The sequence below is a fragment of the Arvicanthis niloticus genome, chromosome 19, assembly GCF_011762505.2.
Source record: "Arvicanthis niloticus isolate mArvNil1 chromosome 19, mArvNil1.pat.X, whole genome shotgun sequence".
Lineage (NCBI taxonomy): Eukaryota > Metazoa > Chordata > Mammalia > Rodentia > Muridae > Arvicanthis > Arvicanthis niloticus.
In genome coordinates, this window is record NC_047676.1 from 4,324,907 (window position 1) to 4,396,995 (window position 72,089).

Below are 72,089 nucleotides of genomic sequence, written 5' to 3' on the forward strand. Positions count from 1 at the left end.
CCTTGCAGGGGATTCTGTGAGCCTGCCAGGCCCCTGCACATTCCTTCTGAAGCATGGTTCTATCTCCCGGTCATCCATCTCACTCTTCTGCTCTCTCCAGGCTTGACAGTCATTCTTTCTGATTCCTTTGTCCTGTTAAATCACCCCTCATTTGCCTCTGCATTCTGACTGTAATATGGCTATTATTCTAGCTGCCCTTGCTGTCATTCCCCGTCTATGTGCATTTGGGAGATAATTCAGACTATGAATTTTGTGCTTCGGATTAATAGTTTTTTTAATTACAAGACCAGATTTAGCCACGGAGGCTACAAGTGAAGCGGGCACACTCATCTGTTACTGGTGTCACGAGAGTCCTTACAACTCTCTGGAAACACACGTGGCAGTAACCCTCAGGAGCCTACCCTCATTAATCCTCCTTAACCCAGCAATTGAACTCTGGAAAATCCCATCTGTGAAATAAATCTCAAACCTAAGCACAAGATTATGGAGATATTCAGGATAGCATTCTTCATAATTATCCCCAAACTGTCCCATAATAGAAAAATGACCTCAAAAATAGAGAAAGGATTCTACGGCCTTACAGTGCATGGATATCAGTGTGACTGTGACTGAGTGGATGGATAGGAATGCATGATTGGGTGAAAAGAGATGAAATGTGGCCCCCATCTCTGCTCACATCCCATGGTTCTCAAGTTCTGTACACTTAAGGGCCAGGGCCTCAGAGGTGCAGACGGCAGCTGTGCGCTTTGCACACAAGCTCCGTGGGCCACATTATTATACAGAAAGGAGGCCTGGGCTCTGGCATAGAAAAATGGAATAGCTAGGTGACAAGGGCTGGGAGCTATAATAGGGACCACCCAGAAGCGCTGGAAGCTTCCTCACGTATATGCTAGGTCCTTGGGGTTGGGCTGTTCTAAAGGTGCATGCACTGGGACAGTTGAATGTCTGCTGACACATGGCCTTACAATGTGGCCTGGTCTTCTGGCTACAGGGGACTTGCATCAAAGATGTGTGTGTGTGTGTGTGTGTGTGTGTGTGTGTGTGTGTGTGTATCTATGTGTGTGCCTGTGTCTATGTGAGTATATGTATGTGTTTGTGTGTGAGTGTGTGTGTCTGTGTTTATGTGAGTGGATGTGTCTTTGTCTATGTGAGTATATGTATATATTTGTGTATAAGTGTATATGTGTGTGTTTTGTCTGTGTATATGTGTGTGTCTGTATGTGTTACATGTGAGTGTATGTCTGTGTTTTTTCTATGTAAGTATATATCTATGTGAGGGTGTGTGTGTATCTATGTTTGTGTCTGTCTATGTGAATGTGTATGTGTCTGTGTCTATGTGCACTTGTCTGTATCTATATGAATGTGTGTGTCTATGTGTCTGTCTATGTGAATGTGTACTTGTCTGTGTCTATGCAAATGTGTGTGTATGTGTGTGTATTTCTCTGTGAGTATGTGTCTAGGTCTATGTCAGGGTGTCTGTGTGTGTGTCTGTGTGATTGCGGGTATGCATGTGTATGCAAGGGCACACATATACACGTAAGCATGTGGAAACAGAAGATGTCCCCAGTTTTCAGTCATCCTCAGGCACAATTCTCCTGAAATTTTGAGACAGGATCTCTCACTAGGACCTTATTAGGCTACCCAGTAAGTCCATCCTCCTGTCTCTGTCCCCCAGCACTGGGATTGCAAGCACATGCCCCCATGCCCAGGTTCTTACATATGCATGCAAGTCCTCATACCTGAATAGCAAGACTCTACTGAGCAAGGCTAAGCTGTAACTGTACCCTAGAGAACCGGATCTCTAAAACTGTCTTCTACTTAGAGACCAATTAGAAGCTGCAGGGCACTTATGACCTCACTCTAGAGGTCACAGACAGTCACTCCCATCATTATTACTGAAGCCGTAGTGCCTCCCTAATGTCTGAGAATCTCATATGTCATGAAGTTCATCAGAACAGCACAGTGGGAAGGGCAACACTTCAGGCTTTGCCACAATGACCTCAGACTCCATCAATTCTTCCATAACTGCAGGAAGAACTGCATATCCTTCTGGAATGCATCTGTAGGGAGCATCTTCCCTTGCTTCGTTTTTGAGAATCTATTAACATAAATTGAAATCAAAGCTGTGAGTTTTGAGGTATATTGGTTACCATCAAGGCTCACAAGACCCAATCCTAGAAAAGCCCCAGGAGGTGGATCTTAAATGTAGCATAGGCAGGGTTTGTTTGCATTCACATGAGGATGACATGAGAAATGACCTGTGTGGTCATGGGTAATACACAGAACATTGCACAATGCATACACCATGGAATATCCATTAAACAGAAACTTCAGGCCACCAGTGACACGTATGAAGAGTCTGTGAATGTTCCATGCAGCTGAATTTTAGCCCAGGGACTAGATTTGCATTTGGTTTCACCCCACAGAGGTGGATCTAAAGGCATGGAAGGGGCCATCCTGCCATTTCCCTCAATTGTAAATATTTACATATTTAAATATTTAAATGTTTATCCATCATCTTTCCAATAATCATTTACAAATCCCTATCGTGTTTTTTTTTCTCTGTGGCTATGCAGCGACACTTGAATGTCACTTCTCCGCTTAGACCGTGGCTCACTGTGTGCAGGTACAGCTGTGTGTAGATAACAATGTGTGGGTGGGATATGCAGACGAGTTGGTGCTAAGGTTTTCATGAGCCATTTTGTATTGCTGCTCAATTTCTAATAGGTAGGAAGCCCAGATGTGTGTTAATTCACACTTATTTCTACAATGACCTTTGTCTATTTTTATGTTCATTCATATTCTGGTTTCCTTTATGTTGCTGCGATAAACACAGTGACCGAAAGCAACCTCCAGGTAACAGTCCACCACTGAGGGAAGTCAGGGCAGGGACCCAGAAGGAACCAAGAATACTGCTTACTAGCTTGCTGGAGTAGCATTCTTTAATGTAGCCCTGGACTACTGCCAGGAGATATGCCTCATAATGGGCCGAGCCTTCCTGTATTAACCAGCACTTTCGAAAGGTGTTCCTCATGGACCTGGGCGGATGGCTTGCCAGTGAAAATCATTTGTTTCTCTTGCAAAGAATCTATGTTTGATTCCCAGGACCCATATGGCTGCCCACAATTACTCATAGCTCTGATACTAAGGGATCTGGTGCCTTCTTCTGACCCCCACGGGCACCAGGCACACATATGATACACACACATACAAAACTCTCACAAACAGAAATCCTCAACATTAAGAACAGACACACATGTGATACATACACATACAGGTAAATCAAACACTAACATAAATCTTTGACAGTAGGACCAGGAACACATGTGATATACACATACATACATGTAAGCAACACACACACAGACACGCACACACACACACAATTTGACATAAGGTATTATTTTCCCCTCAAGAAATGTGAGGTTACTGAAGTCTGAAAAGACACAGAGCTCTCCACAGGCTCCCCATTGGGAAGCAGGCAGGGTGAGAGTCACTCAGGAGTAGGCTAAACTCCAGAAAAATGAGCCCCAAGTATGAGCCAGGACAGTCATCTTCTGGATGCAGGTTACCCAGCCCCTTTCTCCTTGCCCTAAAGAAAGCAAATATCCTTGAAGGAAGGAAGCAGATACCTCAATCTCAGAGGGTCTCTCCCTTCATCCGAGGTCCGTAGAAAAATGCCTACAGTCCCAGCACTCAGAGTTAGCAAGATTGCCACATGTTCCAGGCCACTCTGATCTACATAGTGGATTCCAGGACAGCTAGGAGAACATAGTGACACCCTGTCTCAAAATAATACAAATAAAATAAAATAGATGTGAAAACAAGCAGCAACAACTAGAAGCAGAGACCGTTGACAGCGTCAGACACAAACAGAATTAAAAGTCAAGTTGAAGAATCTCACCAGAGAGTGAGGGAACAGGTAAACACAAATCCCAAATGATGGCCTGAAGGAAGGAGTGCTGAGAAGCTCAGCCATATTTAAGGGGGCCTTAGGAACACTAAGGGGCTGACATTCATACAGTTGGCAACTCCAAAATAGGGAAAAATACAGACTGGATCAGGGGTTACCGTGATTGAGAATGTTCCAAAATACACAAAGGCATTCTTTCACAGGTCTAAGCCTGCAGACTGTGATCACATGTTATCTACAACACTAGTCGTGACTGCTCTGGTTCTTCTGCATGTTGGCTGTATTATACGAACTTTTTAAACGTCTCTGAAGTACTTAGGAAAGTAAAGATCTGATGTGGGATGCTAGAAACATAAGTCAGAGTGACATGATTGACATATTGGCAAAGGGAGTCCCATGTGCCATGTGCAGACAGAGTGGGCGTGTATTCAATGCACATGAATGGCATGCTGGCCAAGAGTTCCACACAGATAGAGCGACTTTATAGCCAACACCAGCCATCGCATGGTGAGATGGCGGGGCTTTGGAAAGATTGATGGCTTTCAAATCATACCTGGTTTGTACCTCAAGTCAGTTATGTTGGGCAAATTAATCTATTTTCTTTGTTTAAAGAAATGCTAGTACTTTCCCACCAAGGAAGTGGATCCCTTGCTCCTTTCAGTCTCTTCCTTAGCAAGGCCAGTGCTCTGGGTCGTTGCTACCCTTCCCTGTGTGCGTGCAGTAGAATGAGGCTGAATAGAGACATGCAGGACATTCACCCTTATTAAATCTGTGACCACTTGACCGAAGTGAGCCCCAGCTACTGCCTGACCACTGCACACACAGATCACCACCTATTACCAGTCTCAGGCATCAACTTTCATCAACTCTTCCCTGATCCCCTGTTTTAATTACATTTTTCCTCTAGTTTCATGGATTAAAAAGGAGTGATCAGAAGAGTTACATTACCTCATCTCATTCATCAACCCTGCTCACTGGACCACCCAGCCTGTCCTCTTCTCTCTCACGTTTTCAGCCCTTCTGGCTGGTAAGAGCCTTGTGTGGGTGATTCTCCCCACTTGCCCATCTTGGTCAGCTTCATACTTCCCACTGGGTCATTTCATCAGGAAGAGAGCATGTTATGATTTCTAACATTCACAACTTGACATGGGAGTAACCAACCACTTCCTAATTGGACTAAGGACAGATATAGAATAAAATTTAAAGGGGGCAATGTTTTAGCCAGCTGGTTCCCAAATAACTGAGATGGAGACTTATAGATTTATTCAACAAGCTTTGAGCACAAAACTGAGTAGATATTCCTATTCCTCTATGCTACATTGCTGATTCCCAGCCACAGGCCCCAAGTCACATTCAGTGTCTCCTTGGCTCACTCTTCTGAATCTGTCTGCCCTCATGGATAACTCCCTTGGTACTTCTCCTCAGGCCCACCTCATGGTGACTGTCTTCTTCTTCTTCCACCTCATGGTCCCTTTTTCTCCTAAAGCCTTTCCTGCCTTGAGACAACCTCCTTTTTTTCTGGATCTTCTCCCTGGAATCCCTGGCTAGGATTAAAAATCTAGCCTTCCTATCTCCTCTGCCCAGTCACTGGCTGCTTGAACTTTTATTAAACAATCAGAGATAATTGGGAAGCATTCTTTATATCATGTTGATACATGAGATTTTTCAATATTCATGTCAATGCCTGTGTCCAGACTATAACTGGATCTCAGGACACAGAAAATACACAGTGCACAAGACCCTCTTCTAATAGTGGATCACTCCACAAATAGAATCCCATACATGGCACTAACATTAGCTCAAGGACCTATGGCCAGACAGGTCTAAGACCTAGGAGAGAACCTACAATTATTATTCTGCTAAATGAACATAGTATTAAACAAACTACTAATGACCTATCTTTATACCCAGGGATTCAGGCATCTCTCATCCATCATCAGAGAAGCTTTTGTTTTGCAATGGATGATGATCAACACAGAGGCCAAGAACTGGTCATGGCACAGAGAACACGAGACTGCAGAATACTCAGCCCTAAGGGGGACATATATACCACACCTCTCCTCCCAAGGTGCAAGGATCATTGAAGAGAGGAACAGAAGGAGTGTAGGAGCCAGAAATGGTGGCGACCACAAGGGGACAGAGTCTTGTAGACACAGCAGGCAGCAGCACATAGGAATTCAGAACAGGTGAGATACCATGGACCAGACCTGTGCAAGCCTAAACCAGACCAAATTCTGGCAGGGACAGGTGAGTTGGGTATACAGATCTACATCTATCTGAGGAGCTCATGGCAGTTCCCATCTGCAGGAACAGGAAGGTCCAGTTTTCTCGGAAACTGTAGCCCCCAGTAAGTTGACCACATTCCAGTGAAAGGCCACACATCCAAGAATACTTAGCAGAAATCAGCCTTTATGGGAGAAGTGAAGGAACGAAGCTTGGTAGAAACAGAAGGGGGTATGTATCCGAGAGGAGCTGGGAAAGAAAGAATAATCACAACACACTGAATGGAATTCTCAAAGAACTCATCAAACAGAAAACAATAGTGAAGTGGGACCCAGCTTCTGGAGGAAGGCCAAAAGCTGATGGCCTCTGGCCTTCCATTCTCTCTAAATGTTCTGGAAGCCAGAAGTTGTTGGCTTCTGGCAATTTAACTCTCTCTTTCTTATACTGGGTCCAAAAGCTGACGACTTCTACGAACTGACCCATGCTGATAGCAACAGGAGATTAAGAAAAAAAAAATTAGTAATTTGGACTCTTTACTCCCTAACTCTTAGTGTACCAGAGGAAAAAAAGAATAAAGAGAAAGTAATACACACACACACACACACACACACACATTCAGTAGGCCTGACTACCTGTTTCATCAATTTCACAAGTGCAAATGCATAGTTACATATATATATATATATATATATATTCCTACATATATATGTGTGTGTGTGTACATACATATGACAGACATATATACATATTGTACATATACACATATATACACATATATACAGATTTGGTGGGTGGGGCAGAGCCCCAACAGCCACAGTTTCTCTTTCAGCCTTTTGATAGCTTCTTAGACAAAAGTTCTTTATAAAAATACCTCATAAATAAAATGTTACACAAAAGGGGAGTTACAGAAGGATGTTGATAGTAAAGTCAAAGCAATGTTTCATTCTGTAAGCTCTTTATAAGTTCAAAGTGTCAGTTTCACATGGCCTTGCTTTACCATAGTGCACACCTGTGGCTCATCCTTGGACCTGACGTAAAATTAATGCTTTTCCTTAATCACAGATTTGTCCCAAGCCTATTTCTCTTCTCAGTGCAATTTATGAAAGTTCATTATACTTCTTATTATGAAACATTTACTTACTGTTTTATGAGGAGGGGACATATTCTAGTCTTGATTTTAATGTTATGACTTCTTTCTGGCCAAACAACTAAAACTATCTCCTTAAACTTTCTTTCTAAAATTAGTTGAATCAAACCAGAAATTCTATAAAGTCATTAATTCAACTAAACAGCATTATTATATATGAAAGTACATCTTCATATTGATCTCTGGGACATTTGCCCTATAGGGCCAGTGGTGCCCAGGAATCATTAGACTATGAAATAGTGACAGGAAAGGCATATTAGCAGAGAGAAGCAATCCTGGGATGAAGTCTCTGGGGTCCATGCCTCTCAGAGTCCACCCATTGGAACCATGTAAAATGATGGGCCGTCTCTCGAAAACTCATTTGCTGGACATAACCATTCCTATATGGCTTCCCTCACCCTATTTTGATTTCTTCCTCTGTTTATTCCTGCAGCTGGCCTAGTTTTCATTTTAAAGCAGCTGAAGCCAGGTGTTTGTCTCCGATACTGCAGTGGTCTCTGGGGAAGGACACAGGTGTTGGCCCCAATGTCACACCCAAGGCTTGAATCTGAGTGTTCCTCTTCCATCTCACAGCTGCTCCTCACTGACCTCCTTCCTCCTGAAACACTGAAGTCTTCTAGAACCACAGTTGGCTTTGCTCTCACCTCGTGGATTCTACTGTCACCTCTACAGCCTCCCATGTCTTCCAGTCTCCACACTTCAGCACGCTTCGGCTTCTGTCTTCCAACTCGGCCCCTCTGCCCCTTGCTTCTGTGTACTGTGCATGTAACCGTTTGTTTGATCATCATGTCTCCAGCTGTGAAAATCATCCTGAGGTAACATTGTATTGCTCATGCCCTATACAGCAACTGGAGTAACTAACACCTCTCAGTTACTATGTTATAATGCCCCTCCTCGCACCTTGCCACCTTTCCTACTTGTCATAATTATTGTACATATTAATGCCATCTGCCCAGATGCCCCAGGTCAGGACTGGTCTGATTGCTCTCTGCTTCCTCTCTTCACAGCCTGGCTCCTCGGATAGTCATTATAGCTGTGCCCTTACCATGTATCCTGAGCTCCCCAGTCACTCCCAGATCCAAGTGACACCAGGGATGAGCCAACTTCCTCTTCGTCTGAGCTCAGTAGCTGTTGCTGTAAGGCTTCCTGCAGACCAGCAGCCACAGTGAGCTGCAAATGCACCAGAGCATAATACCTTCCTCTGTGGTACATTTCTTGTTTTTCTTACAGTGAAAGCCAAACATCTGTTGGGCTGGCGTGTCCTTCAGAATCCAGCTTGTGTCTTCTCCCATGTCCAACCCAGGACTTTTCCCAGCCAGTCAGTCTACTGGCCACAAATCTGAAGGTCCATCTGGATATCAGGGTTTTGACTCAGTTCTCTACCCAGACTCCTTTTCCCAGGGCCACGGTGAGAATTGCCATTAATTCAGCTTTTTCTGCTCCTCTCTATTACAGAGATACCCACCTAAGCATCCTTCCTCCTCTGCTGTGCATCCCTCCCTACTGTCCTCATCCATGAGTGTGGTGTTATTGGTTCTCCAATTTGTTGCCTTCTGTCTCCTCCCTTTGGACATACTTCTCATCTGTCGACAGGAGACCAGTTCTGCAGCAGTGTTCTAGCATCTGAAGTAAAGAAGCCATTTAGGGATATTTTGTTAGTGAATCGGGGTAATTGCAAAGGCCCTGGGAAATGGAATACACTTGTAGATTTTCTGCCAGCACCTTCACTTTCTGAGAACCGAGTCATGCCCCCCAGATCAATGAACACAGGTGCCTGAGTCTCCTCCTCCTGCTGCTGCTCATAACTCAGGACCCAGAAGGAGATTTTGAGGGTTGTGTGTAGAGGCCAGTTCTTTCCTCCTACCATATGGGTCCTGGAAATCAAACTCAGGACATCAGAGTAGTGGCATGTGCCTTTATTCTCTAGGCCATCTTGCTAGATCAAGGTTAGGGTTTAACCACAACCCTGCATCGATAAGATTCAGTGCCAGAAATGGCAATGGGGGAGGAAGATGGTCATTTTGAGGTGTCTCTCTTCTTCAGTGGGTATGGTGCTGTTGTTGTATCAAAAAAAGTTGAAATCTTAGATCCTAGTGCCATGACTGTGATCGAATTGGAAAATGGGCTGTTATAGCCCTGTTGAGGCCTTGTTGCATTAGAGTGGTCTTCTTTTAATAATTGGTATAATTAGAAGGGAAAAGAGACACAGAGAGAGACACACAGAAGGTCATTTGAAGACAGAGACAGGCATTGTCACAATACACTGTCAATCAAGGAAGGCCAAAGAATGCTTTAGAGTCAGGAAGAACTAGAAAGAGGAAAAGGATTGTTCCTTAGGGTTTGTGAGACCCTGCTGACATCCCTCAGACTTCTATGGTTGAGAAGTGAGAGTCCCTTAGGAATTTTGTAGCCCCCTTTTGTAGAGCATGGTCTCGAAAATCTTGCTGGTCAGTACACTTGACTACAGAGGGCAGGCATGATGTGGAGTCAGGTAAGGATGTGAAATGAAGTAGCGTTGGAATATTTGGGATAAGTGAAATGGCTAGGAAGTGTGAGGAGTGTGAAGAGACAGCCACACCCAAACCATAGTGCAGGGTGGCCTACGGCTTCAGAACCTCAGGGATACATTCACCATCTCTGAAACCCATGCCAGGCTTTAGGAAACATGGCTAAAACTAAGAACCTCATTAGCACAGAAGGTTGGCACAGCCTGTGAGGGGCTTCACTTGAAGGACACAGTAGCCACCTAATCCAGTGATTTCTTCTCTCCTGGATGCTCAGCCTTTACCCATTCTAGCTCAGGGGCTGTGTCTCACATGGCTTGGTTTGTTGAGGGGAACTGACTCTTGCCATCCTTTTGTGATGGTGAGAAGGCCTGTGGTAGTTTCTGGGACTACCACATGCACAAGTGGAACATGGAGATGACCTAAAACCACACTCTGCCAGCTCTGGAGCTCAGAGATCTATAATCAAGAAATCACCAGGAATGCACTTCTCCAGGTGCTCCTGGGGAGAATACATTTTGTCTTTCCAGCTCTTGATGGTCATGTCTGTTCTTGTCATTCCTTGGCTCAGAGACACATCATACCAGTCTCCCCGTCTCTGTGTGTTCTTCTCCACATGTCTTTCTCTATCTATCAGGACATCTACCATGGGGTTAGAACTCAGCCTGATCCAGTGTAACCACATCTCGACTAATTACAGCTGCACATCCTACATTGAAATAAGGTCACATCTCGAGGCTGAGGAGAGATCTGGAGCCTGTGGTGCACTCTTGGACAAGATGGATGTTGTTTGAGTTCAGTGTACCAACCTAGGTACTGCTCTCACCAGCAATTGTTTGTGGCTTTTGTTTCGCTAGCTAACACCAATAACTTCTTGCTCAGGAGTGGTTATATACTACCAATGACTTGAGAATCATAAAAGAAATTTGGCCAGCTATGTGACAGAGTTACACCTGCATCCACACAGGGATAAAAATAAAGTTGTATCGGAACAATCGGTAACTTGTAAATATGGGGATTTTTCTTCTAGTGTAGTTTGGTGCACAAATCACACTGGAAATGCTGTGACAATTCTCATATTTTGTACATCATAAAGTGCTGCCTGGGTATTTTAAGAACACAAATGTTTTCTTCAGCAAAATCAACCAAATGAATAATCTCTTTCCTCAGCTTGGACTCCTCAGCAACACAGCTGATGTTGCTATGTTTCTTACTGTGTTTTAGACATCATCCTCTTTCCCCTAGCATCCCGTGCTGCTGTGTAGGCATAGGCAGTGGGTGGCATGTGACTCAGCCTTTACTTCGTACAGAAGGTGAGCTTCTTGTTTTGACATCTGCAGACTTGGGGGCTGCTACTCTTCTCATCCCTCTGTGTCCTCATTTTTGATTATTGTCTTGATATCTCTTACTTATGCAATCAGACCAACTTTACCTCTTGGCTGCTATCTTAGTTTCTCTTCTGTTGCTATGACAAATCACACTGACAAAAGCAACTTAGGAAAGGAAGGTTTCAGGATGGGGAGGTCAGGAAAGCAGGATCCTGAAGCAGGTGGCCACATTAAGTCTGCAGTCAGGAAACTGCAATGCATGCACACATGCTAGTTCACAGCACACTTTCTCAGAGGCGGCCCCAGATCCCCTGCCTAGGGAATATGACGCCCACAGTGGGTATTCTTCTCTACCTCAATTAACATAATCAAGATAATCCCCCAAATATGACTAGCAGCCTATCTTCCAGGTCCCAGCTTCCTTCAAGGTCACAGGCATCACTTATCACAGCTGCCTCAGAGGTTGGGGGTCCCAGGAGTCAGAGTTCCAGCATTTTCATCTAGAGGCTTGTGCCTCTGCTGAATATATCACAGCAGGCTTAGCTAATGGCCATTCTGTACCCTTCTGACTTCAAAAGACAGAGGTATTCAAAGGTTTTATTGTGAAATTAGAGACATAGAGACTTCTTCCCAAGGCTCTTCTATTTTCAGGAGTGTAGATGAGGTGCATCCATCTGCATTTGTCAAAAAGCCTTGAGATTATATCTTTTCGATAAAAAGATTGAAATTTCATTTGCTTTGATTAAAAACAGCAGCATTTCCCGCTGCCAGAGAACTCACCTGGGCTCCATGGCCCTCGATCCATGAACAGGCGAGCACATCACAATGAGCTACATTCAGAACATCAAGGCAAGGGGTCTCAGAAAGACTTCCTGCTGCTGACAACCACTTGCACTTTTAAGATCACAGGCGGCAGATTTCTTGACATCCTGATGCTTAGCTATTTAGACAGACCTCCTCCTGAGCCTGTGTCCTTCTGCTCCATGTCTGTTGAGCTCACGCCTATGTGTCTGGTGTGAGCTTGCCTCATTGGGTACTTTTTGCTGTCGATGTACATCTCTGCTATGAACGAGAATGGGCCACTGCACCAGTGTCTCTGTGGTGAGTATGATCCAGGTACTTTCCATTCTAGAGGCTGTGACGGAGCCCTCAGGCAAGGGGAGTGAAACCCAAAGGAGAAAAAGCAGCAATATACCACTTTTAAAGTGGTGTTGATGGAATTGATGGGGATGAGGATAGACAGAGTGGTACCTTGCAGTGATGCTTAAGGCCTTTGCAGTGATCATAAGAAGTGACGGTCGACATGGTGATGGCGGTGTGCCAAGGACATGGTAGGCAATGAGGAAGCAGATGCCCATGACCGACATTCTTTTTTTCTTCAGTGCCTCTCTTTCACGTGAGCTGTAAGCTCTCAGATGGAGCAACTATTTGCAGCTTGATTCAAATGGTTTAGCTTTGTTTGGGATAGTCTTCTTTAGGAGAAAGGCATCACATAGCCTCGTGGAAGGAAGGAGCTTCCTTCTTAGGGGTACAGTGTCTCATGTACACTGCTGACTCTATGTGCCATCCTTTTCCTGTGTCACATGAGATGCTCAAGTTGAGACCACAGACAAGAGTGTGTAGGGAGGTGGAGAGTAGGTGGAGACAGTGTTGGGCAGGGCTTGTCCCAAGGCCAGGCCAGAAGGAGAAGGGTTCAACCTTAGGGCAATCAACAGTTGTCTAGAAAGCCCCTATAGAGGGCAGGAGAAGGGGAGGATGGTGTAGTAGTAAGAGCACTTGTTTTTAAAGAGAACTTACATTCAGTTTCCAGTTCATATGGTAGCTCACAGTCATCCTTAACTCCAGTTCCAGGGCATGAGCTGATATGCTCCTCTGACTCCTGCAGACAGCAGACAAACACGGGTGCACAAACACACATGCAGGCAAAAGCACTTACACACATGAAATAATAAAGTGAAGAAAGTCTCAGTACATCATACCCCATCTGCCCCTCCCAGAGTGCCCATTACATGGGTCACCACGTTGTCTTTCCAAAAGCATTCCGTTGCTAAGAGGACTCAGAAATCCCTGAGCTGTGGTGTACCCTTCAATCCTCAACAGAGCACAGGGTTCCTTCCTCTGGGTTACTTGCTTTCATCCTCAGTGGCTGCTCAGATTCTATAAGCTTCTATTTGTAATTTAAAAATTTATAAAAAACAGCTCCAACATTTTTTTTTTTTTTTTTTTTTTGCTTAGTGAGACACCCGGGTCTTTTAATTTCTGAAGTTTCTAGGTGGTTTGTATCTTGAGGTAGAGTCCGTGCTGCACATCCACAGAGTTATGCATGTAGTAAGCATTTGAATGGTGTAAATAGCATTTAAAATCAAAGATTATTGCCCTTGCTTTCTTGGGAAAGTGCTTAGCGCTCATATCCATTCTTGCAGATGCAAAAGTATGTAAACAGTGCATATTGTAATAGTTGTGCAGTTGGTATTATGTGACTCATAAGCTGGAATTTTATATATGACTGATTTTTTTATAGTTGATTAAAGTGCTTCAACTTAGAAAAAGAAATTATCAAATGGCTTCTATTCAGTTTCCAGATGAAAGTATCTGTTGGAAGTATGGAGCTTGATGGTCATACCTGTGAAACTGTGACTCCTGGTTTCAAGTCCATGTGCTCTTCTCTGTATAACCCAAGCTTCCCTCTCCCATGCATATGTTGAGAATATAAAATAGGTTGTGTGCTATATTTTATACGGTTAATGATTATTATATGTAATTGCATATCTTCCTGTAGAGTCTGTGTTCAATATGGTTCATCTTTGGCAGATCAGGAGGCAGCCAGGCTTTTCAGAACCAGGTCTAACAACATAGTTATGGCCAACACTCTGCGGCCTCTTTATAAGGGACTTCATGAAGGGCCTCTTCAGGGAGGATGTACCCGTCTGCTCCCCCAAATCTTAATATTTTTTCCCAAGTTCAAAGTGTGATTCTTTTGTCTTTTAGAGCAGCAAGAACAGATATCATGAAAAGCTTTTCTTTGAAATCACATATCTCAGAATCTGGTTCAAGAGGCAAATGAGTTCTTAGCTATCTTAAAGTAAGTACAACTACCAAACAGTAAAGTTCTCTTGCTTTCAAACTTGACATTTGAACACAAATGCCCTCTCCTTTTGTTAAATGAGACAGATACAAGAAATGTACTAACCATAAAGTGCAGTCAGTGTGTTGTTATTACTTGTCTGTTCTGGGCTATGCACATCAAGACAAGCCACCAATTCACTACTGCCACCATACTGTTCCTGACATTTTAGATTGCCTGGACCTGTCCCTGAATCCACATGTGATTTTACACTAGGCATAAGCACTGTACTAAAACTTGGAAGCAATAACACAAGGTTTAGGTTGCTGCTGTTTTACACAAAGGATCCAATCAGCCTCTGGAGGTAGCTAGGTATGGCAAAGTGCAAAACTGTTGTTTGGAGGGTCAAGGTGTGTGTGTGTGTGGGGGGGTGTATGTGTGTGTATGTCTGTGTGACACAGAGAAAGGATGAATGAATGAATGAATGAATGAATGTGTAGAACAGTGCACTTGGGACAGTCAGATAACAACTGTAGGGAGGGAGTCTATTTACTCCACCATGGGTTTCAGGAACCCAGCTAGGTTCTCAGGTGTGAGCAGCAAATGCTCTGATCTGCTGAGCCTTCTACCACCTTGAGATGACTCTGATTCTTAGTGGACAGTCCTTTGATGCTCCACTGCAAAGCTTTGGTGCTTGCCCATCTACCCTCTGTTACTGGAGACAGTGTCCTGTTTCACAGCTCTAGTTGCTAGAGGACTCACGTGAAGACCTAGTTGCACATCTGCTACATATGTGTGTGTGGGGCCTAGGTCCAGCCTGTGTATGCTCTCTGGTTGGTGGTTCCGAACTCTAAGACCCTCAAAGGTTCAGCTTAGTTGACTCTGTTGGTCTTTCTGTGGCGTTCCCATCCCCTTCAGGGCCCACAGTCCTTCCTTCTATTTTTCTATATGAATTCCCAAGCTCCATCCACTATTTAGCTGTGGGTGTCTGCATCAGTTAGCTGCTTTGTGGAGCCTCTCAGAGGACAATTATTCTAGGCTCCTGTCTGCAAGCATAAGAGAGTATCATTAATAGTGTCAGGTATTGTTTCTTGCCCATGGGATGGGTCTCAAGTTGGACCAGTTATTGGTTGGCCATTCCCTCAGTCTCTGCTCCATCTTTGTGTCTGCATTTCTTGTAGACAGGACAAATTTTAGGTCAAAAGTTTTGTGGTAGGTTGGTAACCTTATGGATCCTGCAGGAGGTGGCCACTTCAGGTTTCTTATCCCCACTGCTATGAGTCTCAGGTAAAGTCACCCCTATAAACCCCTCAGAGCCTTCCCCACCTCAGGTCTCTGGCACATCCTAGAGATGCCCACAAACTTCCATTCTCTCCCAACTCTCAACCCTCACCTTCACCCCATCGGTTGCAGATTTCCATTCCTTCTCCTGACCCTCTGACCCTCTCTCTTGTGTTTCTTGAACCAACCCTTTCATTCCCTTGCCCAGCTCCTCTCCCACCTGGTTCCCTCCCTTTATCTGATTATGACTATTTTATTCTTTTGACATGTTTAAATACATTTAAGCAGCATTTTTGTAGTGTTTTGTGCCTACTGAAGAGGATTAGTCTGATAAGAGTGCTCTACATACTACAATCTTAACACCAGTTAGATTAAAACCATCTCTGCAAGGGAGGGTCGTGCCTCCCTCCCGCATGGGGTAGCAATTGTAATTGCCCCTGTAGATGAGATATTCAGTCACCTCCTCTGCCTTAAGGCTGCAGTCGTGCTGGGAGACAGCTGTCAACACCAGTACTCATTCTTGGCTAAATCCCCACCCCCTTGATTGTGTTGTTTGTCACGTAGTTCAGTGAAATCAGCAAGTACCCTAGTACCAAGCTCTCCCTGGAGCTCTTCCTATGTCCCTGCTTGCCTTAGAATTCCCACAGACCTGGCCATCACCATAGTGGTTTTCTTTCTGTGAAGTGTGTCTTTATTGCTCAGGAATTGTCACAGTCCTCATCCAAGTACATTTTCTTTATGGTACACCTGACAGACAGTGACATGAAACTGCCTTGATTCCTTTTTACTGATCATTGTCGGGCCATTCCCACGTTCCCGGCTTTGCCCGTTAAGCACTTTTCTTTTAAAGCCCAGTTCCTCCTCCTCACACCACTCTGTGATCTTCTGTTTCCATGACTACTTTATAGATTAGGAAATGGCCAAGAAGATGAATTTGATTGCGGAGGACAACGAAGAGAGGCAGTGTGGGAGCCCAGGTGAGGACTCAGAGCCAGTGATTAGAAGCCTGTGATGCTGAGCTGCTTGGATAAGAATTTTCCTGGTTTCTGGGAGACACGACTGAGACTCAGAGTGTCTGTGCATGGTGCATGTTGAGGCATGCCCAGCACCCCTCCCTCTAATTTTTATGAGAGAAGAGTAGCTGAAGAAACCCAGTACACTTTCGACTATCCAACACTAAAAGTCCTGCCCGATATTTAAAAAAAAAAAAAAAAAAAAAGAATTCCATTATTTAGAATGCCATAGAAGAACTTGGGGAATATTATGATAAGTGAGATATGCCAGTTAGAGAAGCAGATGTTGCATAATCTTGTGTGTGGAATCTGGAAAGGCTCAGCATGTGTACACACAGTGCGTGGGCACCGTGGTGACTGGAAAGGAGGAAGACATGAAGGAAGGGGAAGATACTTACACAGGGCACAGTGGTTCTGCTGGATAGAAATAAAGTTTTGGAATCATCGGACACTAGAGTAATTGTTGCTAGCTGCAAACATACACTTCACCAGAGAGGAAGAGATTAGTTACCTAAGTGACATCAGTCAGTACCACACAGCATCCCTTGCTGCGTCCATAGGGCATGGCTGTAGGCCATTTCGATTTGTCAAGTCAAAGCACATTAACACAAATCAAATAAGAAGCTGAGCAAAGCACATTTCCCACCACACTGTGAGTGGGCCTCATCTAAGTACTGAAAGTCACATTGGGGACTTTTGTGTGACAGAAGGGCTGACAGACATTCCTTATGTGGGGAAGGGTTTATTCTGGTGCAGAGTTTAGAAGATTCAGTGAGGTGGGAACAGCATGAGAGCAGGATGACCTTGTAGTTAAGGTAACAAAGCATTAAGTGGCCAAAGAGCAGAGAGCACTGGCATGAACTGAGCTATAAGTCATCCCACCTTCCATGACCCAATCCCTTTGGCTAGGTCCCCCATCATCTAAGGGATCTGCAAACTCTCAAAATGCTGGTGCCACATGGGGACTAACTGTTCAAGGACATGAGCCTAAGGGGACTGATTCATGAGGAAACCACAACAAAGGATCTAAGGAGAAAGACTAGGGGTACTGAGGATAAAGAATCCTACCCAGGTATTTGTCAGATTTGACATAGCAATAGTGCTTTGAACTCTCTGCTGCTGAATAGCTAAAACACTTAATAATCACATCAAAACTCTGCAGGCAAGCTTCTATGACCCTTGTTGAGCTGGCCCTTAGCTCATCTGCCTCTGCACCCCCTGGTCATCCTGAACTGCCTTTAGTTCCATATCCCGCTCAGTCTCACATCTGAGCCTTGGCTACCATGCAGATCTCCCCACGCTGCCACCAATACCTTGATCCCTCTCCAATACCTTGATATCTTTCTTCCTTTCTACCCCCTCCCTCCTTTTTTCCTTTCCTCTCTCCTTCCCTTCTTCACTGTTTTTCCCACCCTCTATATAAATATACACATCATGCTTTATTATATATGAATAATTATTTTTATCTCTAAGCAGATTAAAAGTTTGATCAAAATCTCATATTTAATGCAGGCCGTGTTCTGGGGAGAATGTCTATTAGGTTTGAATCTAAAATGTTGCCTAAATGATCATGTTTTGAGTTCTTGATCCCCATATTATAGCACTGTTTTATGAGTTGGTGAAACCAAGCTGACTGATGTAGGTCATTTTTGTTGGGTTTTTGAAGTGACTCAATCCCTCTTTCTGGTGCACTTTCTGCTCTCTGTTCAGTCAAAACCTCAGATTCTGCCACCCAAAACCCCCACAGCCCACAGCTGTGGGTGGATCTATTCCTCCTCTCTTACTTTGCCTCTGTCATGTATTTTGTTACAGCAATGCAAATGTAAGTAGTGAGAAGATGACTACCAGGAAAGCAGCAGTGATAGAACCATGAAGGTATTCACCAAGATTCCAGAAAAAAGGCTATGAGACCAGGAAACAGGCAAAGGGCCATGTCCCGTGCTGAAAGCCCCTGATGGCTGTGCTTGAAGTGCATGAGGATATAGCTTAAGTTGTAGTGATGTTAAAAGAAGATGCAGATGTTGTATGGACATAGCCCAAGAAACAAGCCAAATGCTATGCAAATGACAGGCCACAAGATGCATGATGCCGTTCAACCACACTGGTGCTGAGCCATGAAGCTACAGAACACAATAAGCTTATGAAGGTTATTTTGGTTCCAGTTTTGCTACCCACTCCCCAATTCATCTCCACTGAATGGGAACAGACACTCTTTGCTATTCTATGCTGGTCATATGAAGCTTCTTTGTTTGTTTTGTTTTTTGTTTTTGTTTTAGGGGAGAGTGTGGAATCTTTAGGAAACTAGGCAACCCCAAAGAAGTAGTTCACTATGGATACACCTCAGAAAGTGACCCAGACCCTGCTTCTGGAAATTCTTTGCTTCCTGAACCATCAGATTGTGAGAAGCCTCCTCATCACACTCCACTACCACCAAAGAGGCTGCGCCTCTGACCATGCATTTCTCAGGATGATAGGCTAAATCTTTCTGAAACCACAAGCCAAAATAGACTGGTCATCCTTTCAATTCAGTCAGGTAATTGGTCAAAGAAACACAAAATCAACCACTAGCATGTATATACAGATTGCTCTCTTCTTGTGTAGAAACACCAACAGCCTACTTCCAAGGACTAGAAGTTTCTCAAATATCAATGCTCATGGTTATTTTAATTAAGTTATTTATCATGCTGTGTTTTCTTGTAAGTACACTTATCTGTGTGAATGGATGCACTTAAATCTGGGCACACACAGAGGCTGAAGGAGGGACTCAAGTATCTTTATCCTGGACTATCACTTTGTCTTGTCCTGAGACAGGGTCTGCCATTGAGCCTCTGACTAAGCTGTTGGTTTTTGACACCCAGTGTTCCTCTTCATGCTTTACAATGCTGGGGTTATAGATGAGTTTGGACCATGCAGGTCATTTCATATGTATTCTGGGGATTTGAACTCAGGTTCTTATACTTGCCCTATAAACTCTATTAACTACTGAGTCATCCGTCTCCCAAGCTCCTGACAATGTTTCTAAGTGATGAAATCCACTCAGTGGATATTTTTCGAGTGTGCTGTAGAACATGGTAGTTTCTGAAGTAATATAGAAAATGCTTGTGTAGTCTTGGAATCATGGAGCCTTAAGTGGAGAGAAAACTTAGATATTTGCATAATCCCTTCCATTTACCTCCTGGAAAGCAAGGCGCCAACTCTGTGCCTCTAAGGGAGACTGCTTGTGTCTGCAGCCCCAGTGCCTTGAGGAATTCTATCTGCAGGGAGCTGTTCAGAACTGTAGACCCCAGCTGGATGATAACCCCTATTCCTCACAGTTTCTCTGGAGCCCAACCTACCATGGCATGGCCCTGCCACAGGCAGTGTGGTAGCCAGGGGTTGAACCTTTAAAATTTTAGCACTTAACTCTAAATCCTTAATCATAGAAAGTAGAAAGGCACAATGTACTATTGACACCATAATGTTTAACTATAATTTTGATACATTAAATCTACTCTTGGGAAAATAACCCTGAATTATTAGCGTGTGATTCATTTCCTGTGAACAAAAATTCCATTCAGACTCTGAACCCAACTAACTCTTTATGACAGACAAAAGGCTGCAGACACTGGATGATCAGAGCTGATGAACGCTGCGTCATGGTTTGAATGGGAAAAGTCCCGCATCGGCTCCTATATCTGAACAGTTGGTTCCTGGTCGGTAGCTGATTTGAGGAAGACTATGGAACCTTTGACAGGTTGTATTGGTTGCTTTTCTGTTACCTTGATAAAATACCATTACCAAAGCAACTTAGAGAAAGATGATTTATTTGGGCTCACAGTTGCACAGGGAGAGGAGTCCATCACAGTTACAGCAGGGAGGCAGGGCAGCAGGTTGAGGAAGTGATGGCTCACATCTTGAACAGCAAGGATGAAACCCGAAAGCAAATTGCAAATGGGAGTCTTTAAATGCTCAAAGCCTGCCTCTGGTGATGTGCTTCCTTCAGTAAGGCTATACCACCTAAACTCCCCCAAACAGCATTGCCAACTAAGGATCAGATGCTCGGACACATGAGCCTATGGGGGCTATTCTCATTCACCCACCACAGAGGGAGAGCTTTGCTGGAGGAGGTATGTCCCTGAGTGCAGGCTTTCGGAGTCTATAGCCTCTTCTTGATCCACTTTCAGTTCTTTCTCTGTGTCCTTAGTGTGGATGGAGATGTGATCTCTTAGCTTCCTGTTCTGGCCATTTACTACCCAGCCTCCCTTACGATGGTGGACTTTATCTATGGAAATGTAAGCTTCCAAAACTCTTCCTTCTGTAAGTTGTCTTGGTCATGGTGTCTTATCACAGCAACAAAAAAGTAACCAGTACACACTACCTCCATCGCTTGTCTGTGCTACACACTGCACGCCAATGGTCACACATTATGTACACGCACAAAAGCAAACAAATGAATCAGCAAAGCCCAAATAAGCAACACCACGACACTTGTTAGAAATCAGAAGATAAAAGATCGAATGCAATGGAGAATTTCACACAGTTCATAGAGAAATCTGTCTGAAACTCATACCCTTCGACCCCCCAGGAGAAGAAAAGATGTTTGCCGTCTTTTCTCTCTTATGGTTTGTGGGGACTTGCGCTGTGAAGGTTGCTGGTACTCTAACACACCCTAGACAGTGTTGTGAGAATGGAGAGTCAGACTTACATAAATAGAAGACAAATGAATGAAGCACATGTCTTACAGTGATCTGTCCGTTAATAAATCAACAACAACATCATCCAGCATTTCGTTTGCAAGAGCAGAAGGTAGAATGGCTTCCGTTACTGCCAGAGGTTTTTTGGCCTTTCATTTATCACCTTTTTCTGAGGATGGTTGCCGTTAGTTGTGATGTGTCTATCACGTGACACCATAAATATATGCTGCACACAAGGATAAACACAGCACATGGATCAAGGTATTATCTGTGTCTAGACACCCTGCATTAAGAGCTGAGAGTATGAATATGTGGCTGTCACTCTCTTAAGCCGTACAGGTAATGGAATATTTTTCATTTTCTTGCGGCACCTTTCAGCCCGCTGCACCTCAGGCGGTTCTCAGTGTCTCGGTTTCCACGGCAATCTCCTTTGACATTCAGAGGAACTCTCTGTGCTGCGCATTTACTGGATATTGCAGGAAGATGTGGGCTCATACCAAACATCGCAGCTCTACAAAGAGGGAAGGAGAGGCCTGGCATCGAGTGATAGAAAGTGTACCAGGACATGACAGTGTCCAGGGGATACAATATATGGGGACACAAGGGACACTGGAAAGGACAGAGGAACAGGGTGACACAGTGAACTCTCATTGTGCCTTAATAAAATCAACCTTCAGGCTGGGTGAAGAGGACACTGGAGCCCCTAACAGGCTAATATAAATAAGTAAGAAGGAGGCCACTTCCCTTCTATTCCATTTAATAGAACTAACTGATCATTGTCAGCCCAGGTGAGGGCTCCCCAAATATTTCTGTGTCTGAGATAAAATTTATGTAGTGAAAATGTCACCATCACGACCATCTTAAAGTACAACGTTTAGTGAATTTCTGACACAGTCATACTCTTGTGCAGGCTTTTGCTGGCTGCAGAAATTTTCTCCTTAAATGCACTCACCCCTGGTGGCCCTGGCAATGGCCAGTCTTTCTGTTGCTGCATATCAGTTTATTCTAGACATCTCATGTAGTAAAATGCAATTTGAGGCATATATATATACATATACATATACATATACATATATATCACATAGTATATATATTTCTCTCTCATTCAGTATATTTTCAAGGTTTGACCATACTATTGCATGCAAATACACTTTATTTACTTATAGCACACTTTGCCCAGGTACACACACACACACACACTTCAATATAGGGATGTAGCTTATTTTGATAAATTGCGTATAAACTGATGGGCATTGGGTTGTTTCCCTGGTCACTGGAATATATTCATTTAAAAAAAAAAAAAAAAAAAAAAACCTTCTGCTTTTCTGATTTTTTTTTTTTTTTTTTTTTGCTACATGTTTTAAAACATACACAGATCACTGGTGACCCCCACCAGGCTCCCACTGAGAGTTCTGATCCAGTGGTCACACAGGTGGCTCTGGTTAAAACTAAATGTGGCACAAACAGAACGGAAATCATAAATCTCGGAGAGAGATTGGTTGTTAGGGATGGGGGCAGGGATAAGAGCAGATAGGCAAAGAGAACCAGAACACACTGCTTACATGTATGACACTTTGAAATAACAAACGTAGTAAACAGTAAATAAAAAGACATGGAAGATGACCCAGGAGGAGCTGGGGAAGAAGGGCTGCATAGGATCAAAAGGCTTTGTATACATGAATGAAATTCTCAAAGAATAAATAAAAAATAAAAAAATGAATTCTAACCCCTTTTCTGTGCACACTCTTGTCTGGGATGGCAGAATACCCTTTATTTTGTGGATGTCCTTGCTAACTAGATTCTGTCTCCACAGAAGTTAGCCAGGGAGTAACCGGCTCCCACCAAGTGCCATAGAACTGAGACAAAACCATCTTCTGCATTCTCATCCCAAAGTTGGCTGGTCCACTCTGCTGACTTTCTTTTCTCTCCTCAGGTCATCTGTCCCGTGTCTTCCTCCCGCATCACTGTAATTACGGCTGAATTACTTTTGCTGCACCATTTTGAATTGCAATCCTATATACCCAAGAAAGAAGACAGACTCCAGGCCTGGGGTGGAAAGTAATTCCTGCCTCAGGGTTAGCCTGGGTAGACCTGATTTGCTCATTAATCAAGGGTTCTCAATCTCCGCTGAGTTGACACGCTGGCCCAGGCAATTATCTTCAGGCTCGCCTGTGTATGGCGGGGTAGCTGTAGCCCCAGCCTTCATGGGCTACACACTAATAACATTCCTCTGCTCTCCTCAGGCAGTATTAAAAAAAATATCTCTGCACACACTGTCAGTGTCCTCCAGAGAGGTAAAGATCATCCCTGCCTGAAGCCCCTGGGCCTGAAAGGGTGGGATCAGCTCATTATTCTCCAGAAGTCCCTGTCTGGTGCTCATGGGACTGGGAACATGGCGGTTAGTAAGCAACTGTAGGTAGGAGAGGGTTATGTACCAGGAAATACACATGTTTGTTTAGGCTCCACACTGTCTTATCTGGGGACCAGCGGCTGATGACAGGCTCCGGGATCCTGATTTGAGATTGCCCGTCTGCTGCCGCTCATTAGACAGACTCTCATTTGGAATCTGTTTCTGCTGTGTGCCCTTTTTTGAAGAGAGGAGTGAATAAGGTCACGGGGATTAATGGCTACTAAAAGCTATTCTGTTCCAGTGTTTCTCCAAGGAAAACTAATCACCGTGCTTTCTGAACGAGGGGCGCTAACAACAATGCTAGAAGTAGCTGGTGATCTCTAATTGGATAGTCATGAAAATCTTCCCATTAATTTTTATGTCCCCCTTCTAAATTATCTGTGGTCAGTCACTGCCAAAGAGGGTAGAAAGGCATGTGAGCAGAATATTTTAACCCAACATGTCATATTTTATTTATTTTATAAGTTTTAATTACATGTGTGTATGTGTATTTGTGTGTGTTTATGTGTGTATGTGTGTGTTTATGTGTGCATGTGTGTATGTTTGTATGTGTGTGTATGTGTGTATGTGTATATGTTTGTATGTGTGTGTATGTGTGTATGTATGTGTGTGTATATGTTTGTATGTGTGTATGTGTATGTTTGTATGTGTGTGTGTGTATGTGTGTATGTATGTGTGTGTATATGTTTATATGTGTGTATGTGTATGTTTATATGTGTGTGTGTGTGTGAGTACACACGTGAGTGCAGGCACCTATGGATTTCACAAGACAATGCCTTATCTCCTGAACTTACAGTGATAGTTGCGAAGACTATGGGACTTGCATTCTCCGTAGCCCCTGTGTTGGATGAGGCAGCCACTCATGCTAGAGTTTGTCTTGTGTTGGGTTTCCATTCTCATCTGTCAGGGCATGCCTGCATCCGTCCCCTCCATGTAAATTCCTCTGAAGATGACAGGTTGGAAGGTTTTGCTACTATCTTCTGAGTTCTCTGTTTCCTTTGAACTTTTGACTTCTGGGTTGCGAACTGACCTGTTATGAATATGCCTTTTCCTTGGAGCTCGTGTTGTTAACCTGATAAACAAACGTGCTCTGCTCCTCAATCCCAACCAAGCCTTTTCTCTGAAAAGGCTTCTCTCTCTCAGAAAGATTCCTTACAGCATGTCTCCTTTTGTGACTTGTAGACGTTACCTCTACTCTGAAATTTGCTAACTACCTTCTCTGTCTACTTCTTTGCATACATTATCCCTTGTGCTTTTGTCTTTTATACCCCAGCCAGTGAACAAACAGGATTCAAGAGACCTGGGTCAGGTCCATCTACTGCCTACAGTCTGCCTCTTCTTGGACCACTGTCTGTAGGATGGGTTGTTCTTTTCAAACTTTGTGCAGCATGAATATGAAGCTTGACTATAGTTCTTTTTATTCGTTTACCAAAGACTTCTCTGTCAGTCTTGTGTATTTTCTTTATCTTGTTCAGTTATAGAGTCTTTTACATTTTCTCTCTTATTTTCTCCTGTGTTCTCTTGATCTATACTAGTATGAAAGTGTGGGAAAATCTCTGATCTTGTCCCCTGTAAATGTCTCAGGTGCTGATGACTTATCTAGATTCAATGTCTCTTGGCAAAGATGTCTGTCTGAGGAGAAGATGGGAATCCAGTCTTTCTGAAGAAAAATGTCCCCCAAATCCTGTTCTACTTCCCTCTGCAAATCAGTCTCTCTCTCCCTCCCTCCCCCTTAACACCCCCCTCCAAGGAAAAATCTGATGAAAAGCAGAAACCACTGAATGCTGCTTCGATAGACACATGTTTGCAGATTGGTGATGTCTACACTGGGGTCGGATAGGAGATATGGGAAGCACATCAGAATTCCAGTACCCACGCTCAGCTCAGACCAATTCTTCCACCCCCCACCCTGCTCCTCATTCCTACTTGGAGAAAGCTATGAGAAAAACAAGGAAAGCAAATAGCCTTTCTTCTGTAACCTGCAGGGGGCAGTAGTAGGCAGAAGCATGGCTAAACGGACTGTTTTTGTGACTACTCAGAAAGTGGTGGTTTCGTGGATTGCAGTATGAAAAGCAGAAATCACTGAATGCTGGTTCGATAAATAGACACATGTTTGCAGATTGGTGATGTCTACACTGGGGTCGGATGGGAAATACGGGAAGCACATCAGAATTCCAGTACCTACGCTCAACTCAGCCCAACTCTGGTTTCTTCTGAGATTATCAGGGGGTCAGTTATGTGTCTTGTTTCTTGGTACTTTTTATAATTCTGCTTTGGTGCTAAAAGAGAAACATTTAAAGTTCTTTTGTTAGCGAGGGGCCCTGCTGGAGCTCCGAGCTGCAGCCCACGTTTCAGACTCAGAGACCCTCAAGGCTCAAGGGAGTTTATCCTATGCTGCAACCACGCCTTCTTTTCTTTCGCAGTGTGGTTTGCTGGCAAGGGGAGCTGTCTCCAGCTCAATAACACTCTACAGACCATGCAATTCAATGATGTGTTACCCAAGGCGGAGAGCTTCCAGAATCGTTTCTTCTCAGGAATGCAGAAAAGGGCTGTCCCTCGTGCCAGATAAAGGATTTTCCCTCTTATCCTCGGTGCAATGTAGTAGTTCATAGCCAGTGGAACTCGAGAGGGCTGGCTTAGCAGCCTCATTCCATTTGGAAATGGACAGTTTTATTCAGAGTAGATCCACCATTATGTAATACCGCACAGTGTTTATTCTTAAGGTTAAAAACTGAGAAATGTTGCCATCATAAGGAGTGCTTGATGGAGCTACCAGCCAGGAGGCGCATGCAGTCCGTAGCTCACTGGTGGGTCATCGGGATCAGAGTCTTCTGGCCATTTCAAAGAATCTGACTTTTATATTTTTAGACAGATTGAGGAAAAAAGGGGTATTTCACAACTTGTGAGTAATTTTAAAGCTGCTAAGGACAACACAGGTGATTTTTAGATAATCTTTTTTTTTTTTTTTTTTATATATATATATATATATATATATATATATATATATATATATTCTTGGAATCTAATTGCATAAAAAATGTGCAGATACCAGGCAGGCTTCCAAGTCAGGAGAAGAAACACCAGAGGATTGTGTGTGGAAAGACATTTGACAACAGCTCCCACAGGCAGGAAATTAGATATTTTCTGGAATCCAGTGATTCCTTTTCTTTGAAGTTGTCTTGAGAAACACAGATCAACTCGTTCATCAACCTGTGTGTTTTTGACAACAATCCTGGTGAGATTTATGGTAAAGCCGTAAAATCATTCCATTTATTGTGTAAAGGCAAAACTTTTAAAAAATCTGTTAACCAAATTTATGAAAACCATGAAGAGCTGGCATATGGATCAATAGAATCAGACTGACAGTCTCAAGCAAATCCATATATTAAAATGAGATGTCTTAAAGTGAGAAGACTCAGAATACTCAGAGAAAGGGTTGTATTGCCAATGGTGTTGTTAGGACTATGTACAAAAGAAGAAGGAGAAGGAGGAGGAGGAAGAGAAAAAGAAGAAGGAGGAGATGAAGAAGGAAAGAAAGAAGAAGGAGGAGGAGGAGGAGAAGAAGAAGAAGAAGAAGAAGAAGAAGAAGAAGAAGAAGAAGAAGAAGAAGAAGAAGAAGAAGAAGAAGAAGAAGAAACTGGACTTCACCCCAGATCATGCATGATAACTTAATAAAAATGGGCCAATAGCAGGAAACCTAAAAGTACAAATGGCCTTAGAAGAAAACATTGATGCCAATTGTCAATCTTCAAGACAGACAAAGGATTTAACATCAGAATCCCAAACATGGAATATGAGTGACAATAGAAAATGAGATGGCTAAGACTTTCTTAAAAGAGAAAGCCATGCCTCAGGTGACATTATGGAGAAGAGAAAGACAGTAAATAAAATAAAATTATTTATAATTCTCACATTAGTCAATGACCTAGAGCCCCAAATATATGAAGAAACCCAAAACTCAACAACAGAAAGACAGCCCACGTTAAAAACTGGCCAGAGCCTGTACAGTATAGAACCTACACAGTATATAACCTTTACAGAATATTTATTTATTTTATGTATATGTGCACACTGTAATTGTCTTCAGACACACCAGAAGAGGGCATCAGATCTCCTTACAGATGGTTGTGAACCACCATGCCATTGCTGGGAATTCAAATCAGGACTTCTGGAAGAGCAGTCAATGCTCTTAACCACTGAGCCATCTCTCCAGCCAACCTGCACAGTATATAACCTACACAGTATATAACCTACACAGTATATAACTTGTACAGTATCTAACCTGTACTGTGTCTAATATGTACAGTATATAACCTACACAGTATATAACCTTTACAGTATAGAAACTGTACAGAATTAACCTGCACAGTATCTAACCTGTACATAACATAATCTGTACTGGTTTGTCCTACAACATAAGGGTGCCTGGGAAGATAGTTCTGGGTGAAGGAAGTGTATGAATGTGTATATGTGAGTATGTGTGTGTGAATGTATGTGTGTGTGAATGTATGTGTGTGTGAATGTGTATATGTGATTGGGTGTGAATGTATGTGTGTATATATGTGTGTGAATGTATGTCTGTATGTGAGTATATGTGTAAATGTGTGTATGGGTGTATATATGTGTGTGAGTGTATGTGTGAATGTGTGTATGTGTGTGTGAGTATATGTGAATGTGTATACATGTGTGTGAGTGTATATGTGAATGTGTGTATGTGTGTGCATGTGTGTGTATGTGTGTGAGTGTATGTGTGAATGTGTGTATATGTGTGTGTATGTGTGTGTGAGTGTGTGAATGTGTGTATATGTGTGTGTGAGTGTATGTGTGAATGTGTGTATGTGAGTGTGTGTGTATGTGTGTGTATATGTGTGAGTTTATGTATGAATGTATGCATGTGAGTGAGTGTGTGTGTGTGTTTCAAAGGTGACCAAATAGCTAGAGCTTCTCAGTCATCATCAGGTACCAGGTTCTGATCTGTGGATGCAGTTCACTCACCATTTTCACAGAGGACAGTCCTACAGGAAGAGGATGAAGAATGAACGAGCTGTTGCTAGGGCTGGAGGGGCAGCAGCCCTATGAGTGTTCAGCCATCTGCAGAACACTGCTTCTGGTTCCGGCTCTCTTTTCCTTCAGGATATTTGTTCACCACTGCATCCTCTCTCCCATTTTTCTAAGATGCCTGAGAAATGTCAGTCTCCAGCATCTGTTTTCTATGTTTTACATGTATTTATTTATTTTATGTATTGAGTGTTTGGCCTGCATATATGTCTGTGCACCACATACCATGGTTGGAGTCAGAAGAAGGTATTAGATTCTCTGGGACTGGAGTTATGGGTGGCTATGATCAAACAGGGGTCCTCCACAAAAATAGCCAGTGCTCTTAATTGCTGAGCCATCTCGGCAGCTTCATCCAGTATCTCATTCGCATATACCTCAACAGTAATGGGAAGTGGATTGCTTCTGTACTCTTCTCTCTGGGATTCTGGACCTACTCAACACCAATTACTGTTATGCACAGATGCGATTCTCAGTAGGGACTTGCCTCATTCAGTGGTGGATATTACAAGATGTCACAGACTGGGCAGTTACACTGAGTAGAAACACAGGTCATCATCACTGTTGTTAAAGACGGAAACCTAGACTGGAGCAGCTGTCTGAAGAGGGATTTCTTGTGGAGTCAGCACATAGTGGACAGCAGCAGGGAGAGAGAAAGAGAGCTGCATGGTGTTGGGTGAACAGGAGACCCTAACCCAACGCTTGATTTATAGCAACATTGATCCAGTTATAAGGACAGAGCGCCCATGGTCTACTGTCTCCTCTTATTAACCCAGCTCCATAATCCCATCAAAAGAGAAGTTACATTTCAGCCTTGGATTTAAAGATTGTTTTTTACATGTATGAGTGTTTGCCTGTTTTTATGTGTACCGTGTGTGCTGTGTCTATGGAGGTCAGCAAGGTGTCAGATCCCCTGGGATTGGTGTTTCCGGTGGTTGTGAGCCACTGTGTGAATGCTTGGTAATTAGACCCCAATCCTCTGCAAAAGCAACAAGTACTCTTTCCCACTGAACGTGCTCTCCCTCCTTCCAGCCTGAGACTCAGAAGGACAAGTACTGAAGCCATGGCATGAAGATACCAAGCATCAGTCTGCAGCATGACCCTGCCTCTCTACGTTTAGAGCTATGGTTAACCTTCACAGGGTTAGACATGACTGAAACATTGAACCAGAGTCTGTCGTGTGATTGATGCCTAGACTCTTGGATTAAAGAACTCCCCAAGGTTCCCTGCCCCTGGAGCCATTGCAGATGTGGCCGCTGTGTCACATGTGTGGCAATAGGCAGGAGAAAGAAGAGAGGCTACACTCAGTGTTTTGATCTGTAGCCTAACACTCCCTGGAATAAGTGAGCCTGTGGCAACCACCAGGGCAGGAAGTGAACTGGAGATAGGAGAACCCTGCTTGGGGCTGTTTAGGGGCTCACATGGAGCTACTTGGGCAGTGGGGAGGGGGGTGGCAAGGACTGAGTCAGAGATGACCACTGGACTGATGCCATGGGGCCTGGACAGGGAGCCAGTCTGAAATGACCACCAGCCTGATGCTGTGCAGGCCTGGGTGGGGGACACCATGTTCAAGATGCCCCCCTGCCTGGTTACATAATGCAGGGCATGGCAAAGCACTCCTGAGACCATTCCTGAGATGACCTCAGACTCTCAGAGACCCCATGTGCCACTAAAAGTAGTAAGTATGTGGTGGAGAAATGGAAGAGAAAGAGAAACAGAAGGTCACAGAGAAGAGAGAGACAGAACCGGAGACTCAAGGGCAGTGAGGAACAGCCTGGTGTGAGTAGCCAGTGATGCTATCTGGGACCATTGTGGGGTTCTGGCCTGTGCTGCCACAGACCACATTTGAGAATGTGGTCCACAGAAGCAGAGGTCTGTTATCGACAAAGACCGGGCAGATGTCTCTGATCTGAGCTGCCAACCGGTGGGAGGCATGTTGCTATCTGAGAGCTGTGTAAAACTGTCCCCACCCCTCATCTGGGCATTGCAGGAGAGCTGATCCCCACCCCTATTCAGGAGAACAGGCGGGAGTTGTGGGTGAACCGGGCTATGAGTGTGGGTGAGCTGCCGCTGCTATTTGTGTCCTGTGTGGTAGCATGGAAAAGGGAGAGATATCCCCCTCCCCACCTGTGGCTGGCACTGGAGTCATGAGAACAAAAGAGCTGGACTTGCCCCTCACCATTGGCAACACTCAGGTGGAAGAGCGGGCCCTGCACCTCACCTGGACATCACATTAGAACAGACCCTGGTCGTGGGGGTACAGGTGAACTATTCCCAAGGAAGTGAACATGGGAGAGCTGGTCCCACCACTTATCTGCCATGTGGTGACATGGGTGAGGGAGAAATGCTCATGCCTGCCTTCACCCTTGCCCTGGCCATGTATGCCTGGTAGGAGAGCTGGCCCAGGAGTCATGAGAACAAGATGGTCCCTGACCTTAACCTGCAGCAGGACATGGAAGAGCAGGTCTTGCATCTAACCTGGGAAGCATAGAAGAGCTGACTCTGAACTTATGGTTTCAGGTGAACTGGCCCCAAGAGCATAAACACAGGAGAGCCACTCCTTCTTCTTGACTGCTCTGTGGTGGTGGCCTGGACCAGGGAGAGATGCCACCCTCCCCTCTCTTGTCCCTTGCCACCTATGGAAGGTGGGAGAGCTGCCCCCTGTGTCACGAGAATGGGAGAACTGGTTTTGTCTTTCATCAGTTGCAACATCTGTGAGAGCAGGCCCTGAACCTCACCTGGGCAGCAGGGTAGAGCTGGCCCAGGTTGCACAGGTTACTAACTCTAGTTGTTTTGGTTTCCCAAGATGTACTGAAGATCAGAGACTCTCCGGATTTTTTAAAATAAAGGAGTCATGTATTTTTATTTTATATGCATTGGTGTTTTGCTTGCACATTTACCTGTGTGATGTTGGATTCCCTGGAACTGGAGTTACAGATAATTGTAAGCTGCCATGTGAGTGCTGGGAATTGAACACAAGTCCTCTGGAAGAGCAGTCAGTGCTCATATCCACCGAGCCATCTCTCCAGCTCCTCTTCATGGGTCTGAATGACCTGCAGCACAAGACTGGGACTTGTTGAGGCACACGGCCTCACTGACTGAGCAGATGCTGGGTTGTAGCCTTCCCAGTATGGTCTTTATCTTACTTCCCTGTCCTATGACATAAGCCAATCTAGTGAACTTTCTTTAATGCCTCTCTCTCTCTCTCTCTCTCTCTCTCTCTCTCTCTCTCTCTCTCTCTCTCTCACACACACACACACACACACACACACACTACAGAGGAATGCACAATGCACAGAGAAACACACATACATATACACACCACACACACAATGCACACATACAGAAACATACATACACACACACCACACGGGGAAATGCACAATGCATATCATATACATGCCCACACACATGAACATATGCACACACATACACATGCATGCACACATGCACTCATGCACACACATGCGCACACACGTGTACACACACACACACACACACACACACACTCACACTCACAGAGTTCCTTCTTTGCCTCTAGTGAACCCTGACTGTTAGCATCTATGCTTGGAGCTACTTGGCCTAAGGTCTGCTGGATAGCAATGTGTCTTGTGGACCTCAGCACAATCCAGCAAAGTGGAAAACATGGCCAAAGCCCAGGCATCACTTGCTTGTGTCCCCTTTCACTGAAGAAATTATATCAGAAAGGATCACTTACTAAGTTGTTGCTTTATCCAAGACAGAGGTAGGTGAGTGTGCCTGCTCAAGCATTCTACCCGACAAACATGCATGACCATGACTTTGGTGTGTTAACTTCAAATTGCATCTATCTTCGAGTGTGTTCTTTATTGTACAGAGACAGTATCTCTTTCTTTTCTCAGACAAAAGCACGGTGGGAAACATTGCGTCTGTGACTTGGTATTCAACATGCGCAGATGAGTTGTGGGCTGGGAAATGAAGGGTTCAGTTCATCATAGATGAGGTATTTTAAGGCTGTCTATTAAATGGTCATTGATATTCGTAGAGTTGAATCCAGTTTCAATAAACTGACTGATGGTTCTATTACTGGGTTGTCACATCTGTGCAGTGGACTGTGACAGGATACAGTACTGGGCCAATCCACCAGGACATGGGATTTCTTTGCATGCTTAAGACATCTTATTTGCTGAGTTTCATGTCTGGGGGCCTTTCTGAACCTGACTTTCTGATCCTCTCTGCTTTGACTGGAGTATACTTTGTTGTTGTTGTTATCATCATTATTATTATTGTCTGAGTTCAGTAAGGTGAACTCAGCTGCATGGCTCTACATGTCAGTGAGTCTACAGAAATAGCTAAGGAGTGCAATATGAGAAAGCACGAGATCTTAGAACAGGGTTCTGTGAAAGAGCCATGTAGCCTTGGCCACACACCAAACTTCTCTATGCAATAGAAACTTTCCTAAAGAGATTGGAGAAGGGGGATGGCACCAAAGACTCCCTCAGACTGGTTTCCATGCATTGGTCATTAGCATGGCAGTGAGTTCAACCCTACTTAAAGGCACTTATTCAATAGAAGGCAAGCTCCTCTGTGTCAGTGCCTGCCTGAGCCCCACAATAAGCTGGGACTTCAAGCATTTTTTTCTCAAAATTCTAGCGTCATGAGTATGCTCACTAGACACTGCCATTTAATAGTGTAGACAGAGACTGGCGCAGGTGAGAGGGGTGGGCAGGTAGGCACAAGATATTCTAGTCAATTTGCATTTGACTACATTCAGAGACTGCAATTCAGAGAGAAGGATGAAGGGGAATATGTACTCTGAGTGAAGAGGCACCCATCTGTCAGGTGTGTGTGTGTGTATGTGTGTCTGTGTGTGTGTGTGTTTGTGTGTTTATTGCTCTGAAACTTACACGTATTTTTTATTTTTTTGTGGTCTGTGCGAATTTCTGACTGTAACCATTTGAGAAGAACCAAGCTGTTTGTGCTGGTGAAAACCCCAGTACCCCCACCCCAGTTCCTTTCCCTCCTGAGGACAGACCAGAGATAGCAGCCCTGAGCAGACAGATTTCTCCTGACACTTTGCGTTTCTTACCTAAATGGGCTTCAATTCAGTTTAGCTGAGTAGAAAAAAAAAAATATTCCTTCCCGGCTGGAATTTTAAGCAGTGATTCATTTTGGTTGAAATGCTTATAATTAAAAACCAGCCATAACAGGAATGAGGCTCCGGAACATAGGAGCCTGGGACAGCTCTGCAGCCCAGGAGGCCCCGCAGTAATGGCAGCAGATAGGAGAGCAAATTACATCTACAGATCACTTGTGCCCCTTTCCAGGGGCGAGAGCCCCAAACGGGTCCGTTGATGGAGGCGATTATAAAGTGTGGACTGCCTCTCGGAAATGATTGTGCATATTTAAAAGTCATTAAAATGTTAAGAATTCATAGGTGTAAATACCAGGGAGAAGGAAGAAAGGCTTCCTGTAACTGAGTTGGCGGCACAGAGTTTCTCTCCACTGGGACTGACTTTCCTGCTCTCCATGCAGTGTCAAGGTCACTTCAAGGAGCGGGGTGGGGGGTGTTGGGAGAGCACAGCCGTGACACCACCTCCTATGAGAAGGAAAGTAAGGTCATTTTCAGGTCTCCTAGCTCTTTCTGCTCTTCTAGCTAAGATCCGGAGAGAAAGATGGGAAGCGCTGCGTGGGGGTGGGGGAGGTAGCTTCAGTGGGGAGGGGAAGCTCAGTCTGTTTCTGTTGGTTCCTCTGAGCTCCTGATTGGCAGCATTGGGGCTCAGCGCAAGCTCCTTGGAGTATCCTCGTGATCACACACAGGCCGCAGCAGGTCTCCTATGCATTCAGCCTCACATTCTTTTGCAATAGTTTTACTTCTGAAGCCACGTGGATGTGGTGTTGACACTGTGTCTGTCCCGTGATGGGGATGTCTTCCAAAGATATCTCCGTGAGTGTTGAGATGAGGCCAGAGAAGTGAAGGTCAGTATCAGGCGCATCTTAGTTCTGACTCTGAGCCAGGAAACCAAAGTCAGACCTAGGAAGGCAGGGGGCTGCAAGGACACTCTCCCTGCTTACTCCTTCATCCCTTTCTCTTTCTCAGTTTAGCTCTCTCTCTGTTGCTGTTTCAGCCTGATGCTGGAGCCTTCTAATTCATAGAGAGCTTGATCTTACAGTCTCACATTGCTGATCAACTGGTCCCAGAGAACAAAGAAGGTCCTGGCAGAGGTTGAAGAGTGGGTGTTATTGAGGCAGTGGTGGGAAGACAAAGGAAAGCTTGGGTGGGGACCACCCGATAACCTAACAGTCAGGGGGACACCCTTGGTGTTGCTCAAGTCCCAGATAGGCATATTACTAGAGCCTACTCCTTAGGGGCAGGTGTACTAAGGGGCAGCTTGAGGTCAAGAGCCCAGGTGACCTTTTCTTTCCTTTTGCCTTTTCAATATAGTTGCTTTAACTGGGTTTAGGAGCCTGTGATTGACAGGCTTCTATGATCCTGAAGCATGTCTATTAGCCTAGGTATTGGATTTCTTTCAAAGCTTAGAGCTAATAGGTCTCTGCTGAACAGAGATGGCAGAGATGCAAACTCTAGCTGGCCACTGCTGCAGTTGAGCTGTCAGTGTGAACGAGACTGCAATTCATTAATGGTACCAGAGAGCCAAGACATATCATTCTCAGCTTGCTCTGTGTTCTACACTCTGCACCAAATACGTGCAGGAGAAGAGGTAAGGACCAGGCTCCTATGGTGTCTTATTTATTGTTGTATTGTGGTGAGTTGACCCCACAATCAAGGCACCTAATAAGATAAAGTATTTCATTGTGGGCTTGCTTACAGTTTTAGAGCGAGCATCTGTGATCTTTATGATGGAGCATGGCAACTGGAAGGCAGGCATAGTTTTGAGGAATAGCTAGCTGAGAGCTCACATCTGATCTGCAGGTTGCAGAGAGAGGGTGGGAAACTGGGTCAATTGTGAGGTTTTGAAATCTCAAATCCTATCCCCAGTGATATACTTCCTCTTACAAAGCCACACCTCTTAATCCTTCACAAACAGTTCCACTAGAAGGAACAAAGAGTGGAAACATGAGCTTTGGGGCACCATTCTCATTCAAAATACCACATTAGGCTTCTGAACTACCATTCTGAGGCCTATCCTTGTTGCCTGGGCTGTCCTGGGCTATGTGTCAAAGGGCAATGGTCTACCACACATTGTGCCTAGGACATCTTTGAAAGGAAAAGTCCCCACTTAAGAACTTCTCAGGAAGGACTGAAGGTCTGGGTGAGGTGACTGCCAAAGTAACACAGAATGTTATTTCCTGTCTTCCAGGAGCAGAGATTGATTTCTGGAGTCTGGTGTCATTAAGAATATGGGAGATTGCCAGGCAGTGGTGGCACATGCCTTTAATCCCAGCACTTGGGAGGCAGAGGCAGGCGGATTTCTGAGTTCAAGGCCAGCCTGGTCTACAGAGTGAGCTCCAGGACAGCCAGGGCTACACAGAGAAACCCTGTCTCAGAAAAAAAAAAAAAGAATATGGGAGACCTAGGAAGAGTTGGGGAAGAGAAAACTATAATCAGAATCTATTTTCAATTAACAAAAACCTATTTTCACTTTAAAAAAATTATAAAAGTAGAGTAAATAGAACCTTCTGAGATTGGGAAGGTGACTCTGCTCTAGCCCCACCCCCTTCAACTTCCCCTGACACGCTGGGTATCACCAGCATTGCTTGTGAGTGACAGTCCTTCCTGGTCATTTCCTTCTCCCTGTGCCTGTGTGCACATCCTCCTCCTCCTCCCTGTGCCTGTGTGCACATCCCCCTCCTCCCTGTGCCTGTGTGCACATCCCCCTCCTCCCTGTACCTGTGTGCACATCCCCCTCCTCCCTGTACCTGTGTGCACATCCTCCTCCTCCCTGTACCTGTGTGCACATCCCCCTCCTCCCTGTACCTGTGTGCACATCCCCCTCCTCCCTGTACCTGTGTGCACATCCCCCTCCTCCCTGTACCTGTGTGCACATCCCCCTCCTCCCTGTGCCTGTGTGCACATCCCCCTCCTCCCTGTACCTGTGTGCACATCCTCCTTTCCTATGGTGCGTTTGCCTCATACTGCTCCAGCATGACCTCATCATAATCTGTCCAATTACACCTGCAAAGACCCCTTTCCCACACAAGGCTGTGTCTAAAGCCCCAAGGGTAAGGAAGGCCCCCATTTATAAATCTTCAAGAGTAAACCCCCCACCCAAGATCAGCGAAGACTGCATTCCAAGTGCCTGTTTACTGTTCATAGGATGCCCAGAATATAACACAGCTGCGCTGGGCTCTGTGAAGAAAATGGGCTTCAATTTCACTTTAGGACATCAGGGACGCTGCCTCAGGGGAGAGCAGAGAGCAGAGGAACTTTGCTTTTGACTGAGCTGTGGAATGGTCCCGGGTCATCTTCTGTTTCTGTATCAGGCAGTACAGCACTCAGGAAATGGAGGAGGGTTGTAGCACCATCAGCATCAAAGCAGGGTTCTCCTCACAGATGCTCATGAGAAACAAGCTTTTACTTTCTCTGTGTGGACTCTCCCTGCTCCAGGTGACAGAGGGGTGTCTGGAAGGTAAAGGCTTTTGGTTCAGGTAGGAGCTATCCTGCCAAAGGCAACTGAGGCAGACTGAGAAAATGAGGTTTTCAGTTGCCTTGGGCTGTTTTTAGAAACTTGGTAATTTTTTCCCTCATAGAAAGCCAAAAACATCAAAACCATTGATTCATAGACTCTGTAAGTCCGTAGTGAGACATAATTATACTTTTCAGTAGCCCACAAGGACTGATGAAAAGTCAGCGGGAGAAGGTTGGATAAGCTGGGGCCTGGTAGAGTTGGGCAAAAGTCAGTGAGAGGCGCTGAGCTCAGGACCGTCTTGTGTGACATCATCCCTCTCTGCGCAGTGACCTTGGGTTTCCTGAGCCCTTCTGTCTCTGCTATGTACCCTAGGCTTAGGTAATTCTGGATCAGAAACCTGTAACTACCTCTACCTTTGTGTCAAAGCTGGAGCACCACTGACCTTTCCCCTTATGACTTTCAGAGGACATCACACACTATTCTTCCATGGTAGCGTCTGTGGAAAGCCACTGGTCCCCCAATGCGCTGAGCACCATTTCCGAGTCCTGGGAACAACATACAAAGGGTAAGTGTCAGGTCACAGACAACCTTCTCCCTGTGGGTTCTCCTAGACATGGGAGAGAGGATTATAGGTGACAAAGGAGCAGGAGGGTGTCGAGATCTGTGGTTGAAGCAATCTAGGTCCCATTTGAAGAGAAAGTAAGAGAAAAGCATCTGGGGGTTCCTGGAGTAGTCCAGAAAGCAGGAGAGGAGCACTCCCTGTAGGTGCTCCCAGGAGTAATCTGGAAAGGAGGAGAAGAGCTCTCTCTGCCCGTGCTCCCTGGAGTAATCCGGAAAGCGGGAGATGAACACTCCCTGTAGGTGCTCTCTGGGGTAGTCCAGAAAAAAAGGAGAGGAGTACTCCCTGTAGGTGCTTCCTGGGTTTGTCCAGAAAACAAGAGAGGACCACTCCTTGTAGGTTATGCTCTGCCCAAGCCAAACTCAGTTTTCCTGAATGTTCCAGGATGATTAAAAGGGAGAGGGAAATGTCAGGAGTCACTGAGATAGAATGGTACTCAGTTACTTCTGGACACAGACACAGGTCCTTCTTAAAAGGAGTTAGTTCCCATGGCAGTCACCATGAGCAGTTTTATCTCAGCATCATGAATCGGTTGACAAACACTGAGTGCTTCTCCTGTGGGTGAGAAAGTTGGTGTGTTTTGCTCTGGCAGCAGCAATAGCTGTCTAGTATCTTCTAGAAGTAGCAAGCATGCTGGCTGCCTCTGGGCACTCCATTTTGTGTTTGTGGCAGACTCCTTGGTGAGTGCTCCCTCTTGCCTCTGGAGAAGGAGTAGGGAAGGAGTGTATTAGCTTACTCATCCAGTCCTGTGCCTCCTGGTGAGGGTGACTTTTCAGGCATCTTTCCGAGATGATAAACCACCAAGGTAATGGAGGCAAGTGCATTTAATCATTTTCTAATTAATGCATTTATCGCAGCCCCTCGCTGCTTTTCAGGCTGAGAATAATGAGCCAGAAGGAAGTGTCGCGGGGATCCTACATTTTCACCTAAAGGTTAATTAACCTGGAGATAATCTCTGAGATGGTGCCAACCGCTTCCAGGTGAAGGGAAAGCAAAGCAGGTACCAAATGCATACAGACCCTGCCCACGTCTAGCGCAAGGCCACCAGGACTGAGAACTTTGGATGGTCGCCTCAGCCTTTGAGAGGATGTTAATGTGGATACTGATGAGATTCAGCACAGCCTGCATTGTGCTTGGAATTTTCTAGCAAATTCAAAAGGAAGGAAAGAGGTGTGGAATGAGTCTGTTGATGAAAAAGAGGCCTCTACATTGCACTGTGAAAAGGAACAGAGTTGGTGTCTATTTACATATCAGTGTGGATCCTCTCTTCCTTGTGTGTGCACTGAGCCATGAATGCTCTCTCCAGTAAAGTCACCACTGACTTGAGCTGAGGCCCTGGAGTGAGACTGTAGAGCTTCCAGATGTGTTTGTATACAGTTCTGGGGAAGGCTCAGATTTCAAGATCCTGATGTCAGGGACCATGGTACCCTGGTTCCACAAGACATCCTGCACTGCCAGCAGTGATAGAGAGGGAAGCTTGGAGCACCCAGAGAAGCTCAAGGAGAGAGAGAGCTGGTCAAGGCCTCAGGGAGGAGCTCCCGTTGTCTGAAGATGGTTTACTTCAATGTGTGATAGAATTTGTGCAAGGACAAATGTCAGAAAAGCAAATGAACGGATTGCAGTCTGCTTGTCTAACCCTCAGCCCCAGTCTGCAAAATGAAAAACTGGGAAGAGAACAATTTGGAAATTGTCCATTGACATTTTAGCAGTCCTTAAACCTTAGCAGTCACAGTCACAAAGTGCCATGTAAATAAATAATCATAGACGAGCAGGTGCATTTGGCCGCAGAGATGACCAGTGTGTCATTTTTGGTAGAATTCAGCTGAAGACAGTCTAATGTTCTTAGTCTGTGTAACACTGGTCTTGTTGCTATGCTGCCTTAAGTTTCCCCACATGCAGCCTCACTGGATGGATTAAAGGTTTGAATGAAGGAGGAGCTAACAATGATGTTGAAATCACAAGATAATGACATCACAAGATACTGACATCACAAGATGCTGACATCACAAGATGCTGACATCACAAGATTCTGACATCACAGCTATCATCTTGCTGCTGCTGAGAGCAATGGCAGAAATGGTGATGTAGGGTGGGTGGGGCTTGTGCTGGCCATTAAATGATGCTGACTGTTGGCTGAAAGAAAAGATGTCACATACATTCATAGGAAGTGCAAAAATGAGTGTTGCTGTGTCATACGTCCTATCAAGCTGCACATAAAATACAGACATCAGAGGACTGAACAGTTTGAGTGATGGCTTTCTTTGAATATGGAGTAACATTGGCTCCAAATGTGGCCCTCACATTCTATCATATCTCCTAAATTTTCTTCTGTGAAAGCTTGCATCCCTTTTTCACTCAGAAAACGTTCTTAAAAATCGTATCTGCTGAACTCTGTATCAGATTCTGAGTGAGCCTACTGTTGAAATGTCAATATCCTCCTATGAGATGCAGGTAAACACATAGCCTGTGTGCTACCCTTACCTACATCTGAGGATGTCATCATGGTGGACTCAGAAGAGTGACCAAATAGACACCTGTCACCCACAGAACCAGGCCAGGAGCCAATCTCAGATTGCTAATGTTTAAATAAGTCAAGCACAGTTAATCCTGTGGTAGAAATGAACTTCAGGACTGAGGATTCAGACCCTTCAGGTCGTCCTGTAGACCCGGAGGCCGGGAGAGTGGATCTGAGATAAGTGTCAGCCTTGGCCACATGGTTGTGATGCTGGTTTATGACACTGGCTCCTTGACCTCATGAAAATCAAACGCAGAGGAGCATAGTGAAGCAATCAAGATGTTTAGCAACGCTTGTAAAATTATTCATAAAGCACTGATAGTATGCTGGGCCAGTGTCCCCGTAATATCAATTTTCTTAGGATTCCATCTGATGTATTCAAGTGATTAAGCTTGTAACTTTATCTCAAAGACTGGGCTGGATATGTTACATGTAACCAGAAGCAGCGCTCGTTTGTGGGGAAGAAAAGGACCACTAGGGACTGTGTGTGATGCTGTGTGTGATGCTGTGTGTGATGCTGTGTGTGATGGGAGACAGGTAGATCCTAGAGTTTGGAGATACTAGTTTGTAGTCTCTGAGATGATCACTCACGGTGACCTTAACATTCTGTTACTTTCACAATTGAGTGATCAGATATATAAGAGTGGCTCTGGGCAGAATGGAGAGCAAAAAATAGGAATTTTACAAAATTATCTTTTCATCTAGTTTAATCCTCACTAGATATAAGCCTTAAAGAAGATAATAACTTGAGAATAGATTGTTCTCTCCTTTACTTGTGCTAAATTACTGTCCTTCATGTCTTGTCCCATGAACAAGGCAGAATGCTTGCGCAGGGGAAAGGGTCAGAGTCTGTGGAAGGCATATTTTATTAAGACTTCTCTGTGCCTAACCACCTTGAAGATGCAACCCTACCCCAGTTTTTCTTTACAGAGAAAAGTCTGCAGACAACAAGGCCCACAGCACCTGCCCTGTCCTATTCAGAAAGTTCCCTCCGGTTCATAAGGGTCCTAGTCCGTCCAGGTTCAGGAATTTTTAATGTGCCAATTTGCAGAGAGTGACAATGTATAAATATTTTATTTTTTCCCACTGTTCCATGTGTTTATTTTTATTTTGCTCTTTATAGAAGTGGTAAGTACTTCAAGATTTTCCTTTGGGTTTGGTCCTGGGTTAATGCAAATTGGAGACCTGTGGTTTCTTGTCAGTTATTGTGGGCTGGCATGTCATGTGACAATTGAGAAGCCACCATACTCTCTGTGGTGTAGTTTGTCATCTTCCCCCCCCCCCCACACACCCTTTTTAAAGCATCTAAGTTGTGTTCTTTATTTTATTTTAATTATTTAATTTTTTTTCTTGGTCATGTTCTCCCGCCTCTCTGAAGTTCTCCCAGATTCTACCCTTCTATAAAAATATTTGTCAATTTTTATTTCATGCATGTATGTTTTGCCCACATGTATGTCTGAGCACTATGTGTGTGCAGCTTCCATGAAGAACACAAAGGGCATAGATCACCCAGAACTACAGTTGAAGATGGTTGATAGCCACCATGTGGGTGCTTGGATTTGAGCCCTGGCCCTTTGATGCTCATAACTGTTGAACTATTTCTCCAGCCCTGTTTTTTTCATTTCTTTGCTTCACTGTCCTGAACTCTTGATTTTTTTCCCTTGCCTGACTCATGTTTCACAAACATAATTACCTTCCATTTCTATGATGACAGTACTGCCTTCAGTGGCTCGTTTCTGTGCACATGGCCTTTGGAAAACTTATCTCTTACAGTCACCTTGTATTTACATTGCCCAGAATTCCTGCCAGAGAAGGAGCCACCCACAGTGGATAGGTCTTCACATCTCAATGAACTCAATCAAGAACATTCCCTGCAGATGTGTCCAGAGGCCTGTCTCCCAGATGATTCCAGTTTCTATTGACAATGCTAACTATCATGTCATCCTGTGCCAACTTCACACCCAAATATATCATTTTTAGGTCAAAACTTTAGACCCCCATAGTCTTTAGCAATCTGACATTTTAAAAGTAAAAGTCTCTTAACTGAAAGCTACTATAAAATACAAAACATTTTACATATAAGGGTACAGGGAATAGTCATTCCAAAGTGGGAGAATTGGGAATCTGATTTAAAGTAGTATCTGACTCCAGGAGGAAACACCACACAAGCTGAAGCTCCGTGCCCAGCACCTCAGGCCTGTGACACAATGGTTGTCGATCTGGAAGGCTTAAGTATCCTTACCCCTCCACATCTGCTCTCTCCAGCATACACGGACCCTCTGGGGGCCCTACTCCTTTCCATATCTGTATCTGTCTTCAACGGGTGCCTCGTGTTGACATCTCCACTATCCTGGCGTCTCTATGACAACTGGGTTTCCACTTCACAGCTTCACCCATGGACTTTTAAGCTCCTTATAGAGATTTCAACCTGCTACCTGTTGCCCGACCTAAGCTGTTCTCTGAAATCACACAGAAAGACTCCATGACACCCCGTTTTTGCATATTTCATGTCTCCAGAGCTGGTACCATGTGGATACTGCTGCCAAATTCTGTTGTTATCCTGAGACAAAGTCTGGGCCATTGGGCCATGGTTATATCATTCATGTGCACTGACACTGGGGACACAGTCTCCTATGGAGTTTCTTTGGAGGAGGATAGAACTCTAGCAGTTGCATTCCAAATTCAGGCTTTGCATAAATTTTCAGTTTTACGAGTTGCAGTCTATGGGGTCATGCCCTCAGGACACCTTTCCTGTCCCTTACCGGAGAATGCCAAGATTCTCTTTAGTGGCACAGGTCTTGCAAGAGTTACAGCTAGCTGCTTTGTTGTATGCGCTTCAGTCTCACACACCTCTCTTCTTCCAAATGGATTAGTCAGCTTTCTTTAATTCTGCTTAACTCGGGGGTTCTCAGGACACAGGCAAAAGAAGGCTGCCTTCTTGGCCAAAATATCACTCAACTGGCCCCAAGCCCAGTGCCTAAGAGAGTCCTTCCCTCACGAATGCTGCTCTGGGTTTTCTTTGGTGTTTTCTTTGAGCATCACTGTTTCCCATTAGAATCTATGATTAAGTCTTGTTTACAACATTCAAGGGCTTTTCTAAACACTGCAAATTCTTCCACACTATAGTCCTATTTGGGAACATCTAAAGCCTTAGACCGCACTCCCAATGATCAAGATTATTATAGCCACAGACCAACTTCTCTAGACAAAGCAGTGTAAAGGAGAACAGGACCTCATCTGGCTCCTAGTTTAGGCGAACATTCCATAACGATGGGGAGGCCAACATAACAGGAGTGTGAAGCAGTTGGTCCTATCACCTTCACAGGAGAGTGAATTCACACCGATGCTCACGTCCCCTTTTCATGTACGTTGTCTAGGATCCCAGCCAATGAATGGAGTCTTCCTACTCCTAAGTAACTCAGTCGAGGTAACCTCCCACAGGTGCCCAGAGATCTGTTTCCCAGGTGATTATAGACTCCAGTCTACAGTTAGCACTGACACCGAGTCTCTCCTACTTCAAGCTCTTTCATCCTGATCTTAATCTCTCAATCACTTAGCATAGATTCCACCAGGATCTTCAATGTCACCAACCACAGTGGAAGTCTTCTCGTCAGCGCAATACCGTCTGGCCCTCCAGAGGGTTACTAGCTACAGGGGTCAGTATGGTGCCTTTACTGAATGTGTCCAGTGGTGCTGACATTAGGGTCAGTGTCAGGCTTAATTGCTTGCAAAGTTTGTGCTGACAACAGGATATTAGATGCATTTTTAATTACCCCACTCCCATCAGATTTATGCTTGTTACTTTATGATTTAAAGTCTCATTTTTCATTGTTTACTAAGAGATTGGAGATCCCATGACCTTGGGTGCCGGTTTGTGTGTCTGCTGCTCTCCTACTGTGGGGCCTTGGCCATTTAACCTGCACCATCAATCACGTAGGATGCAGGTAGAGGGCATGATTGACAAGTCTCCACCTCTAGAGATTAAAATATTAATGAGTTATCTAAAGGCCGGGGGCGTAGCTAATTAAGTTATTCCCTCCCCTTTTCCCCCTCCCTATAAAAGTCAGGCTCCCCTGGCTTTTACGGGGAGTGCGCACCATCTACACCCACTCACCATGCCATGAACAATAAAAGCTTTAGAAAAAGAGGCTCTACATGTTACCTGGGCCTTCTTGCACCTGCCGCCAGATTCCCAGCCTTTGGAGCCTTGAACTGCAGCTGTTGGCCTGTCCACCGCAGCTGCGTGAATGTGGGAACCTCCACCTGCAGTGTGGGAAGCCCACCCGGGACCCCGCCTCCCCCCCCCCCCCCAGAGCTTTATTTTTCCCACATCCTATCTCTGCCCCTTGCTCTGGTCAGGTGAAATAGTCTGCTGTTTTCTATACGCCATGTGGTTGTCTATGTTTGAGATTTGACCCGTTCTTTTTTTTCTGTCTTAAATTGTCTCTCATATCAACCCACCTACCTGTTCAAACCTACTGTGTTAGTCAGCATGCATAAAAACATTTATAGAAACTCTTCTTCAACCATTTGTAACTGGGAGGCGTTGCATGACTCATGTCATCTGTCTGTATATACTAGGCACCAGGGAGTCTTCCCTCATCTATAGGAGTTAGTTCCTCAAAGAGTCTAGTTTGACTCCTGTTTGCATCACTGGAGTGAGACATCCATCATTTACCCAAGAATGGCCTCCAGAGCAGCAGGGAGAAACACTCAGGTTAAGGATGAACTCAGGTCTCAAGCCTAGGAGAAAAACATGGCTAGGTTCCTAATATCAAATGTTGGATCACACGGAAAAATAACAGCTTAATGTACAATTTCATGGCATGTATTCAATTTCTGAGAGGGACTTTTTTGTTAAGCTATGCTGTGTGTATTTTGGCTAGGATCTAACATTGACGTCTTTTTATCTACTGCTTCTTTGGTGTCTAAAATAAGAAGAAAAAATCCACTGACAACATAATCAGTGTTGAAGTCTTTTGCTTAAAAGTTAACATTCTGTCAATGGCCTGGGCATTCTGTTTCAGTATTCTTGGCTGTTCCCAAATCTCTGCCCTTGGCATTATGTAACATTGCTCAGTGTTGACTGAGACCACGGTCTGGGGTTTTTCCTTAGTGCACACCCGATTAACAAAGCAGATGCAAAGCTGCAGACCTCACATCATCTGTTGCCTGACAGTCCCTTTAATGATAAAATATAAGACCTTGAGGGGACTTAGCATTAAAAAGAAAAAAAAAAATCCTCACTTGATGATCTAATGGGTTCAGTAAAAATGCTGTTCTGATCACAGTTTGAGCTGGGATACAGAGTCTGCAGCTAACCTGGGTCTACTGAACCCCAGTCTAGGCACTCGAGCTGCAGAGCTATTGATGCGTGGGGGCGTGTAGTGATACATGTCGTTAGGACCACAGCTAAGGACTCAGAGAATGATACTTGCTGCAGATCTCCTACTTAAACCCCATTCTCATCGAGCTTGGAGTTGCTGGGAGGGTTCAGGACATGATGAAGTAGCAGATGGCCATCACTTAACCCAGAGCCTGCCTCATAATAAGCACGAGACAAACGGATAAAGGGATAATGAAAAGAAACAACAGGAGTAATTGGTTCCATCATGTAGCTCCTTAGGGAATCGCACACTGTCAGAATGTGAACGATGCCATCCGTGATGTATCTGGCAGGAGCTGCCCTTGCAGAAAATGATGTTGAGGTGAGTTCTTTTATGGATAGATAAACACAAACTAGACCAACAGGACGGAGACTGTCAGGAGGTGACTGCAAAAGTCCAGATACAAGGAATCAAGTACAAACTAGATTCAGTTAGGATAAAAACAGAGCTGGCTGTGTGGCACATGCCCGTTATCCCGGCCTGTGGCAAACAGATGATCACAGTATTCCACCATGGTCCATAGAGGCTTTTGGTATACATATGGGACTTTTATAAAGATAAATGATAAGATGTCCTTTTCTGTGGAATCAGTTAAGCCTGCTGAGCCTCAGGTGAGGTTTGATGATTGAACCTCAGTAAAGGGTTTAACAAATGTGGCACACCTATTATCTGGTGACTTTTCCCAAGAAGACCGATGGCATCTACATCACAGACAAGTCTCCTTGTCAGTCTCACACTTTCAAGTCTGATGGCAGGAGCAGCTCTCACCAAGCTTCTGCGGGCATTGCCTTTCCTGGATTATTTTAAATTGTGTCTTTGAAGAATGACTAAATATCATCCAGCCTCAAATGAGGTGTGGAGATGAGGGTGGCTTCAGAGCACTAAAAACTCTCCTCTACTGATGCACTGTGGTACTACTCTTCTACCATGTCTGAGTCCTATGCACACAGCTGACCTATCTATATTGATCTGTGATCATACAGTGTAGTGGTTGAGGCCTATGATAGACATTTACATCTCAGAGGCTGAGAAAATCTGGGAGGAATGAACCACAAGGGAGAGTCAAGTTTCTCAAGAAGTACTAACTTCTTAGAGACTGTTAGGAGACATAATGGGACAAGCTAATAATTAGTGGATTATTATATAATCTGCGACAAGTGAGCCCCCATTCAGCAAGGCTGTGGGGAACTTATTTTAGGAAAGATTCCTGCTATTAATATGCTTTTTCTATTATTATCATTATTAAACATATGTAACAATCACTAAGCAATAGTACAGCCCTTTGGAGCAGATCTCTGCAGATCCACGAAGATGTATTGTCTTATAGTGATGCTATATAAACAAATAGATGACTTCTTAAGTTTTAATGACAATCCTATAGAAATTCCTAAAATTATATCAATGACTATTAAGCTCTTTTATAATGGGACTGCTATTAGGTCCCTCTCTGATAGTCAAAACTGCAATTAGAACTCTGCCAGTCTCCAGAGTGTCATCAGTAAATTGCCCTTAGATAGTAACCAGACTTTCTTCTGCTCAGAGCACATTCCAATGAGGTTGTAAAACAATTAGCCAAGGGTCACTAAAAGGGAACTCATGATTTATTATAGGTGAAAGGACAGAAGAGAAAATATTGCCTGGGTTTATCTATTAAAAAACTTCACTAATTTCTTAGTTATAGTTTTAAGCCTTCAGTGAACCTGTGGAGCTAGACATGTGATAGATGTTTAGCTAGATAATTGCTCCTAATTGATATGCATGTAAACATTCTCTGTTGTAAACTTCTATTTCAATTTATTATTTGAATTTTGGTGTGAACTTGTGATGAACTTTGTAACATGTGACTATGTACTCTGAAAGATGCATAAGTACTGAAGACAAAGACAAAGAGAGTGGCTGTTGTAGTCATAGTAGTCATCGTAGGTAGTCGTTCATCCCTTTCTTTCCTTTTCCCCTGCCTAGAATTCTTTTTACTCAGAATTTTTCCTTTGTTAGAATTTTTTTTCTTTTCCCCACTTAGGAACTTTTCACTTTTCCTCTTAGATAGCTTTCATAGGAAACTTTTTACACTTAGTAATAAAATCTATAGCAACTTCTCTAAGTGTCTTTTCTTTCTGTGACCTCAGACTAGCAGGTGTAAGTTTAGAGCCCAGCAGTTCCTACTGAGATAGTACAAAGGCTATTTGCCTAATCCTCTGCTGTTAGACTACAGGTGTTAATCACCTAAGCCTGCAGTCTTTTACTCTCAGAAGTTTTTAGGAATTTTTAGAAGTTATCATCAGCATTCCAGTACAGGTCAGAGAGCCAGAAAACCCTGAGACCCTAGGACTTTAAAGCCATCACCAGAGTCCTACTCTCTGCCCCTGCCACTACCCTCTCTGGGCCAGGAGGCTGCCAGCAAGAGACCAGTTCTGATGTCTTCACCAGGTCTCCCTTGGGAAGTGCTGTACTCTAGCTTGTTGCAATTGCTAGAAGAGACTCTGGAAAAGACACACATCTAAAATGACTGTGTGGAGCCTTCATCATGATTTGTCTGTTTTGCCTAAGCTAGTTAGTAAAGAGAGCATATGAAGATGGTGAAGGCATTCATGACATTACCAAATCCACATATTCAGACATGGGAGAGAAGACTGCAGAGTTAGCAAGTGGAGTCCCACATCCATACAGAGCTCCACAATCTGCGATCCTCTCATCATCAAACTTTGCATCCTGCTAGTCTCTCAGGAGGGTTCTGAACACCAAATTCTGCCAACTTTGAGTCACATTAGCAAGGACAGGACTTGCTACTGGCCAAATGGAAATTTCCAAGCACCTATTTCACTGGATTGTCACCAAGGGATAAATAGGTCACCAAGCTGTACCTGAACTCATTACATTTCTATCACATTCTCCTGCATATCCTGATGTGAATACTGTGCAAAAACCCAGACAGTGTCTTGGGCAGCTAACCATGTCCTCTAAATGTCCCTGTGCTGTGCTTTAAGTCATGTGCTAACTGTGTCCCCTAAATGTCCCACGGTTGTGCTTTGAGTCATGTAACACCTTCTGTTGCAAGTGATATCATCCCTTGACACATCTTTGGAAGACCTAAAGGTGGAATGGCTGTTTCACTGAGGACAAGACAGGAAGGAAGCTCATGGGCCACCCTGACATGGAGCAGTCATTTTGGGGGGAGTCATAGGGCCATATACAGGTGGTGACTGGAACATGAGGACCAGCCAAACGAAGCACAACCAGGTGGCATGCCATGGCCATTGGCCCCGACTTGAGTGCTGTATAAAAAACTTGATAATGATGACAGCAAGCGATGAAAGCCACCTGTTTGGCATCTGCTTTCCACAGTCCACGAAGACAGGGGCAGTTATTACCACAGGGATGAGCTGCTCTCCATAGGGCCCTCACTTGCTAAGAGCAAAGCATGAATATTTAATCAATTAGATAATAGGTACAGCTTGGGGAAGACATCTTATCTTAGGTGGCTTTTCTCCTTATGGCTTTGCCCTCTGCTAGGCTGGTGATTCCTGCCTGTTCCATTCTTGTCAAAAGGCTCTGGCTAGCAGACAAACTGAGTAGTGCCAGCTGGCCACATGTTTGAGCACAGAGAGTGCCCATCTCTCTTTACAGCACTGAGCTGGAAGGATGTACAGTATCCTCAGCCCAGGCTTTAGAAAGGCAGCTTTGTCCCTGTCCCTTCTTGTTTGTGATACACAAATTACTTAACCCTTCCAGGTTCTTACTTTCTTACATGTAGCTGGGAGATAAAATTTGCCTCCATATCTTCATGGTGATGCAGGGAAAATGGTATTGACCATGAAAAGGAGTCCACACATATGTGACCTGCCACCACCCTGGAATCACTCACTGTCCACCCAGACGTGCAGTAGAAAGTAAGTTTGTTGGTTTGTTTTAGCTCCTGTAAGGAAACCTCTGCTCTCTGGTGTTTAAACCTTACTAAAGTGCATAAGAAATTGCTCCTTTCCTATCTTAAATACTTAGGTCATAAATATCATACTCTAACTATGTAGTGCTAACATTGAGATATAAATGGTCAGCTACTATTTATAGCTTTTAGCTATAAAATGAATACATTTTCTATCCATTTCTTACAAGGCATATAAAAATCCAACATATATTAAATCATTAAAGGTAACATTCCATGCTAATCTCAGGAGTAGGAGGGGAGTAGAGGCAGAGATATAGAAACAGAGAAAGACAAGGTTGCCTAGCAATCTAAGGAGGACCCCCCTCATACTCCTGGGCCATGATTTGCAGCAGTTAGAGTCACAAGGATCCCCTAGGCCTTTGTACCCAAACTGTGTCTCAGAGCTGTAAAATCAGACTTCTAGAGGCCTGTGCTGCTAGCTTCCCTGTCCTGTATGAAGCAGTGCCTGTTCAAGTCATTGCCGCTATCTGCCTGGACTGCTACAGACAGGTTTGTTGGTTTGTTTTAGCTCCTGTACGGGAACCTCTGCTCTCTGGTGTTTAACCTTACTAAAGTGCATAAGAAATTGCTCCTTTCCTCTCTTAAATACTTAGGTCCTAAATATCATACTCTAATATCATACTGTCACAAAAAGAGAAGCTTTGGAGACAGCAGATCATCTTTTCTCACAGGCCAGGGAATGGAACACACAAGATCACCTGATCAGACGCTTTAAGGATGCAGATAGCTGACTCTCTTTAGGTCTCCTTCAGAGGAAAAGGAGGAGTGGCCTTTCTGGCTTCTTTTGATAAAAAATATTAATCCTATTAATGATAGTTCCACCCAATGAATGGGCCTACTTATAAAATCTCCCATATTGGGACATAGATTTCTACATATGGCACTTCTATTTAAGTCAGGCAGTTTGAGCATAATAGTATCAACTGCACACTCCCAGCAGATGGAAGGGAGAGGACTCCAGTCTGTACTCAGGGTGAGACATAGCCCTCAGTCTCACACCACTGGCCCCAGCCAATTAGTGCCAGATGAAAACATGTGCCTAGAATTGCAAGGTATTCTAAGCTATGAAGAAAATGTAGATTTATGTATGTCCTTGGCTTTAGATAAGGTCTAACATTTGAAGATTTAAGGACCAGGAAAATATGGTGCTCTTGTAGCTATGGTAGCTGCTGATTGCTAAGCTTAAGGCATGGCAACCATCACAGAAGCTGAGCCTTGCCTGTGGAAGAGAGGCTTTGAGGGATGTGGGGAAAAGTTAGCTCCTATGAGACAACAGTAAAGAGAAATGGATCCAGAAGAAAAGATGGAATGGCTCATTTTGAGGTGTGTTTTGTAACTGCCCACTTCCATGCACTTGTGTGTGTCTGTGACTTTTGTCCTTACCAATCACATCTGATTAGAGTGAAAGACCCCACTATGACCTTCCTCATCCTGCAGCAGTGATCTGTAGTCACCATGCACAAAGGACACTAGAAGTTTCCGTCACTGCTCATGGGAAAGGAAGGTAGTTGAGACCTCTACTGATCAGGAGACCATCTATATGCTATGACTTAGGCTGGGTGGGAGGCAGAGGGGAAGCTATGCTGTAGGGTTTATCAGGATCCTCTGGCCCCTTGAGGTTCTTCAACTACAGGTTACTGTCTTTGGTTTATGCAGAAACTGTTGCTTTAATAATTTGTTCAAGAATACCAATGGCTTATCATGAGTTGAGGAATAGAGAAAGGACAGACAGGACATGTAGGGTGTCAGACTTTGTAGTTGTGACATCATAGGGGTCCTGATGATAGGGCTGTACCTAGCTGGGGAGCTACAAAGAGTGCTTTGCCCAAGTAAAATAGAGAAATTTGAGGCCATTGTCCAAGGAAATTGTCCAAGAGAAGTAAGCCCTGGGAAGGGAAGAAAGGCCACATATTGTCCAGTGGACACTAGGGTGACCACTCCCTGAGGCACACTAGATGTTCAGGAGTTGACTTAGGAAGGTGAACTCTCAGCACCCCTTTAAGCCACAATTAGAGGACTTTAAATAATCATTTTTAGTTTTATTCATGAGTGCACATATATGTGTGTGTCAGTGTACTGTACATGTGTGCTGGTACCCACAGGGGCCAGAGGAACGTGACAGATCCCCAGGAGCTGGAGGTGCAGACAGTTGTGAGCCTCCTGACATGAGTACAATAAAGAAACTCCTTGAAGATCATTTAGCTTCTGATCCATATTTCCAGCCTGGGATTTGAGCTTTTTTGACCGAAGAAGACAGGTTAGGTAAGAATTGAGAAGCAGGAAGGCTGGAAACAGGAAGGTGTGAGAGATGTAACCACTTTAGTGGTGTTGGGGTCCAGCTCTACTTCCGTGTCAAATGTGGGTTAAAGGTTGTGTTGACTGTCATTCTTTCAAAGACACTTGATCCTACTAAGGCAGCAGTAAGACCTTCCCCATCCAGAAAGAACTGTTGTTAAGGAAAGACCAGTTTAAGCAAAGCAAATGCTGATAATGGGCAGAAAACTATGCTTGGAGGGTTCAGGGGCTAGACCCTGAATAGCTGAATGATGTGATTGGAGGGTTCAGTGGCTAGACCCTGCATGGCTGAGTTATGTGAACAGGAAGCTAATTTTCTCAAAGCATTCCCCTATAAGAAGAGAGGGGTAACCCTATATTTACATCCAAGAGACATTCTGAGAAATTCTGAGGCAGCCTAGAGACCATGTGGAATGATGTGTCCTGAGAATGCTTGGAATAGTCGCTCAGCTTTAAGGTACAGAGATGATCAGGTCACAGTGCTAGCAGTCTGTGGACCTGGCAGTTTCCCCAGTGTCAGCTCTGCCTGGGAAACCAACATGCACCCACAGAATCTGGTGCAGGAGCTGATTGCTGGTTACTTTCATCCATGGTCAGTGCTGGTTCTCACTGACACACATGAGATCAGAAAACACTGTACTCTGGGACTCTGTGCAGAAGAGTTAGTGAAGATAGCTGGTGTCTACCACCATAGGCAGTGCATGGAGAAAATCATGACTGCACATGTCTAATACCTTCATGCCAGCTCTACTCTGTCCCCTAAGAGTCCTGTGCTTGTAGATGGCAAAGGAACTGCAGGGGGCCCAGACATCCAGATAGTGGGGAATTAAAGCTGCATCACTGAGACATGTTTGACAACAAACTGCCTGTGAGTGGGGTTGTAGGAGCAAACAGGACAGAGAGGCGGAGGGCACGTCCTTGATGGAGCATATCCTTTGTTATCTGACTGGTCTCCTTGGAAACTCACAAAGAAGGGAAATTAAAACCTGCTTTCTTACTGCTCTGGCTGCCATCCAATAAAAAATATTGGCTAATGCTTTGTCTTAGTGCCTGCCTCGGTACAAGTGATGGGCAAACACTGAAGAAGATATCGATCCTGTAGCAATGGATTCCATTAGTCGTCCTGAGCTTTGTACACAGAAAGGAAAGACTCTGACCTCTGACAACCAGGGGCAGCTGCTGAGGAGTATGCAGCTGCATGGGGAGAGTCATCAGGAGAATGGATGGCAGGGCTCTGGGATGTAGGAGTGTGGGTAAGGATTGGGTGAGTTTTTGTGTAGTCAGGGATACTATTTGCCCACTCAGGTGACTTGTCAAAGATTGCTGTAGATATAGCAGCATTTATAGTCAGTTGTCAATTGTGGTCAGCCCGAATCCCGGTGCACTCATCCCTCTATGGCTCCTGCTAATACAGCACCGAGCCTCCTTGTCCTATTTAGCTGGCTTCAGCTCAGCTAAAACCAAGTGGCAGGTTAATGCGCCAGTGAGTGTGCTGACACTCATAACTCACTAATTCTGTCACTTTTAATTAGAGTAAGGGAAGCCACGTGTTCCAGAGCTGGGCCACTGTGACTCAGACCCACCAGGTCACTAAAAGACTCTGGTCCAAGGATCCAACCCATTGTTTCTCTTTTTCACGAGTTGGACTCAGTGCAGTACTCACCGTCTGAAAATGCCAGGCACAAAGTCAGTTCATGGAAACAGCAGAGGCCATGGTGTGGTGCAAAGTCTGTAAAGCTGGGTGGGCTGTAGCAGAGCCCAAGTCAGTGAAGGGGCATCCATGTGTGTTTTCTAGCATCCAATATATGTCAGTCACTTGGTGTCATTCTGGAGGATGGTGGAGAAAGTGAGGGGCTTCCCAGTGTCAATGCTGTCTCTGACAAAGTGGTACGAGGTACAGTATGATTAAAGAGGGTGTGCTGGGTTCTTACTGATCCTCAAAGAAATGACCACAGTGGCTTCAGATAATATTTCCTTCCTGGAACTCTAGAAGCAGGAGAGTCATATCCGGGCAGCAGTAGGATTGTTTCTTTCTGATGGCTGCAAGGGAGAACCTAGCCCCGCCCCAGCACTTCCTATCTTGGCTTTGGTTATTGGTGTTTGTTTATTTGTTTGTTTTACATCCATTGCCTTCTCTATCATGTGCTTCCCTATGTTTTCCTATAGGTACCCACCTACTTCTCCATCTTGCATGAGTCAGAAAATTGCTAACAGCATTTGATAAGAATCACATTGACCTTTCCGAGTCACAAGCGCTGGTGCATACTGTGGAGCGCTCTGTTCAGTCTGTTCCATCCTGACTCACCGCTGTTCACTCCTGCTGAGGAACAAGTCAGTCAGGAAGCTGCACCTTAGCCATAGCATTTAAAGATACTGGGAAGATGTCCATGGCGCCTACAGTGGAGATTCACCAAATTTGAATCACACTCACTAACAGCCACGTGAAGTCTCCGGTAAAGGTTTGTGCAGACTTGATCAGAGGTGCAAAGGAAATGAACTGGAAAGTGAAAGGACCACTGTGCATGGGTACCAAGACATTAAGAATCACTACCAGAAAAATATCAGTGGTGAAGGTTCCAAGACATGGGATCCCTTCCAAACAAGGATCTACAAGCCACTCATTGATTTATACGGCCCTGAGATTGTTAAACAGATTACTTCCAACAGTATTAAACCAGGAGAGGAGGTCGAAGTCACCATTGCAGATGCCCAAGTCAACTGTTTCAATAAATTGACTTAATTAAAAATAATCACTTGAATCTTTAGCCATATCAATTCTTTACCTTATGGGCATGGAAACGTTCCATCTATATGTGTCAGCTATAACTGCTTTATGAGTGTTGTGTAGCATTAAGGATGGTAAGTGTTGGTAAGTATGCAGAGGAATGGAGTCATTACCCAGGATCACCAGATGGTAAAGTAATGTTGTTCTTAGTTGGAGGCCCCTAAGCCTTGAAGAGGAAATACCTATGGGCCAATAGGTGTCATCTACATCCCAAAGAACCAAAATGGTCCTTTTACTCCCACACTCATTTCAGCCTTGTTAATGAGAGCTGGGGTTTGGTAATAATTGCCAACAGGTAATTGAATGGATAGAAAAAATAGATCAGAATATTTATTCGGCTTTAAAGAAGAAGCAAATATATCTACTTGCAGTGACATGCAAAAGAACTTGAAGATACATTCCAGGTAAAACAAGCTAGGCCCAGCATGACAAATAGTACTAATTAGGTGGACATGAAGGCCATAAAAAGGAAAGAATAAGAGATAAAATAATTCAGTTATCAAAAACAGACTACTGGTGATGGGGGCTGAGGTGAAGGAGGAAGTGGGCCTATAACCAAAGGCATGCATTGGTAGATATGAAATGAATTTGTTCTAAAGGCTTGCATTACCTGGGTGACTGTAGTAATATCACTGTATCAGCATAGTGACTGTAGTAACACTGTATCTGCATGATGACTGCAGTAACAATGCTGTCTCAGCATGGGAACTGAAGTAACAACACTGTATCACCATGGGAACTGAAGTAACAACACTGTATCACCATGGGAACTGAAGTAACAACACTGTATCATCATGGGAACTGAAGTAACAACACTGTATCAGCATGGTGACTGTAGTAACAACCACTGTCTCAGCATGAGAACTGAAGTAACAACACTGTATCACCATGGGAACTGAAGTAACAACACTGCATCATCATGGGAACTGAAGTAACAACACTGTATCAGCATGGTGACTGTAGTAACAACACTGCCTCAGCATGGTGACTGATAACAACCCTCAACAGCATGGCAACTATTCCAGCAATATTGCATCATTTACTGGAGATATGCCTGGATTTTTCTCTAGTAATTTCTTATTAAAAAATGGCAATTTGGATATGATAGTTTTTTTTTTTTTTTTTTTTTTTTTTTTAATTATTAAGGAAAGAACTCCGAGGCAGACTGTGAAGTAGTCTGTAGGCAGCTGCTCTTTTGACTGTTTCCAGGGGCTTGCTCCTGTGGCTGGTCTTGACTTTCATCTGACAGAACTGTTTTGTTAAAATGCTATTGACCTGCTAAAAAAAGTTCCACTGTGATCTGTAGTTCAAGGTCTGTGAAGATTAATGTGAGATTATTTTTAATCATCATTTTCTAGACCAAAAAGGCATCTAAATATGTGAAGTACATTCCGTAGCTCTCATTATTGTAGTAACTTATTATGAATAAATAATACTTGGAGAATATTTAGCCGTGCCTTGGAAACCTATTTAAAATGGTTTTGTATGCTTCATATGACAAAAAAAAAAAATCATAATACAACTGAAGATATTAGGAGTCAAATCACAACAGAACCTCTTCAGATTCATTTAAAGAAATTTCCATAGGAAACCTTAGTTAGTACCTCATGATCCAGCTACATCTCTGTTGTACCGCCATCTGGGACCAAACTCCAACATATGAGCCTCAGGGGAGACACTCACTAATCGGCGAGTAAGACTCAGATGGAAAGTTAATGAGCCAAGCGCTGAGTTCAAAAGTGTGAACGCAAACCCACAAAGTAGAGTTAGCGATAAAGGAAGGGATAAAAGCAAGTCAAGAGATTAATGAAATATGCAATAAATGCCCAAAGAAGATGCACAGATACATGAAGTCATACACTGTAAAAGAACGCTTGAAAATTTACCAATCTTAGAAAAAAAAAATGGGCCAAAGTCAGACATGTTAACACTGAGGAACAAAGACACAAAGGTAAACGGGACTTAACTTATAAAAAACACTCAATAATCAGAGAGAAGTGAGCAACAGCGGCTGGGTTTAAATGACGATTCTCAACATTGATAGAGAGGAAACTACACCAATCCTAATCCTGAAAACGCTCCCAGGTACCAAATGCTGAAGATTTACTGCCAACATTAGTAAGTCTTCTCATGGTGGCCAACTTGTCCTTCTCATTCAAAAGCTGGAAAGACCGTGTCTTAGTCAGGGTTTCTATTCCTCCACAAAACATCATGACCAAGAAGCAAGTTGGGGAGGAAAGGGTTTATTCAGCTTACACTTCCACATTGCTTTTCATCACCAAAGGAAGTCAGGACTGGAATTCGAGCAGGTCAGGAAGCAGGATCTGATGCAGAGGTCATGGAGGGATGTTACTTACAGGCTTGCTTCCCCTGGCTTGCTCAGCTTGCTTTCTTATAGAACCCAAGACCACCAGCCCAGGGATGGCACCACCCACAATGGGCCCTCCCACCCTTGATCACTAATTGAGAAAATGCCTTACAGCTGGAGCTCATGGAGGCATTTCCCCAATGGAAGCTCCTTTCTCTGATAACTCCAGTTTGTGTCAAGTTAACACATAAAACCAGCCAGTACAGACAGGAAGACATTTTGATTCCTTTTGAGTCTAGTTGAGTGGGGACCAGGTAGTTGAAGACAACATAGGTCAGGGAAGGTACACCCAGCCTTACATAGGCCATAGACTTAGAACTTTTAACCTGTGAGCTCAACCATGGATAAAAGCGAGGCACAAAAAATGTATAAAAATGCATGCAGGTGCGTTTTCACACATGTGTGTGTTACAGACACACAGAAGGTTCTCCTCAGTGGTGCACACATGCAGGATTAAAAAGTGCCAGAAAACGTTCATTATACTATGAAAATCCTATGACTAAAAGCAGGCCCAGTTTCCATCAGTAGGAGGAGTGTCATAAAAGCCTGGGTTTGCCCAGGTCATCAAGTTTTTATGGAGCAGTGGAAGCACACAAACCATAGCCACGTGTGGACTTGTGTGTGGACTTGCGTAAGATTATCAATTAATATTATCAAATAAAAAATTATTTGTGTTTCTTGTATTAGCAGTGGTTTGGGTTCAGCCCTAGCAGCAAAATGTCTCAGGTTGGGTTTCCAAGAGATAGAGTCTGAGACACTGTTTTGGTTGCCCACAATTACAGAGGCCCCACAGAAGCATCTGTAAAGGAAAAAAGAAATAACTCAAGGAAGGGAAAAGCCGATCAAGGCTATCATCATAGGGAAGTAGTTCCATGATGTCTTACTCTGGGTGCTAATAACAAAATGTCACAACTGACCTGGCTGAAGAACAAGAGTTTATTTTCTGGAGACTTGGAGTCAGGGTGCTGTCAGACTCCGTGTCTGGTGAAAACCTGCTTTCCTGGCTTACCAACAGTAAATTTTTATTGTCTTCAAGTGGAGGGAGAAATGAAGGAGCTTTTTGGGGTGTGAATGCATGAGGCTGTTAGTCTGATGACTTAATGACAACTCGAGTCCTTGTGGGGTGGCTGGGTTTCCGCGCATAAACTAGTGTGACACAGCCTTGTCTACACTGTGACTCATACCCACAGCAGAGGATCTCATCCCACCCAGAGGAGACCCCTTTGATGAATTAGTTCTTTGTGGGGCTGGCACTAACACTCCATGTTCACCGCAGCTGTTGGGGGTACACCTGAGTGTGGGCGTCTTCGTTTTCATGAGATGGAATACTGTCTGCTACCACACATACAGCGTGAGTCAGATTCCAGCCCCACTGCTGTCTGCTCGTGGGGAACAGGCAAATCTATAAACGGAGACATAAGGAACTCCCAGGTATGTTAGCTTTTATTACTTGCTTTCATAGGCATTATCACCACTCATTATTTCACGAGTGCCTCAAATTATTCCTCACATGCCAAATATGAACTATTCTTCTGAGATAAAACAAAACATAAACTTTCACTGTGTACTGATGAGTGTTTAAAGACACAATTAATGGCACCAATGCCAGGGCTCAAATGGCCTCTATCTATCTCTTCTTATAAAATGATCTAACTGCTCAGTACTTATACTGAGTAAAATAATGAAGGAGACACATATGAGGTCCACCAAGAGACCTAGTCCCACACCCATTCCCAGTGCACTGTGGGATTTTTTTTTTTTTGGTAAGGTCACAGTCAACTGTACTGTCTGTGTGTCTCTTGTAGGATGCTAGCTGGAAACAGACATCTTTTAGTATTCAATGTAGGAAATGAAGCTGACTCAATAAATGAGATTATTTTAATTTTACCAAATTGTTCAGATATAAAGGATTGCTTAAAATCACACTTGGGAGTTAAGAAATGGGTATCTAAATGACTTCCCCACCCATATCTTCTATTGTGTCTCCTTGGGGATAAAACTTAAGTTCCAACATCCTTATCCCATGTCTCGCTTCAAATCCCAGAGACACAGAATAGGACTGATATCTGACAAAGGCGCAGTTTACCCAAGGAAATGGCATGAGATACATCCGGAAGCATGGCACCACCTCGCACAGCCCAGTAGTTCAATTAGATGTGTAGTCGGGAACTGAACAAATGTAGGATGTTAAGCTAGCCTGTGTTAGACGTGGGCAGTCATACCTGAATTCTCAGCACTCAGGAGCATGAGGCAGGGGGATGGCTATGAGTCCAGGGATAATGCCTTTATCTTACGGATGCAGAAATTGAGAGATTAAACTGATGTTTTGAAGCTGAAACCAGACAGGCTAGAGAGTGCTTGTGCAGTGCCCTTCTAACATAAAGAGGCTTTTGTTTGCTTGTTTATTGTCTGTATTTTTTTCTTTGAAAGGGACAAAATGACTCATCTTCCTGGCTGGGAGATGACATTTTCAGAAGAATACACCATGTCAGTGCCCTACACCTCACCTCAGCTGTTTATTTCCCAAGTCCCCCCAAGGCAGATCTCCTTCACATATAGGAAATATGTGTTCTACAGTCCAGCAGTTGAAAGATGGAAAGTGGTACCACTGACCAGCTGCTTACTCCATGCACAGCGTTATGGTTACAGTTTCCTAACTATGTATACGTTTGTTTGCCTGCTGCTTTAACAAAATACCAAAAGCTGAGTACTTATAAAGATAAGATGTTTACTTGGATGTAAGTCGTCACATTCTTGCTTGAGGGCTCTGCTGACTTGTTGGCTCCTTGCCAGCAGGTCCAGGCAAGAGGAGAGTGGTCCCTGTCCTGCTGGGTCTCTCTGGTGCTGAGCTGAATAGTGTCAATGGCCCAAAAGAAACACACTGGGCCAGGAGTCTTGTCGAAGCAGAAACTCAACTTTATTGCATCTGCCTCTCGCTTATATAAGCTCAGAGCATAGGGAGGGGGTTTTTTGGTGATGTAAGATGACGTGGGAGGCAGAGAAGGGTGACAGAGGGTATGGGGTGACTGACAGGGCCAATGGCAAAGCTCTACATTAGCAACAGCAGGGCAGAGGCAGGGCCAAATAGGTTTTGCTGGGTCACACCAATATAGAAGTGACTGAGATAGGTCTCAAAACTCGAGCCAGGCTTGGGTTTGTCCACAAGGCCCAAACCAGGGCTGAAATGAGGCCCAACACTGACTGTCTCACAACACTGTAGACAGATGGAAGGGGGAGTGGTTAAGTGCAGAACAGGTTCAGCACATGAGGTGGTCTCTCGATTCACGACTTCCTCTCATGACAGCTAACTCCATGAAGGAGAACAGTGTTTATCTCTTCCCAACAGAGTCTCATGATAGCCTACTCTCTCCATAGGCTTCACTTCTTAATGTCTCACCACCTCTTAGTCCTGCTGCAGAAGCCACAGTGAATATACCTCATCTGAACCACAGCACCAACCACAGTTCCTCCAGTTATATTCTGGAACATGGCAGAGAACACATGTTTATTCTAGCATCCTACTAAGACTTGTGTTCAGGAGGCTTCTTAGATCCGACAGCTTCCTCTGCCAACCTCATCTCAGTTGGTTTATGACTTCCTGAACATTAAAATATAATTACATCACCTTCCCCTCCCCTTTTCTCCCTCCAACTCCTTTAATGTCCCATTTAGATATTGCTTTTCTGGTAACTTATGGCAGAGGCAGAGGAAGCTCTGCATCCTGAGCCATTTGGAAGAGGATGCCCTGGGTTGCGGTATCACATTATCGACACTGTAGGAACAAGGTCTTGGGCTTAGACATGTGCCAACCTGACACTGTGCTTTGGGTCTATTTGTTTTGGCTTGGTTGTTGAGATTTCCCACCCTTCCATGGGTCTTCTTTCTAACAGCAAAACTCTGCAGACGTTGCCTCTGACAGAAGTACAACATGAATTTCTGAACATTAGTCTCCTCATTTTTTTAAAAAAAAATCGATGTCTTTTTGAGTAAGAATGTTTTCAAGCAGATTATGTCGTGAATAAAATAATAAAAGACATTCTCTCTTTGAAAGAAAGCTGTGTATACTGAGCTTAGTAATCACTCTGGAAGATTCCTGGGTGACAGGATATTTAGAAGAATCTCATGCTTGGCAGTCAACAGTGGGCTCTATTTATCACAAGCTAACAGCATGATACAGCTTCAGCTTAAAGTCAAATGAGACCTTAACCTACAGGTCATGAGAAAAAAATGTGCTTTAAATATTCTGCTCAGCTGGAAGGGCTGCACCTACGTCTCATCTGTCAATCTAACCAATATCTATTCAGCGGAGAAGTTTTAGCTTCAGCTCAGTCACCAGAACCTCACTGGTTTTCATGAGGCTTCTCTCTGCCTCAGCCAGAAACATCTTTACTCTTCACAGGCTGATGCTCCCTTGTCTTTCTGTAACCCGACCCCTGTTCCTCCAGCACATCTCCTAATCACCCTGTGTAGATACCGGGGAGGTTTCAGTAGTAGTTGTGCTTGAACTCTGGAGGAGACATAGGTCACTGTGTGCACTGAGAAGGGGAACGGATGAAGGCAGAGGCATCTGTGTGTTGAGAGCTACTTGGAAGAGGCTTCTCTCTAAGGCAACACACATCCCTGAGAAGTGCAGGACCAAACCTGCTCCCGGTGTGGACTCTCCCCTATATGTGCTGGAATTCCACCTAGAGCTCTGCACCTGCTCAGCAAACCCTCCACCACTGAGCTTTATCACAAGCCTCTATGTGTGAATTAATACGTCTATTAAATGCCTCTTCCTGGCAGGCTGTTCCAACTTCCTTCCTAAGATATTCCCAGTTGCAGGTTAACCCTCTCCATAGCCCTTCATATTCTCTGAAGACTGGCAATAGAATTCTGACGTTCTGAGTTCTAGCAGGGAGAATAATGGACATCTAAAGATGTCCACTTCCTCATCCCCAGACCTTGTGAGAACATCCCCTCCCACAGAAAGGGATTGCACAGATATACTTGCATCCAGGGCCTAGCAAGATTGCTCTGGTTACTCAGGCAGACCCAGCTGACCACCAGGACCTTCTGTTGTAATAGGGAGACATGAAGGTGTAACCAGAGACTTTAGTGTGACCAGAGATCCTGCAGGAAGCTTGTGGGAGTTGGGAAAATAAGGAAAAAGTCTTTTGTTCCAGATTCTTCAGAGAGCTAAGCAGCGTGTTGCCATGTTTTTAGCTCCATGTGACTGGTTTTAAAGTTCTTTTATTATTTACTTCTCCTCCCTTGTGTATGCATGGGTGTGCACGTGTGCACATGCATACTCTCACACACACACATACACACATGCTTCATGTTTCACACTTGCACACACATGTGCACACATGCACGCTTCACGTTGCTTGTGTGTGGAGATCAGAGGACAACTTGAAGGAGTCAGTTTTCTCCTTCCACCACATGAGGTCCAGGAATTGGACTCTGGTCATCAGGTCTTGCAGTAAGTGTTTTTATGTGCTGAGCCATTTCATAGGCCAGTAGTTTATGTTATATCTGGAGATGCAGATTTTCAGCAGTTTGTTGCTACACAGTGTAAGAATCCCCTTGGAGACAGCAAGGAAGTGATGTTCTTTCTGAGGGAGGTGTGAAGATCTGGGCTTGAGTTGTTGACTGAGGTGCTTGCCCAGTGCAAGGATCTGAGTCACTGGGATTCATAGGCACTGCCTGATTTTCTTCACTTCTTGTTCACTTGTGATCTTAGATGTTCTGTAAAGAGACACTGCCCTGTATGTTCTAGTTTTAAGAGGATGAATGGGTGATCTTGTTTCAACCTCTAAAGGTGCCCTGTCAGGTGTTTTGTAGAGAGGATTTATGGAATGTCCGGTCCACCTCAAACACTAATATGCAAACATTTCCATCTTCAGTCAACAGAAGACTGTCAGGTTGGCTTCTGTGTCCCTGTTATGTGGTCTGCTTGGCATCTGGATGTCCACAGTGATAAGAGGTTCCCTGCTATGTAGCCTACCATCTGCTCAAATGCGTGGGCTGGGATTTATCTGAAAACTCTTGGCTTCATATAGCTGGAAATGTGATTTTTAAACTAAATTTGGATTCTAAGTGATGACACAGTTATTTTATTTTGGGGCTCTGTTTTATTTTCTCACGATTTAACTGATTCCACATAAAAGTGTTTTTTCTTTCCCTTTCAAACTTCAATGCTTAATGATGGTTACAAATTATTTAACTAGGAACTAAATAGCATCAAATTTTTATTTACCTGGAGAGTAACATTGGATAAGTTTATCTTCTTTGAGCTAATTAAACTTTGTTAGAGTTCCGACAGTGAAGTTTGGCTACTTAGTGCACGATGCTGGGTGTTCTGAAAAAGCCACTGTAATCCTAGCTTCCACTGTAATCCTAGCTTTGTGGCGGGCTCTTGACGGGTGCTTCTGAGTCATTAGAGAGCTTTGCGCGCTGATGAGCCTTCTAAGATGAGTTTAGCCATAGGAATCTCTGCTCCAACACCCTGAGCTTCCTGGTTTCACACTGGGGAAGGTCTAAATCCCTTTATCTGGACAGACAGAGCCTCCCCTTTGGATTGTAGCTTTAGACTCTTAGTTCCCCAGCATTCATTCAAAGACACAGTCCAAACCTTAAAGAACCCTCTCCTGGGCTGTCATCCATCACTGGTTTGGGGAACTAACAAATGGGAATTTAAAACCAGTACTTGCTATTTTGGTAAACTGGTCAGGTTTTTTATTATGTGTGAATCTCATTATTCTGGGGACAACAATGTTTCTCCTGTTAGGAAGAAGCTGGTGTGAAGATTAGGTGGTGAGATAAACATTTACCAGGCACAGGCTTAGCACAGAGGAGATGTAAGCAGTAGTTATTTCTTCATCCTGGCTGCATCTTGGAAGTGTCTTCACTAACACAAACACAAACACAAGCACAAGCACAAGCACAAACACACACAACCCTTTTCCAAGTGCAACAGCTGCTTCCTCCTATTTCAGGAGGTGTTGCTTGCTTCTGCTCAGGTCCCACAATGCCATCTGCTCTGGAATGTGCAGTGCACATTGTCTGGGCTGCAGCAGAGCTGATTTATTGCTTTTCTAGACCTCAGGCCTCCTGCAGTCTCTTCTGTCCACTCACGTTGGTTGCCACTGTTGATTTTTGGTTTTGTTTGTTTGTTTGTTTGTTTTTTAAAATTTATATCATTATTTTTATGACTTTTTGTTTTTTTACAGTACAGTTGTTGCTCCACTCCTGGTCTGCCTTCTCACATCCCTCATCCTATTCTTTCTCCCCTCCGTCTCCAAGAGGATGACCCCCCTTCAGCTGTTAGGCCTCCCCACTCCCTGGGGCCAGGTAGTCCTCTGCTATATGTGTGTTCTGGGCCTCCTACCAGCTGGTGTATGCTGCCTGGTTGGTGGCTCAGTGTCTAAGAGATCTCAGGGGCCTGAGTTAGTTGAGACTGCTGATCTTCCTATGGGTTCGCCTTCCTCTTCAGCTTCTTTCAGACTTTCTCTAATCCAACCACAGGGGTCCCTGACTTCAATCCAATGGTTGGATATAAATATCTGCTTCTGTCTCAGTCAGCTGCTTGTTGGCCTCTCAGAGAACAAATGAGACCTCATGGAGTTGAAAAGCTTCTGTAAGGCAACAGGACAAATCAGCAACCGCCTTCACTAACCCCATATCCATTAGAGAGCTAATATCCAAAATATATAAAGAACTCAAGAAGCTAACCTCCAAATTACCAAACAATCCAATCCAAAAAAAAAAAAAAAAAAAAAAAAAAAAAAAAAAAAAAAAAAAAGGGATATAGAACTAAACAGAGAATTCACAACAGAGGAATCCTGAATGGCCAAGAAGCACTTAAAAAAAATGTTCAAAGTCCTTAGTCATCATGAAAATGCAAATCAAAATGACCCTGAGATTCTACCTTACACCAATCAGAATGGTTAAGATCAAAAAACTTAGGTGACAGTGCATTTTGGTGAAGATGTAGAGAAAGAGGAACACCCCTCCATTGCTAGTGGGATTTCAAACTGGTAAAAAACTACTCTGAAAATCAATCTGGAGGTTCCTCAGAAAAATGGAAATAGATCTACCTGAAGATCCAGCTACATCATTCTTGGGCATATACCCAAAAGATACCCCATCATACCACAGGGGCACATGTTCCACTATATTCATAGTGGCCTTATCTGTGAGAACCAGAAGGTGGAAACAACCCAGATGTCCCACAATGGAAGAATGGATACAGAAAATGTGGTTCATTTACATAATGGAATGCTATTCAGCTATTAAGAATGAAGACATTCTGAGTTTTGCAGGCAAATGGATGGAACTAAAAAATATCCTGAGTGACCCAAAAGGACATGCATGATATGCACTCACTAATAAGTAGATATTAGTCAAAAAGTACAGAATCTAGGATATAATCTACAGAACTCAAGAAGGTTAGCAAGCAGAAGGGCCCAAGTGAAAGATCTGTATTACAAGAACTTCAAGTCTCTCAGGAAAGATATCAAAGAAGACCTCAGAAAATGGAGAGATCTCCCATACTCATGGATTAGTAGACTTAACATAGTAAAAAAAGGCCATTCTACCAAAAGCAATCTATAGATTCAACACAATTCCCATCAAAATTCCAACAGAATTCTTCACAGACATGGAAAGAGTAATTCTCAATTTCATATGAAAAAAAAAAAAAAAAAAAAAAAAGCCCAGGATAGTGAAAACAATTCTTAACAATAAAAGAACTTCAGGGGGAATCACCATCCCTGACCTCAAGCTGTACTATAAAGCAATAGTGATAAAAACTGCATGCTATTGGTACAGAAACAGACAGGTGGATCAATGGAATAGAATTGAAGACCCAGAAATAAACTCATACACTTATGGACACTTGATCTTTGACAACGAAGCAAAAAAAAATATACAATGGAACAAAGAAGAAAGCATCTCCAATAAATTATGCTGGTTTAACTGGCGGTCTGTGTGTAGAAAAATGAAAATAGATCCATATTTGTCACCTTGCACAAAGCTCATGTCCAGGTGGATCAAGGACCTCAACATAAAGCCAGATACAATGAATCAAATAGAAGAGAAAGTGACAAAGAGCCTTGAACTCATTGTTGTTCTTAAGAAACAGCTTACATTTGCTGAGGATTAAGCATGAAGTTGTCAGAGGGCTATTCAGACAGGAGTTCAATGTGGTAAGTCAAGAAAAATAACAAGCAACACCACACACACACACACACACACACACACACACACACACACACAAGAGAGGGGGAGGGAGAGAGAGACAGAGACAAAGAGACTGACAGAGACAGAGACACAGAGAACAAGTGAGCAGACTCCTGTGATAAATATGAATTGATCTGAGAGGTTTTGCTTGGGGAGGGGGATCCCCTTTTGGGAGACCTGGTTGTTAAGGACCAGCAGGCAGAGGAACACCAGGCAGAATAGGCAGAGCCAAGGCCTTGGGCATAAAGTAGCTTGGAGTACAGTAGAGTGAGGTGAGGTGCTGGGAGCTACTTCATGGGCAAGAGCCTGGCACTGAATAGACATCCAGAGCAGTCTAGAGAGCAGGAGACTCTACTTACTCCAGGTTAAACCCTTGCTGCTGTGGATCTTGGATGGATGAGTGAGGCACAGCCAAGACCCCAGGAAGGAGCAGGTAGAAACTCAGTAGCACCTGATGCTGAACACAGCTCTACAGAGATGCTTTTCTGTCATTCAAACTGGAAATATGAGACCCTGGGACCCCTGGCATTTCCTTGGATCTGGGCTCATGTAAGAGGGAGGACTCTGTTTGCTGAGACTTCTGTTAGATGTTATAGAGAAGCCATTAATAATTTGAGTCAGGCAGGCCACATAAGCAGTGTTTACATCTTGCCATAAAAGCTACAGCCATGTGGAGAGGATGCGGATGAGGAGAGACTGTTTCCTGCATGTGTTGTGGGAGCAGCCTCTGTAGGACTAAAGTGTCAGTTAGGTTCATCCTGGCATCTTGATTCTGCTTTATCCTGCCCTGTGTTTACTGGTTGGGTAGGAACATGAGTACTCCTAAGATGAAGTACACACAACCAAGGTCCCCTGCACACCCTCCTGCCTCGTATCCTCAACCCACTCTTTTGTCTTTTGCTTCCCTTTGAAGACCACAGCTCTGTGGCCAAGTCCAATTTGGTCTTGTTTGATTCAACACTCTTTCCCCAGCTCTCCCTGTCGCCTCATACAGAGGACACCACACACTTTAGTGATGGGTTATAAGCAAGGTAGGTGATGTAGTTGAAGTGGTAGGAAAGAGAACGGTGAGAGAGAAAGCCATTTCCTGGGAGGGCAGCCTGTACCCTGTCCAAGGTGGTTTCCTGGGGAATGTGGGAATCTGTAGGACTGAGGTCCCAAGGGATGGCTCTCCCCTGCTGCATCTTCGCAGTTGCAGTCTCAGAACCACGGGGAAGACTACCCTCGGTGCTTGTCCACTGCTAGTATCATGTCTTCCAATAAAGCTAGACGTCCATGCTCCTCTTCAGGACATCAGCCAAAGAAGCTTCACCAGCAGGGAGGGAGCTCCCTCTAATCAAATCCATCCCTTTAAAGTGAGTTTCAAAATCAACTTTCTTATAGACTAAACTGGGATTAAGCAACTTGGAAGGTCATTGGATTTAGAGACATAGAAATGGAGGATTAATTCCCACTTCTGCCCATGGCTGCTTACGGCTATTAAGACAGTCGGGTATGCAACGTTGTCTGCTTATCCACCTATTGCCCTGCCAATGTTTTTCTTCTGGTTTTGCAAGTGGGCGTGCCTGGAACTGATGTGTGACAGTGTGATATCTCTGGGGAGCTGGGCTTTTTAATCATGCACTACTCATTTAATATGGGTTTGCTTGCACTTTCAAGTATTATAAATATTTGTATAATTTACATTTTGTTTCAGTAATGTGACACTTAAACGGCCTCTGGTATGAAATTCTCACCAGAAAACATTAATGGTGACATTTTACTCACATTCTGCAAGTTGCTGTGAAAATAATTAAGATCCTGAGGTGTGGGCTAGTCATACACTAGGTGAGAAAATGACTAATTGTTCCAAATAATTAACTTGTATTTTGATGACTGAATTATCCTTTTTCATTTTAAAGTTGTGAATACCAGACAGACAGATGTGGCTGGAGAAGCCATTCACATTGACAGAGGACACTCCTGCCTTTTGGTTGTTCCTTTAATTCAGGGGTCAGAGTTGCTTCCTACTGTCCTTGCCCCTCTCACTGTCCTGTTACTTCTATCCTGTCAGCTCTACTGTTGATTACAGGAGACTCAGCCATTGTCCTAGGCAGCCTGGGCTCCTCGGTCACCAGTGGCTCATCATGGCAGCGGAGATGCTCACGCTCTGGATTTCTGCTCTCCGAGAGCAGTCTTAACAAGAGAATTTCCAGGATAGATCTTGCCAAGGCATCTCCCCCACTTCTGACACTGATTATGCTTGTGCAATAAGAATGGTCCATGTGGGCTTAACTTTGCTAATTACCAAGTAGCCGTCTTCCACTGGGTCCTTAGGTCTTCATTCAAACTGGTTTTCAGAACATGGATGGATCCACAGCTCTGCAGAAGTCTCCTCTAAAGGAGCTGTGGCCCCAGTAGCTGGTTGTTGACTCTGCTCAATTGACCAGCTTCTCATCAGCAACATCTCTGCCTCAGGTTCTGATGAGTGCTTATGGGTCTGTTTCCATGGCTTTTCAGGAGACCATAGGTAGGCACAGCTATGGATCTTTTAGAAGATCCATGTCTATAGTCTTAGTGTGGAGACTGTCTGTCATCAGGATGATTGTCAGACATAGAGGCCTTCTGGAAACTAAAAGACACACCTCAGGATTCTAGTCCCTTACTGAATTAGTCCTCATCTCATTAGGCTGCAAAATCTTTCCTAAATATCCCCAGGTCACAGCTCAGACAGACATCAATGTCCCTTGTTAAACACTGCCAGGACTGGGACTCATGGAATAAACCAGAGCAGAAGATGGAGTCCCCAAACCCTCCATATACTGCCCTGCAACCTGCTGAGTCATGAACGTTGATTCTTCTAGTGCTCTGGGAGGAGTGAGGTTTATTTTTTATCCTACCTTGTCTGTAAGGTGGTGGGGTTAGTGAGGCCCTCAGCATATAAGCCTCATCTCTCTTAATCACTGGGATGAGTTATACCGTGTGGGTTGGCACTGTGCTAGGGACAGGATGCTCTGCTTTGCCTTAGGTTTTGTGTAACAAAAGGATCCACATGAGTGGAGATCATAGCTGTGTAAGCAATATGTCATCAGGAAAAGCATGCAAGTCATAAGCTTTGAAAACATTTTTGACCTGGCTGTTTGCACAGAATATAGATTTAGTCTCATTTCTTTTTAAATAAATACCCAAGAGTACAACTATTTGGCCACATGGTAAGCATAGTTCAGTCATGTGAGGGGTACTAATGGATATATCCATGGGAAGTATCAGCTCTCACACTCCTACTGACAGTGTGTGGCAGTGCATGCCTGAACACATCCTTTCAAGTAGCTCCATGTTCAATTGTGTAGTTGGTGCTGGCTCTGGCCATGTTGGTGCAGTGAGAGGACTATGGTGTTGTTCTCATCTGCAGTTTCCATGGTCTTACCTATCACAGTGGAAACATCCTCTTACACTATCTTCTGATGCACTATAGCTTTACCTTTTGACTTGGGTCTTTTATATGTGGTGTGCAACAAGGGAAATGTTCTGTTTAAACAGATTTCTTCATGTCATTTATGGAAAATCAATTAGATTCTTTAAAAGGCAATCTGTTAAAAAAAATCAGATCAGCATTTACTGTGGGCTACTATTAGTCTCTTTGGTTGTTCCTGTGGCTCTGTCTGTCTGTCCACTCACAGTGGTAGAATTGTACTGAAATCTTGTGGAGTGACACCTCTTGATTTCAGCTTTCTTAGAATTATTTTTGGATGTCTTGGGTCTTTGTATTTCTATATAATATTTAGGCTCAGTTTCTCTGCATTTAGACTGAAATCCCACTACAGCCATATTCATTTTCTAAATAAATTTGAATAACATGGAAATATGTTTTCCTTTTTTCTTTCTTTTTTTATTGAATATTTTATTTATTTACATTTCAGATGTCATCCCCTTTCCCCATTTCCCCTCCCTAGAACCACCATCCCATCCCCCCTTCTCCTTTTTCCTTTTATACCATTTGAATTACATGCAAGTATTCAGGTTGAGGAACTAGCAATACAATAGATGCAAATACTCAAGGACCAAGCAAGACAATAAACACAAATAGTCAAAAAAACAAGCAAGGCAATAAACAGAATTCCATAAACACTTCCATGACCACTGTTTCCAAGGGCTTATCAGGATGACTAAAATATCTGAGTCAACTTCCCTGTCCTAGCCCAAGGTTATTTTCATGTCTGAAGCCTACTTTCTTGTTCTAGCCTAAAATTTAGAATCCTGTCTGAAATTACTTCTTTGTTTTGGCCTAATGTCAGATTCCTACCTGAAGCCTACTTCCTTGTCCTTGGTCAATGTCATATTTCTTCCAAGCAGCCCATTTCCTTGTCCTTGGCCCATGTCAGGTTTTCTGACAAGGTTCTTTTACTTGGTTCCTATATAATGATCTTGGCAATATTCTATAGATTTTTTTTAAGAAGTAAAAATCTTAGTTAAGAAAGTGATAATTTGGAAGGAGAACGATCAGGAGATGGTAGAAAATACCAATGCATCAATTACTAAAACCTCCAGGGGGTGAGCCAGCATTGCACCCTCAGAGGTGGGTGACTGATAAAAGGTATTGAACTTTCAATACCAAAAAAAGTAAAGAAAACTTAAAAAAAATAGAACATTACAATGAGAGAGAGAGAGAGAGAGAGAGAGAGAGAGAGAGCACTTAGTTCCAAGTGTGGTGTGAGTACAAACCCAGAATCTCAGAAGTAGGAGCCACTTCTTAAAAAGAGAAAAACAGAAAATGTGTACTGCAATGTCAGTAACAGAAAGCAGGAGAGAAAATGAGAGGGAGTAGGAGAAGTGGGGGAAAGAAGAAGAAGGAGAGGGAGGGGGAGGGGGAGGGAGGGGGAGGGGGAGGGGGAGAGGGAGGAGAGGGAGGGAGAGGGAGGAGAGGGAGGGAGAGGGAGGAGAGGGAGAGGAAGGAGAGGGAGAGGGAGAGGGAGAGGGAGAGGGAGAGGGAGAGGGAGAGGGAGAGGGAGAGGGAGGAGAGGGAGAGGGAGAGGGAGGAGAGGGAGAGGGAGAGGGAGAGGGAGAGGGAGAGGGAGAGGGAGAGGGAGGAGAGGGAGAGGGAGAGGGAGAGGGAGAGGGAGAGGGAGAGGGAGAGGGAGAGGGAGAGGGAGAGGGAGAGGGAGAGGGAGAGGGAGAGGGAGAGGGAGAGGGAGAGGGAGAGGGAGAGGGAGAGGGAGGAGAGGGAGAGGGAGAGGGAGAGGGAGGAGAGGGAGAGGGAGAGGGAGAGGGAGAGGGAGAGGGAGAGGGAGAGGGAGAGGGAGAGAGGGAAAAGGAGAGAGCATATTCAAGAAACAATTCTATGAGGAGGTAGGGAGCAGGATGATCATAGAAAGAGGACCCAAAACAGACTAAAATCCACAATTAACACCAAACTCATCATTTAGAGCATTTGCTTTCCAAACAGACAGGAATACCGGAGTTTCCTATCATAGTGGATAGGGTAGATTCTGGGCAAACCCTCTCATACTTTTCAGTACTGGACCGGACTTCTGGTAAGATGATATTTTTAAGACTACTGTTAAGTCAGAGTCAAAGTGGATCTAAAGGCAAAAACTTATCCTTGCATGACTCTCTGTGGAGGTCACTAGGACTCACTCTAGGAATTCAGGACACCTGTCAGAACTAACTCTGGGATGTGTGCTGCAAAACCCTTCTAGTTAGAGGAATACAGAAACCTGCGGTCAGATTTGTAGATGCTCCACTTGGTGTATTGCCTGTCTGAGCCTTAGACTGGAGTGGGGCTCCATAGCTCC

The 72,089-nt window shown here is 44.1% G+C and overlaps 2 pseudogenes; both read left to right on the forward strand.

Moving 5' to 3' along the window:
* The first annotated feature begins 16,376 nt into the window (after nucleotides 1–16,376).
* On the forward strand, nucleotides 16,377–54,680 carry LOC117723698 (small ribosomal subunit protein uS10-like; annotated as a pseudogene).
* On the forward strand, nucleotides 29,837–29,943 carry LOC117724088 (small nucleolar RNA SNORA17; annotated as a pseudogene).
* Nucleotides 54,681–72,089: the final 17,409 nt, after the last annotated feature.